At 38.9% G+C, this 58,749-nt stretch overlaps 1 protein-coding gene across 3 annotated transcripts; it reads left to right on the top strand.

Moving 5' to 3' along the window:
• Positions 1-12,995: 12,995 nt before the first annotated feature.
• On the top strand, positions 12,996-52,871 carry BEAN1 (brain expressed associated with NEDD4 1). 3 transcript variants are annotated; one of them, XM_061348922.1, is made up of 6 exons: positions 12,996-13,104; positions 14,018-14,091; positions 24,401-24,538; positions 37,422-37,514; positions 49,759-49,965; positions 52,449-52,871. In XM_061348922.1, exons 3-6 carry the CDS (start codon positions 24,514-24,516, stop codon positions 52,595-52,597), a joined length of 474 nt encoding a protein of 157 aa, XP_061204906.1. In that variant the 5' UTR covers positions 12,996-13,104; positions 14,018-14,091; positions 24,401-24,513; the 3' UTR covers positions 52,598-52,871. The 3 variants fall into 3 exon arrangements, with proteins under 3 accessions (XP_061204906.1, XP_061204904.1, XP_061204905.1); XM_061348920.1 differs by lacking the exon at positions 14,018-14,091 and having other exon boundaries at positions 13,013-13,104; XM_061348921.1 differs by lacking the exons at positions 14,018-14,091; positions 37,422-37,514 and having other exon boundaries at positions 13,013-13,104.
• The last annotated feature ends 5,878 nt before the right edge of the window (positions 52,872-58,749 follow it).

Here is a 58,749-nt window from a genome sequence, read left to right as displayed (position 1 = left end):
AATAAAACTTGAAACACTAAATGGCCAACATAAAGGTACACTTCTACTTTTGTAAGCTTTTAAAGTCACACGCAAGCCAACAAACTAATGGCAGTGATGTCCCCAGTTTCCCTGGGTTTCCCGATCTTTCATGACCATTTCATCCATGCAGATTACAAAACCTTCTAGGAAAGCACTATGCAGTTCCCAAATCCAAGTTCATGCACAGCCTGCCTAAAGAGCTACGTCAGGGTAGATGGACTCTGTAAATAAATCACTTCACAGCAATACTAATCATAGAATCATAGAATCATAGTATGGTTAGGGTTGGAAAGGACCTTAAGATCAACAAGTTCCAACCCCCCTGCCATGGGCAGGGACACCTCGCGCTAAACCATATCACCCCAGGCCTCATCCAACCTGGACTTGAACACTGCCAGGGATGGAGCATTCACAACCTCCTTGGGCAACCCATTCCAGTGCCTCACCATCCTAACAGGTAAGAATTTCCTCCTTATATCCAATCTAAACTTCCCCTGTTTAAGTTTTAACCCATTACCCCTTGTCCTATCACTACAGTCCCTAACGAAGGGTCCCTCCCCCGCATCCTTGTAAGCCCCTTCAGACACTGGAAGGCTGCTATGAGGTCTCCACGCAGCCTTCTCTTCTCCAGGCTGAACAGCCCCAACTTTCTCAGCCGATCTTCATATGGGAGGATCCTTTTCCAGCAATAAAAGGTGTGCTCTTCTTTACTCTCCTTTACCTTGGAGCTCCTGCCCCAAACGCTTACATCTGCAGTAATCTAAATGCAGCTGGATATTGGTTTCTATTAAGCATAAGATCTACATCAAATCCCTCACATGGGGTAACTAAAGGTAAAAAAAAAAAGAAAGAGCAGGTACCAAAAACCCTAAGTAGGTGGGACATATTTTCATTTTGTTGTTGGTTCACATTGTCAGAATCATAATGATTTTGAAAGTAATAGAAAATCTGTGTAATAACACTGTCCTCAGCACGGCTTTCATGGGAGTCCCACTGGTAAAACACATATATAATTACAACTGAAGCTGTATTTAGCTCCAGACTAAACGCCATCATGAGGCAGCATGTTAAATAATGCATTTCCCTGGTGCTGTTATCATTTCATACATTAAATTTATTGTTTTGATAATACAGTCTAGTAGCTTCACACTGATGTGCAAACACTTTTTGAAGATTTCAGTGACACAGGAAGTATCTGCACTCTGAGAAGTGATCACTGATAGACACAAATTTCACTGTGTGTCAGAGGCACTCTCCTGCTTCACCTGGAACAAACTAAAACCCAAAGAACCAGCAGTATTCAGGGAAACATGGGCCTTAATGCTCCAGCACAGTCTCGCTGTCTTGGGTTCAGCAGTAGCAGTCATTTTTTTCTCCTTCTTAGTAGTTGGTGCAGGACTGTGGATTTGACTTTCGGCCTGGGAACAGCACTGATAACACCAATGTTTTTAGTTGCTGCTCAGTAAAGTTTACTCTGACCAGGGACTTTCTGAGTCTCATGCTCTGCTAGAGAGAAGGGGAAGCTGGGAGGAAGCAGAGACAGGACACCTGACCCAACCTGACCAGAGAGGTATTCCATACCACAGCACTTCTTGCCCACTACATAAACTAGGGCAGTTACCCAGAAGGGCTAGATCACTGCTTGGGTCAGGCTGGGTATCGGTCAGTGGGTGGTGAGCAGTTGTATTCTCTTCCCTTGTTATTTCCCTTACCATTATTATTATTGGTGGCAGCAGCAGTGGTTTGTGTTACATCTTAGTTACTGGACTGTTCTTATCTCAAAATGTAGGAGTTACATTCTCTCCATTCTTCTCCCCATCTCTCTGGGAGCAGGGGGAGTAAGGAGGGGAAGTGAGAGAACAACTACGTGGTTTTTCTGGGTTGCCGACTGGGCTTCAACCACGACACACACTAACTCCACAATTTCAAGTTTCCCCAACGTCCTGTGGGCAACAACTGTATTGTAGTCCATGTGCTTAATTCTCTGGTGGGTACACAAGAAGAGTGAGCAAGCAACAACTCTGGAGATTCTGCTATAATTGTCACTGCAAGGAATGTTATCTTAACATATATATAACATAAATTTTACATTAGAGATATATATTAGACATTGGGAAAAAATTAGGGTGCTGAGGCACTGGCACAGGTTGCCCAGAGAAACTGTGGCTTCCCCATCCCTGGCAGTGTTCAAGGCCAGCTTGGACAGGGCTTGGAGCAACCTGCTCTAGTGGAAGGTGTCCCTGTCATTGACAGGGTTTGGATCTGGATGAGCCTTAGGGTCCCCTCCAATACAAACCAGTCTGTGATTCTGACCCTATAAACAAGGGCATCCTATCTTCTTATAATATGCACCAACTCTCTTCGCACCTTTCGTCCTTCTCACCAACAGTCTATACACTCATAGGTCTATTTTTTTTCATTTTGACTTGAATCAAGCCCCATTGCTACATTTTTTATTGCTACTTTCCATGCCAGACGTACACATGTGTAAGCTGGTGTTAGCTGTCATCTTGCCAAAATAAGAGTAAAAGAACAAAAGGCAGCAGGTAAGAGTGTTGATCCCAGCTATTTTCTGGACAGCTTTCATGGGAATATCTTTGTCAATTTACATGACATTTCATGACATTTCAGAGCACACTAGGGACATGTTCTTCCATTTTAAAATGTCACAAGTAGAAACTGGCTATATAAAGTCACATTGCATTCTCTGTATTTATTCTTACTCTGTTATTTATGTTTGTTGTATTTACAAGAGAAGAAATGTATGCTCCTTGTCAGGACAGCAAATGCATCTGGAGCTTCAAAACCCACATGTTCTCTCTCCTTCTTAAATCTTGAGAGTTCACAACCAGTCTTTCTGGTGGTACAATCTGCTACAATTCCTCCACAGCTATTATTCAAAATATGCTAGTAGGTATCATACAGAACCATTATTTTATACGTAGATAATATATAATATATACATAATTTTTTTCAATGAATAGATTTAGGCTATTTCATTTTGGTCTTTAGTACTAAAATAAATGTGTTATCTTCATTTTGGCCATGGATATTCTTAAGAAGGTTGACTTGCAATTAATCTTTTACATAGAAAATACCAAAATCTACCATTGTGTAAATAACTTCTTCCAAATACAAGAGGATTTACATTTCATTGTGCACCAGCTGAACTTAATTTTTTTCACCCGACAGTGGCAGTTGCAGCCAAAATACAGCAGATGGCACCGAAATCAGTTTAAATGACATCACTGTTGCCCATTTCCCTAACTACTGGCACAGAGTATTACAAGCACATTTTCCAACAGGAGTTGAACCTGGAGTTTTACATTATTCACAGTGAGCATGAATTGAAAGAAATAATCAACAGACAATAGATGAACACACAAGCTTAACTTTTGAACCTGATTTAGTAAAAGGCAGTAGTTCATGGTGTATCCTGTAAAAACCCTTACAGTTACTTGGGTGGTATCAAGTGTCCCAGAATAAGCAGGATTCAACCATCTTGATATATTCCAAAGCCTGATTAATTATGTTGGGGTTTAAAATTCATTTACAGTGTCTCACACAGTATGGAGAAGCCAAAGGCAGCACAGGTTGAGTTCTTTTCTTTTGTAATGATGGGCTGAGCAAGGGTAACTTACTCACAGAAATACTAAAATGGGATTTTGAGCATTTTTTGGCACATGTAGGGAACACTGTGAGGCAGTTTTAGATTAGCTTGGAAGTCAGCAGTTCATATTATGATCTTATTTAGTTTCGTTCTCCCTGCATGCTCATATTCTTAAACATGGGTATGCACTAGTGGAAAAGACAATGATGCTGACTGGGGATGCTGACTGAAGGCATCACTCACGAGCCTGTACTCAGCTGTGCAGCTGCAGCCACTACCAGAACACACAGTGGCTGGGGAAACAACTAGGAGAGAAAAAATAAGGGGCACAATTTCAGTCCATGTTCCTCACATCCTCAAGCTCTTGTGCTACAGAGAAAACCATCCTCATGGTCCCAAGACCAAAGGCATTTCAGATATACAACAGCTAAAATATTATTAGTGGCAGCAAAAGAACTGAAATGAAAGAGAAGAAATATGTCTGGACAAATTCACAGAACTCACTCCACTAAGAACTGTTAATTAGAAAGCCCTGAAGCTTGAGCTGGCATAGTGTCACTGCTGGCTACGCTGGCTGATGCAGTTCTTTAGGTGTCGAAAATTGACTGCTGCCAAAAGCTGGATATTAGCCTTCATGTTAGATCTACTGGGTTACAACTCTTCCTAGGTTGTCTTTATAATATTTTCATCTAATTTTCCCTACTACTAAACTTTTAAAACTTAAGGTTTTAGCACAGACTTTTGCAGGTTCTTATGATTCGGAGAAATCTCCAGGAACAAACTCACCAACAAAGTTTCAAGCTGACAAGCAGGTATTCTTTATTGAGGTGCCGGGAGACACGGGGGATAGCTCCTCCTAACGTGTGTCCCCGTATTGCTACACAGACCACCCTTATATAGTCCCTGGGTATACATACATATTCATGAGGCTACATATGGATTACATCACTTTCCAGAGAGTTCCCCGCATGCGTACAGAATTGTGGTGGTGGTCTCTGAGGGTTGTTTACTTCTTCCAACAATCTTCACCACTTCTGGCAGCCTTTGAAGCACGCGCAGTAGATGCTTATACCAGCTTAGCTGGTTCGTTAACACCACAGACGTAACAATCCTCCTGTCCTTCTACTTATCAGTTAGTTTAACTGCAGCCCATCCTAGACACCTGCCATTCCCAGATACTCCTTATCCTTGTGTCCTGTTCTTCTATCCTGTTTTTCTCACATTCATTTTGTACTAAGGTCATAGGGCCTAAAACTATGCCAACTATAATGGTTTATCTTGTACAAGAATTCTCAGTATGTTCTCTAGCTGTACTCTCCTTTTGTGTGTGTGTGTATCAATGCACCTCAGTAATTTCCCATTGCTACTGTTACAAAGCCATCAGACTTAACATTACTTAAAACTGTTTCTAAAGGTTTATATATTCCATTTTGTAATTTTGTGCCATGTCTTGTGTTTCCCCCCGCCAGGACTCACTTAATAGAGCTCTAAATGCGGCACGAAGAATATCCAGGGGCACGGGTAATGCTCATCAGTCTTGGATATGCAAACATTCGTGCACAAAAATCCTTTCCTGTGAAGGTGGTGAGGCACTGGAATAAGTTTCCCCAAGAAGTTATGTCCACCTCATCCCTGACTGTGGGGCTTGGAGCAACCTGGTCTAGTGGAAGGTGTCCCTGCCCATGGCAGGGGCTTGGAACTGAATGATCTTTAAGGTCCCTTCCAACCCAAACAAGTCTCTGATTCTATGATACAGGATTTGTCCTCATCACTTTTCCTCACAGCAAAGCTTTATCTGTTGGGAAGACATCAGGAAAGGCACTGGAATCAAATTGTACTACAGAACAGAAATGCGTGACCTAAATGCTGTATTACTGTGCCTTACATGCCTAGTCCTGTCAACACTGGATCACATTCCTGTTTCTGATATCGGATGATGTGAAAGGAAAACTACAGGCATCTGGGACAACAGCTTTTGGGTTTTTTTTCCCTAGTGTTGCTTACACTGTTGTGTAGCAGATCTGAAAAGCTAACTGCTAGGCCACACAGGAAAGAGATTTACGTAACCAAATATTCCAGAAATTAAACTTTTAACAAATCACAATTCTGCAGCCTACCAAGGTAAATGGAATGCTTTACAGTACTTAACATGCTCATCTAGGCACACTTGGTTGACCTGTTCTACTTTGGTACCTGTTTTTCAGTTAAAACCCGAAGAAACAAAAGATCAGAGCTACTTGACAGTAAGATCAGAATCCGCACACCATGTTCAAGTGTATAATTTAACCTTTAATGACAGCTAGTCATTGATAAGAATTTTCAATAGTCTGAATAATGGAGTCTCTAAAATACCAAGCCATTACGAATAATAAGGTATGATGCATATACTGGATTCTTTCTCTTTTTTTTTTTTTTTTTTTTTTGCAAGAGAAGTCAATTTTCAAGCTAACAAAAAAAAAAAAACCAAGAAAAAAATCCCAACAATAAAGCCTAATCATACTTTGTTTGGCCTCTGCTTCACAGTCAGTCATTTTCAGGTAAGCTTGGAGCAAATTTGGGTTAAAAACACCCATAATCTCACCTGTCCAGTTTGTAATGTAAAATAACAAGACCAAGAGTGGCAAAGACACAGTTCAGGTGTGTTTGTGTCTGCACCATTTCATTTTTTTCTACTGGGCTTTTCATAAAAGTCAATTATCCTTTTCAGGTACTAAGAACACACAAGTGCCCTTTGTAATTACAAGTCACCAACTCAGGCAGCCAATGGCTTCTTTGCCCCTCATTCCTTTCTGCTTTCTCCACTGGTACTTAATCATAAAGCCCTCTTCAGAGAGAAGCCAGTTCCACTGCCTTTTGTCCCCCTATATCCTAGAGTGGTCATTCACAACTGCTCCTTTATAATTTTATCCACAATTCTGGGAATATCTTGTTTTGTCAAAATACACAAAGGCTGACTAGAAACTGATGCGGCTGATCTCTTAAACACCACCTCGCCCACCAACCTTTCAAGTGCTTTCACTTCTGACTTCTTTTTGAGAACTTTTTAGCAGTAACAATCTCTGCCACACTGCTGTTTGCTCTTTCCACTGCATTAAACACCCTGCCCAACCTGTCAGAAACAAAAGTTGTACAATAAACCCCAATACAAAAACACTCCAATACTGTCAACCCTTCAGGGTCCATTCCTTTTGTTTTCCTTTGCTCTGTTCCTGTTGTCCCCAGATCTACCTTATATTTCTCTGCAAAAAATTGCATAAGCCACTTAACTGCCCTGGTTTCCTACCTCTCCAAATCACTTTTCACAGTGCTTCTCTTTCCTAGCAAGTGAACTTCTCTGCTCCTGAGGTTTTAAATTAATTCCCAGTTTGATTATCTTACCACATATTATTTTCCATAGATCAGAACTATTAAACAAGAGAGTATATTACATCCTTACTTTAAACATTAATAGCTTATAAAACAGTATGTCTCACTTCATAGGTAGTGCCAGTCAGTCAGGATGGAGGGAGAAACACAACTTGAAGGTTGCTGATGTATTTTTTTTTAGTCAGTTTCATCCAAAATCCAGCTGCATCAGAATAATCCTCTGCACAAGTTCTTCTCACAGCAACTCCTCTCAGGTAGGAGCTTCACCTTTACCTAAAATTGAGCATTACTTCTAGGGTCTTATTTTACCCTCACTTTTGCATGCACAATGCCAATGAAACCGGGTGTAAGTTGCACAAGGGTTTCATGAGCCCAAGGGCACATACCCAAGCTTTTTGTCCTCCAGTCTGCATCTCCCCCTTATTGTTATAAAAAATGTTCCCAGTTTCAGTGAGGAAATATGTGCCTTTGGGTATTTATAAATTCTTTACCATTTTCCAGAGGTCCTACAGATTCACAAACACTTCATAAATAAAACAGTAATAAAATGGAGAGATACTGGTTTGTGTATTGTTGGTAAAACACAAAGGACAGTGAATTACAGCATCTGTACTTCAACAAGGTGCACCATGTATGTCTTGGTAGTACACAATAGTTTCAGAAAGATAAAGTCAATTTTGGCTCACATATTTAATTTTTTTTTTTACTGCTATACTTGCTTTTTTCTCATTTGTACTTCTTAGATTAACAAATTCATTCTAGAATCATACGCTTGCCTACACTAACAATACTGTAGGCTATGCCTTTTTCACCTGACAGCTGTCTATCAAAAGCTTCATTTTAAAAGATTACTGATAATAAATGTCAAATACTTTAGTGTCCCTCTGTAAAAAATAAATCACAAACCTCCTAACCTCCACCGGTGTTACACTGATGAACAATCTTTTAAATAGTCAAGAAACTAGTCTGCAGCATGAAGTTTCCTTTGATCTCCCTTTTCTCCTTCCCCATGAGATGACACACACAAGCCAGACTCTGCACTTCCACTAAGTTCTGCCTGTACAGGGCATGGCCTTTCCACCAAGGATGCAGCTTTCAGGCATGGCTCCACCTAAAACCATGGATAACCCTCACCTTAGGAGCAGGTATCAGTTTTATGGGACAAAAAGTGGATCCAATGATCCAAACGCAGGACTTTAAGATTCGAGTGCAACACCTATATCAAAGAGTGGACCTACAGCATCTAAAACGTTTTGTAATATTCTGACATGCAGAATTACTATTATGGCTGGTGGTATACTGTGTATGACATAATTCAGTATTTCTTTTTATGTATTTGTGTACATTTGTAACTATGTATCTCCAGAAACACAAATGTTATTATTTCTTAGTAATACACTGGCCATGTTTAATTCCAAAAGTACTATTAGAATTTTTGATAAGTTGATACAAGGACTCCTGGAAATCAACAGGAGACTCTGCATTCACTGTCAGATGCTCTAAGGTCCTTGAAAGGTCAACACAAAATAAATTGCATAATTAACTATAAATTCAATTACAGAGTCACAGAGTGAGAGGGAAAAGAACACTGAGATCAAATTTTCCATTTGACATCCTTAAGCAGTAACTCAGTAGGCACCAGGAAGATTGAAATCACAGACTGACAGGTAGGGAAATATTATTGGCTTTTCAATAACAACCTTGGACCCAACAATTTCCAAGCATGTACATACACATTCACCATCTTCCTCAGAAGTCTGCAAGCAGGTGAATAGATGAGACATTATATCTGATCCCATCCCAAAGCCTAAGAGCATCTTTTGTTCCAAAGAAAAAGCCAGTTGGTAGCTTTAAAAATCAGTAAAATAGACCCTGAGAATTTGGGCATGACATAAAATTCCTACAGAACACTTCCTTGACATAGCAACTATAGAAGCAGAATGAAGAGCCTCTTCATTCTAGATCTCATTTCTTTACATGGCATGTAAAGGAATATGAATTCTTCCTTCGAGCGTTGGTGCTGCTGTAAAATCTTTGTTATTGATATATTTCATCTCTACTAAGAATTTTAAATTATTTTGCCTCTTGAAAGATTTTGTGCCTAAAGAACTGAATCACTTGATTTAAACCTCTGGAAAATATTTTTCACACTAAGTTTACCTGTTATATAAATGCTAGCTGAAAAACATAACACCATAACTTTGTATTTTTGAAATTGCATCCTTTCCATTAAAAAATTCAGCTGGACAAGGCTCTGGCAATCTCCTCTAACTGGATGTGCATCTAGTCAGAGGATGAACAAGGTGAATTCCAGGAAGACCCATCCAACCTATGCTGTTCCACAGCTCCCTGAGATCAGTGGAAAAGGTCTTTATCAAATGATGGAAACAAGGCAAAAATAATCAGTGCACATATTTATGCCTACAAATAGCACATTTTTACTGCTGCTCCATTCTTTAGTGGAAAGGGATGTTAAAAATATCTGAAAAATACTTTCAAAAAATTTGAAGCTTTTCACAAAAATTAAGTTGAAAATAAAAGTTAGGCATGAAAACTCTCCGTACAGAAATTACTTTCTTAAGTACATTTCTTAAAAAGCAGAATGAACATTTCTTTTTTTCCAAAAGGCAATAATTTAAAAAATTTTTCTTCAAAGGATTCTTTTTATTATATTTCAGAACCTAGGGAGCTGTGAAAACATGAGATGCCTCTTATCAAATTTCTACACAGAAAATACTTTCCTGTTCCTATAAACAACAGTTAATCAATTTTACTTATCCTGGGGCATTTTATCTAAAAGTGATTGTTTAATCAAACTGACAGTTATTTCACCATCACCTTTTCCTAAAAAAAAAAAAAAAAAAAAGGATAAACAGTATCCCCCAAATGTCTAGTTGCTAATACAAAAAAAAAAAAAAAAAAAAAGAAAGAAAAAAGAAACCTCAGTCAAAAAGAGATCTCATTATAGCAATAAAAGTTATTTTGCCTTACAAAAAATTGTCACAAGTCCGTGCAGGCAGCACAGCAGCTACCACACCTCAGCATCACCACTGAGTTCCAAGAATCTTAGTCAAACCACAGGAGATGGTGAGCTGAGCTGAGGGCTGCCTCTGGAGTAGCCTGCACTAGTGGTACAGTATTACAATGAAGTCCCTAGATTGAAGAAATTACAAAATCATCCAAGAATAAAACTGTCTCCAGCAAGGGTTTCTCACTGATTTTCCCTTATCAATAAATACAGAAATACCCACCAAGGACAGTGACTTTGTACAGTTCCATCCATAACCACTGGAGATTGACTCTACTTTGGTCCTCCTGGTTTCACGATGGTACAAGAAAGACAAGCTAACCAATGTATATAGCTGTGAGCAGCAGAAATTCTGGGTATTGCTTATCTTTGCTCTGGCTCTCCCAAATACAGTCCACAAACAAACCCCTATGTATCAAATAATTTATCTGGGGAAAATTTCTGTAGAAAAGATCTACTTTTCTAGAAAAGTAGATGCAACAAAAAGAACCAAGTAACAATGTAAACTACCCATAATATCACCTTGATACAATACATAGTTGCTGGGATACAGCGTTAAATGTGCAAATGAGAGTCTGTTTCTGAATTCCACAATGCATCCAGGTTGCATTGAGGTGCACAACTGAACAAGAAACCAGGAACCCCTAAAAGCTGAAAACCACACAGGATAAAGGAGTAAAACCCAGCCCCATCTCCACCCACATGTGATGCACATTTGGAAATGGGGAGGGTGAGCAAAACCTCCAGCATTTCAGTAGATTCAAGATGAGCATGCTGAGCACCAGGAAGTACCAGGGAAGCAACTGTTCACTATAGTGATGTTTCTGTAGGTTTTGGTGGACCACATGTTGTACAGAAATAACTGTCCACCACTTCAGAAGTATTTGCAACTGCTCCTCGAGGCACGGGACAAGACTGTCACAAAAAGAGGTCTAAAGCCAGGCCAAGACAGGGATGTTTTTCACAATTGCCAGACACTGAGCAATCCCCCTGTATTCCAAGGAAGTCATTAAAGTCTCTGAGTTTCCCACACTTGGCCAGATTATTTAATTGTCTAAGCATAGATTTTGCAGTCAAATGTAAGTCTCCTAGTCTGTCAGGGTTAAAGTTGATTTACTGACACTGTGGCTGAATGTAAGGTGCCCTTTGGGAAAGACACCATTACCAAACCTTGATGAAAAGCTAATAATTGGAAATCCTGAAATTTAAAGGGGAAGTAATATTTTCATAACCTTAAGTACAGTGTTACATGTATATATGACTCTTCACCTGCAGAACGAGGCCAAGGGGATACAGATCCAAAAAAAAAACACGCAGAAAATCAGCTTTTCTGATGCATACATAGATTCACACCTTCACACTCTAACTAAACAAGGAAGCCTAAAACGAAGCCATACTCTTTCCATTTACTGTAATTATAGATAAGTCATCTTTCAAGGACTCAAGTATTTTAAGGGGTTGAAGTAATTAATCACAAGATAACTTTTGCAGCAGCATTTTGAGGGAGCTTAGTCATGTGTTAATGAAGAACCAAGGTGCTATAGTTTTGGCAAAAGGTACAGGTAGCCTTGAGCCACAATGAAACACGCTTGTGAACTTCCAGTAAACGTTCATTTCAACTCGCTTGCTGCTTGCCTGGAATTAAAAAGAAAAAAGGGAAAGGGATGGGGGAGGGTGACGGGGGGCAGCAGGGCGAGGGGAGGAGCTGGAGCTCATCAGTGACAGAACAGAAAGAGCAGAGTTCACAAGCCTTCCATCCACCCCAAACTTCATCACAACTTTGAACCTATCACTGCTGAACCAAGGAGAGATTGAACAGCCTACATATGACAGCAAAGTTGCCTCAGTATGAGAGAACTTGCTGTCAGGGCTACAGAGCCACCAAGGGGCAGGGAAGAAGGCAGCCTACATACTCGTGAGAACCCATTTCCATTTCTCTCACTCGCAGCATCAGTAGGACCACTCTGCAAGTGCCTTCAGGGGTGTCCTGGGTTCAGCAGTAGCAGTCATTTTTCTCTTTCTTGGTAGCTGGTGCAGTGCTGTGCTTTGACTTTCAGGCTGGGAACAAAGCTGATAAAAATGATGTTTTGGTTTGGCCAAGGACTTTGTGAGCCTCATGCTCTGCCAGGGAGGAGGGAGGCCGGAGGCCGAGCACAGGACACCTGACCCAAACTGACCAAAGAAGTATTCCATACCACAACACGTCATGCCCTGGATGTAACTGGGAGTTACCCGGAAGGGCAGAGGGATTCTTCCACTATCTACCTAAACAGCTAACGATATGATTTTCTTGGAGGTAAACAACCAATTATGAAAGGTCATATACTTTAGCACCCACCGCAACCCGACTTTCACTGTCTCTAGCACTAGGGCATTTGTCATTCACAGTGAGATACGTTGCCAGCACCCCTGGTAACAAGTAGATCTTGCTATTGTAAAATGATTTTAGCTCTCACTTGGACTACATTCTTGTCCTGGCCCCCATCTAGACACCGCGAATTATTCCCTCTAATCGGGTCCATCCCCTCGGGTTTATTCCCAGGCAGTACCCGCCCCTTCAGCCAAACTGCTGGTCCGGACTCGGCTTTCCAGCGCCGTTATCCGCCTACGGCTCCTCATCTAAGCAGCAAATCCGCAGCCTCCCTAACACTTCCCTTTCCCCAGGAACTGCAGAAGGGAAGGGAAGGCGCGGAGCCGGGGTTCCCCCAGACCCTCTGAGCTCAGCGGTCCTCCCGGCCCGGGCCAGGCACACACATGCGCGCACCTCCGAACACTCCGCGAGGCACTTCTCGGCCTATTCCCGCCCCACCGCCTCCTGGCTCCGCCGCCCCCGGCTCGGTCCCTGCCAGCCGCGGGGGGAGGCAGGGCAGGACAGGGGGCGCGTCGGCCGGCCCCCATGGGGCGGGGGTCAGCCGTTTGCCCCCGCCCTCCGCTAATGGGCTTCAACTCCGTCCAGCCGCTTCTGCCACTCCGGCCTTGCGAGCAGGAGACGGAGGGGCGCATCTCCGGGCTGCGCCCGCACCCGCCAGCCAGCCGCGGCGGAGCTGCATGGAGGCACCGGTCACCGCTGTGTACTGGGGTAAGGCGCGCTGAGCGACGAGCGGCAGCAGCGGGGGGGGCAGGCTCGGCCGCAGCCGGGCAGTGCTCTGCGGAAACTTTTCGGTACTCGGGAAACCCCCTTCCGAGAGAAAGGGGAAGCAGCCCCGAGCCGTGCCGGGAGTGCCGTGCGGGGCGGGAGGCGCCGTCAGCGGCGGGATGCGGGTTAGAGCGGGCAAGAGCTGCGACTGTCGCCGTGGCATGGAGCATGGGGACAGCGTGCTGCCCTGGGTGTAAACACAGTACAGAGGCTATACTACAGCTGACTGACTGCCAGGAGCTTTTGTGTTATAGATGCAACTGTAGAAGCAAACGAGCCCCTCTTATAAGAAATCTAACAGGTTTGTTGTTGAGGACACCTTTTTACTCGCGTTGTGTTTTGTTGCCTGCAACAAAGAAGTATAAATCTTTGAAGCACAAGTTATAAATATTAAAGCTCAAATGTATAGGGGGAGTATGTGTATCGAATTTTAGAACAAATTTATTCCAAGCGAGTTTGACACATACAGCCTCCTAATGTATTCAAGATGCACTTAAATTAGGAAAGAGTTATTTTGTTTTACAATGGTAGATGCCTGTTTCAGAGGCTGGGGAATAACTTAACAATAATTAGCATTTTTATGTAACACATTGGTGTGTATGGAAGGAAGTTTGAATCTGAGGGGCATTAAAGTCAGATATTGTTTCCTGAATGGGAGTGATTTGTGGAAATAAGGAGCAACAACTTGTTTGGGTTTTTCACCCCCATTCAAGGCACATCTGTGCCAAGAGTGGGTGCACGTTACCACCACAGTGTTTCTTTGACTGACAGCTGGTTGCAAAACAAAACCAAACTGCTAAACTGCTATTAAGAAACTTCTTTTTTTTTTTTTTCCCTTTGATTTTTCCCTCCTCAGTTATTTTCCTCCATCTACCCTCATCCCTGGAAGCTCCATCCGTATTGGAATAACCAGCAATTATTCCAATCTCTGTAAGTAGTCTTTTTTCTTTTTTTTTTTTTTTCTTTAAATGCATTAACAGCATGCCTTGCAGCCATGTACAGCTGTAGGAATATTATATTTAAAGTCCCCCAGCAGATAAACATCAATCCATTAAAAAGCAAACAGCTTCCTGGCTAAGAAAACAACTGGGTTAACAGAAATTGACTTAACCTTGTGATCTATATACAGACAAAACTGACAGAAATGAGTGAGAGGATTGTCTGAAAGAGGACCATAAAATTTAGCGCCAGGTACAAGTACTTCAGTAGTTCCTTTTTAAAATAAAAATAAAATTAAAAAATCCTCCTTTTCAGCATTTTCTCCTACAAAAAGTTAGCACATTACTGCTAAACCCATTTACAAATTGAGTGCACTGACATCAGTCAAAATTTGTATCATTTTGGCACTCACTAGTGAAACAAGTATAGTTAAAAATTATTTCCAGTCATTGAAATAAAACGGTTCCTGACACTTGACTTCCTCCTACTCTCCTTTTTATGACTGACTTTTGTAGTAATTACATGAGTTATTTGAAAGGAAATATAACATTACAAGAGCCAATTCTGCCCATGTCAGTGTTTTGGCGGAAAACCACATGTGTGCAGGGAAGCAGAGCAGCATAACCAGTCTCTTAGAAGAAAGAACGCACATTGGTTAAAACTATATGCACAACAATTAAAACAACCAAGATATCTCTCAGAGGAAGTACTTTAGCTCAAGAAAAGCCATGCTGAAATGTAACTAAATTGTCATAGAATCCCAGACCAGTTTGGGTTGGAAGGGACCTTAAAACTCACCCAGCTCCAAACCCCTGCCACAAGCAGGGACACCTTCCACTAGACCAGGTTGCTTAAAACCCCCTCCAGCCCAGCCGTGAACACTGCCAGGGACGGGGCAGGCAGCTTCTCTGGGCACGCTGTGCCAGTGCCTCAGCACCCTCACAGGAAAGAATTTCTTCCTAATATCATCTAATTATTACTTCAGTAACAGCTTTCAAGCTAAAATGCCCACCATGGGCAAGAGAACTTGTGTTATTAAACCTGAAGTTTAAAGAAAGAAGAGGCAAAGGTTATGTTATTACTTCAGAACATACATAAAGGAACAATAAAGTCAGGTGGCTGCTATCAGTCATGACTAGAAATATTGTCAAGCTGAACATTTGACGCCACAACCCACCAACTTGGAGAAATTACTCACTCTATCAATACTAGTATACGTAAGCTTTAACCCGAAGGTAACTCGGGTAACTAGGCGCAGAGCTGGGCTGGTAAAGCTGAAGACAGTGAAAAACCAAAGAAATGCAAAGTGGTGTCTTTCAGATGGCCTGGTAATCTCTTAAACTCCTAGAAAAAAACACATTAAAGTTGGGCTCAGGAGCAAATGCAAAATCAGGAACTGCTGATTAAAATTGTTCCAGCTCCCTAACAGATGATGAACTGGCATCACCTAAGTCATAGAAAATACATAGTAACAATACAAAATTTCCAAGAAATTGTAAATGCTTGCATTGATATAGCTGCATGTGGTAGTTGCTCATGTATTAGTGAATTGCCTGTAGACCTGGCAAGAATACTTGTAACACACATTGTTACAGGTTAATTGTGCAAAAATCCTGTTCAGGTTACTTTTCCACACAACTGCTGTGTTTACGCTATGCACAAAATGACGTTTCATAGCACTTCATTACAGATGTAGCCAGTATATGTTTAATTTGGGGATTCATATCAGAACAACGCAATTTCTTATCTATTCCTCACTTTGGTGCTCCTTGACCCTTAAGCTCACACTTTCCCTCCCACTGCCCCTCCCTGAGAGACCACTTCATGGCAAGACAACTCTGTATTGTATTAACTTTACATTAGTGGAGTTTTGTAATGGAACTGTTGCAGTAAACCAGTTCAGAGTAAGTGACTATTAGTTCTGTATCTAAGTAAATCTTTATGATAACTGTATTCAACTACGTCTCTGCTGTTACATCTAAGAGCACAAGGGATGTCCAGAGATATATAAAACATCCATTTGGATGCATTAATCAGGAAAAACAAATTATAAAATATTCAGATATCCTTTTAAAATCCAGAATTAAGATTACTATGTTATGGCCTATAGACTACAAGTCTCTGTAAACAGCACTCTCTCACCAAAAATCAAGAGATAGAACAGTGAGCTGCTGCTTCTTCCTGGTGAAAGCACACTGTAACAATAAGAAAGGACATGCTTATCCAAAGGAGAAGTGCAGAAAATCCTGACCTAAGTCCATAAGGCTCTTCAGTAGACACTTTGGATGCTATCCCTCAGCATTTGGCTCACACAGTAACAGCACAGCTAGCTGCCAGCTGTGTTGTCACTGACTACAGCACTGCTAGCTGTGCTCTGAGACCCCAGAATGATAGGGCGAAGGTGGAATAGACTTCTACTCATAAGCAAGGAAATCTTTCTGTACACAGCTAGAATAAAACACTTTCTCCACTGCTGCAGACTAGGGAGTCAGTAGCTCATGTTCTTGATAGCAAATCCTGTGTTTTCCTGAGAATTATCTCCTAACTCCATTGGTTTAACACAGTGTCTGGAGGCAAGTGCTCGGTGAACTGACCTTGCATTCATATTGGAGCCCAGTGCCTCAGTTCAAACACATGAAGAAACTGGAGGCTCTGGGGTTTGTGCAAATATCTCACAATGGTTCTGTTGGCTGCACCAGATTTGAGAAATACAGAAAGATGATATTGCATCAAGCCTGTGCGTGACATCTCTGCTGTGAGCTGGAGTCCTGGAGTGAGTACATTATGCCAGTAAGTTTAAGAGACAGACTGATAGATCTGCACGAAGATTTCTGCACACCACAGCAGTATATTCCTTTGCACTTGTGGGATGCCTTGAGAAGTGTCAGTGATCAAAGAACCAGCATCTACCATCCATCACTAGTCTCTTCTCTAACAGAGAATGCCAGAAACTATGTAGGCCTGTGATGCCAGGCAGCAAGGGAAGCACACACTCTAGTTGCCCCCTTTTCTCCAAGTGCACAGCAAAATTCAATGCCCAGAATAATCTGATCCTTTTTCCTTCACTGATTTCCTCATCTCCCTCCTCAAAATGCAGACTTTCTGAAGGCACCAAAGAGGCTCCCATCTCCCTTTCCTTAAAACCATACCCTGTATCTCCCAACAGTTTTCACTTCAGGCTTTAGTGACTCCAGCTGCAGAAGAAGGATGTTCAAATGCCTCCAGAACCCCACGTCAGAATTCTTTGTTGTTCTACCCTATAAAGTCATATCCTGCTCAGTATCTTTCTGCATCAATTTATTTTATGATGGCTTGAAATCATCTATTACATCAAAAATTATTTTTTCACCTTTTCATTTATTAGACTGGAATCTGCACCAGGAAGGTATCAGTTTCTCTCCAAGCCTGAAAATCTGTTGTTCATGAGGATGTAGGATGACAACTCCAAACAGCTCATTTCCACTGTAACTACTGACCAAATGTTTTGGTTTCAGCAGCTTCTCCTAACTCCTGCTTCCCCTTCCTGGGTTTTGGGGGGTTTGGTTTATTTGTTTTTTTTGGTGGAATTAATTCCTTTGAAGCTATATACATAAATACAGATTACAGTTCAAGCATGCTCCCTATCAAATATACGTAGAAAAGATCCTTTAGTTTTTGAAGGGGATCTCAAACTGGTAGAAGCAGCCATACTGAGAAACCTCTCAGAGGAGTGGGGTTAGAAGCAATAGGTTTTAGAGGTGCTGAGCAGTATTAACTCTTGCAGTCTGACATTTAAGTATTATATAATTATTTGACCTATATGTTCAAGCACCTAAAAATGCAGTAGATGACCAGATGTGTATATGCAGTCCATCTTTCAAAGAGATACAGACATCTAATTGATGGTGAGCTTCTGTAAAGCCTACTTAAAAGTTTGTGTCCTCAGATGCTTTCAGAATTTGGCCACAGATTCAGAGCTGGCAGAAGCAAGCAATTCAGTTGGCCTTGACAGCATTTATGCAAATAGTGATTCTAGCTTCCAGACTTAGTACATATCTTATACCAGCTAGAACTTCCTGAAATCCCTCAAACTGTTTTTTAGACATTTTGACATTGTGACTCCTACAGTCTTCAAGGACTGTGTCTGAAGGTAATTCACTGGAGGACACTCCAGCCAAAGCTGCATGATCACTGTCTGTTCTTAAGGCAAATAGTACTTCTATGACACTTTGTTTCTTTGGCCTCTTTAATACCAAGTTTCTTATCTTTTAATTGCTGGTTTTAGTGGCAGGTATGTTAATACTTTTTATCATGAAAATGAGGAGTTTCCTTTCAGCAACTCTTTTCTTTCTTTGTATAAGCATTATAAAAAGAAATAGTGAAATACATGCAGTTTTTAATTTCTTTTTCTACTTTTGAATTTCTCCTATTGGCAATAAATCTTTTCCAGTTTCATGGTTTAAGAGAAGCAATTCTGAAAGCATCTGATCTTTACAGGTTTTCAGAATACTAGCTTCAGTTTAAATTAGCTGCAAAACACTTGCAGCATTACTTCTACATTAAAGACCCAGCTAAGACAGAAGCTTTATTGCGCTAGGTCCCGCAGAAGGTAATTGGCCTTATCCATCCAGATTGCAGGTGTGCAGGTGTCCAGATAACACAATAGGTGGGTGGAGAAAAAAAGGCAGAAAATTAATTGCTTTATATTGCATAGCTATTTAAGGAGAAAGTAAGGCTGTCCTGGCTCCTGGACTGGTATCTGTCCACTACTTGGCTCTGACTTTTACTAACACGCTAGCTGCACTAGCTATTTTCTTTTGTAGCATCTTTTTTTCCATCTTTGTCCAATCCCATAACTGTCTTTGTTCTTGGGGTTGTCATCCATCAGATTAAAACCTGACAGATTATTCTGAAGTTACACTTAACCTCAACTTTCAGTTCCCACTTCCTTAGACAGAAAAGTAGCTACAGCTGGCCTGTATCGTTTTTCTAGTTAGATCATAAACACAGGTTGGTCTCCCTTCCACTGAAAAACCCAAGGGATATAGAAAAAATAGATATTTTGCATCAGAAAGTTAAACACTTGAGACAGTAGAAGAGCTTTCTGAGTCACTATGAATCATTCAATAAGCTGCTTCTACTTAAACATTAAAAACAGGCCCCTACTTACAGAATGGGCTAAAGCAGAATCTAGAACGAAGGACTCAGGATCTTAGAGAGATGAGCTTTACGAAAGAGATCCCAGATCCTCTCAAGGGAACACTAATACAGTACCCAGCAGAGCATCCAGCAGATTGTGAGCTATTTAAGTCCTAGTTGGAAGACTAGGTCTTACTGGGACAAGCTCATATTGAACTTTGCTTCTAATCTACACTTAACCATCTCCTCTTATTAACAGAATTTAGTCTTTTGGGTTATTTACAAGTCAGACTTCTGAGGTACACAATGGCCATTCACTCTCCAGACATACATAGTACATAAGTCATTGGCCCAAACTGGCAAGTACGAGATTTATTTAAGAAGTAGGTCATAGAAATCCCAATGCAGAAGAGACTAGAGGTTTTAGAAATTTGTAAAACATGTTTCCTTGTTCTCATCTTAATGTATTGCCCGAAACTTGCCTCTAAAGGTGCAGTGAGTAGGCAGCCTATTATGCAATCTTCATTCCCTGCTCAGCAAACAAATGTAAAAACCCTGCAGACTTGAACAGACAATAAAAGCTTTGAATGACAACACTTCTGATTTATTGCAGGTGCTATGCTGACAAGTAGCCCGACAATGTCTAGTAATTTAGTACTGTAATTATAACTCTGCCTGAGAGACACATCAGGTGAGGAATGTGAATCCAAAGTGACTTCTGGTTTGGCCTGGAACTTGGTGCTAAAGAAAAAACACACACACTGCAAAGAGGAGCACAAAGAGTATGTTAAGCTACACTAAGAATCACGCTCCTCTCATTAAACACGTTTGTGGAATCAGATGTTCCTTTTGAAAGAATATGGGACATTAAATAATAGGTTGAAGAAGCAGTTACAAAATATTCATGCTCATGTGTGCTAGAGTATGTGCTGTATAGTAAATTTCTTAGCATCAATCCCAGTCAGAAATCCCAGTCAGTCCCAGTATTTAGGGGAGCACAAATCAGAATACAACCAACAAAGATTTTGTATGTACATAGAACAGCACAGTCCTCAATAGAAACATGATTGGAAACTGTACTTCTGCAACTTGATCCTGCTAGCCAACCTGAAAGATGTCAAAAAACTGACAGAAGTCTAAAGTAATAAAAGGAAAAAAACCCAACAGACAAACAAAAAAACCCAACAGACCTATGTTCAGAGCTGCACTTCTGTCCTGATTATAAATAAAAAGTTCCTACTGAATGAAGCCAGTCGTAAATTGGAACTTTCCCAAAGCTGGAGATGCAAAATCATGCTTCAGTAGTGCTGGAGCATCTATAGAGGAAGAAATAAGAACTTTCCCCAGAATTTCAAACATGCAAAACTGTGATTCCCAAATTCAAATAAGGAGAGCATGGTAAAATGTAGGGCTAAAGGTAGTATCTAGGTACCATAATAGTGTAGAAATAATGTCTGGGTCTGTCCTCTGATTTATGGTTATTGTAAATTTCTTTAGTTCTCATCAATGCAAAAATACTAAGGAATTGAGGGGCACGTGAAGCCACCAGAGAGATAAGAATATCTTTCCTTATAGTGTGTTTTGCACAGGTTTGTGTGCCATGTTCATCTAAATCATATAAGCACAGCAGAGCATTAAGCATCCAACTAAAATGTGCCATGTGTTGTTTATTTTCTTATCCTCTCATCATGCTCTAGAGTTGTTAAATCATCTGTGTGTCACGGCAGGATCCTTCTGCACCACAGCTGTCTTACCACAGCTGGCTAAAACGGATTGAAAGGCAGACTGCAGGCAACAAAGAAGACTGATTTTTACAAAGTGCAGAGGGTTCTGCTGCAGGCAACAGTTCCTGCTGGTGGCTGATGAGGGCATTACAAGACTCTGTGGTTGATACAAGAACTGAATACCCACTTTAACAGACACAACTCAATGGTCATATGAATAATAAAAAAAAGTAGTAACTTAGGAAAAATACAAATTTGGATACTGTACAATAGCTGTAAACTGTATAATTTAATGGTGCAGATTAATTTTCAACTTGTGGATTAATTTTATGCATCACATGTCTAGAATATTGTACCTTAACCTAAATTTGATATGATCATTTTGATGTTCTTAAATTACTGATTTTCACTTCAGAAATTAATTCAAACTTGTGCTGACCTAGAATACAAACCCTGAAAACTATCAGCACACCACTGTGTGGCACGCTTCACTCAGGAACAGATGGGCTTAGTACTGGGAAATGCTTCTCCAAAAAGATCTTTGTTAGCTGTCTGTCACCTGTAGTAGAAATTGTTTTCAAATCGACTTTACCTAAGGGTAAAACATACTTTGAAGACAAAATACTTTGTGCTAGCCTCTAGTGATATAGAAACAACATCTCAGAAAGTCATGCCATTTTCTCACAAATGAAACTATCAGTTTCAAAAGAATTTTCATGGCACAGAGCTTAAAACTGTTATTTGTTCAGTCAGTACCACACTAAACATGATGCCTATCTCTGTCCCTACCTGCTGCACAACTATAGGCTTGTGCCTCAGTTTCTTTGTCAAAAAAGCCTTGACACATTTTAAGTCTTCATGGAGTTTTTTGTCATTTGGCAGCTCCCCTTCAGAATAGATGGAAGACTTGTATCAGCTGGATTCAGAAAAGACATAATTTGCTCTTGCTACATCTGAGAAATACAAAATTGGATCTGCCCATATAATTTCTTATAGTTTACAATCCTAATGGATCTCCCTGAAGATAATAAAGCATTGCACTGGTTTTCTGTATCCCAAAGTGACTTACACAGTTCAACAGCAACTAGCAGAAACAGAAAGCAAGTATGACTTTCTGGATGAGACAGAAGCAGTGTTTGTCTACAGGTGACCAGAGCAGTGAAAAGTAAACCAGGAATTTTATGTGGCAGGAATTGTAGAAAACTCTCTTACATCTCGGAAGTGATGAAATCATAGCAGTGATAGAGGAGAATGGTGTTGAACTAGTGAAAATAGGAACCGTGAACAAAAAACATACAAAAAGGTGCAAACTGGAGGAAGTTCAAAGAGGTTTAAAATAATTAGGGCAACTGCAAAGTAGATTACAAACTAAACAGACTTTATGGGAGAGATAAATATTTGAGATGCATACCAGCACAAATTGCTGTAATTAATTTGCTAATATATTATTTTTATCTTTGCATCATTTTCTTGCAGGTGAATTCCTTTTTGGTATTTGCCATCACTGTGTAACTGCTCTAAACTTAACAAAAGTTGATCCTATTTACACAATGGCTGTATTGGTACCACAGCCTAGCTGTTGCTTCCATAGTATTTTATCAAAAAAACCCAAACAACCACCATACCACCTCCCTCAGTTTTGGTCATATTTATAAATGCATTTGAGGGTACTGACATCTTCCACTGGAGCAGCTGTGTGGAGAACTGGAAATCTCAAACAGTTAGTCCAAACTCCACGATTCTGCAGCTACAAAGGATGACAAAAAGGCTCCAAATTAAAAACACTGGAGAGCAAACAAAAAGGTGATGTAGCAGAACTGTTGTTCATCTTCTGTTGGGTACCAATACGCACAGTAGCCCTCTCTGCCTTTACTTGCATGAGTGAATGTTTTTCAAGTGGGCTTGACCTTTTATTTGCCTGTATTTGGAATGTTTTAGACTGCTCACATAAAGTAACCTGGATACAGTTCTAATACTCTCATGAAATTTAAAATGGATTTCCAAAGAGTATGCCTGCACAAATGTCCTCCTTGACAAACTTAAAAACTTTTCATTCTGTCATTAATGAACTATTTTCTGTCTATTTTAATTCTTTTTCTTGTTTTGGAAGGCCCTACAAAACTATGCAACTACATGATATCAGTGTATATACATTTACACACCCAGATGTGCTTGTCAGAAAACAGTTTACTGTTTTATATATATGTATATACATTTACACACCCAGATGTGCTTGTCATCAAGACAAGACCGCTCAATAGCACTCCTGGTGAAATGTAATAAAAGATAAATTACAAAGTAACTAGGAAGGGGTGATCCTGTTACAATAATGACAAGTGATGACACTCCCACCAACACTCATACTTCTTGTGCAAATGTTTTGCATGTGAATATCGGCATAGGCTGAAACTCTGCTTTTCTTAAGCCAGAATTATGGAATCATAAAATCGTTAGGGTTGGAAAGGACCTTAAGATCATCCAGTTCCAACCCCCCTGCCATGGGCAGGGATATCTCCCACTAGACCATGTCATCCAAGGCTCTGTCCAAACTGGCCTTGAACACTGCCAGCGATGGAGTGTTCAACACCGCTTCTTTGGGCAACCTGTTCCAGTGCCCCACAAGTTACAGGGCTTAGGCTGGTATCATCTCTCCCTTTGAGAGTAGGAAACTTCTGTTTATATGTATGCATAAATAGAAAAGAAACCATTGGGCACCACCAAAGAACAAGATAAAACTACTCTTTTTTTTATCCCATCTCCAGGCAGAGAGAAGTGATTCAGTTTTCTACTAAGCGTTCTAGAATCAACAGCAGTCCTGGGAAGTGGCCACGACTGTGGAGACAGTCAAAGATTTGGCTTGCTGCAGACCCCACTATATAGAATTTAATGTCTCTTCAAGCCAAACCTGAGTTTGTCTCCAGAAAATTGCCCAAGGTTTTATTAAGATTATTCAAAAAATCCTTCCCTACTGTATCAGCCTGAGCTCCCACCCTTAGATGACAAACTGGAAAGTGGTTGTGAGACAGTTATACTTACAGCTAAGTCCTTCAGGTTTATGCAAGATACCAGATCTGCCTTTTTTTCCTCTAATTTATCCATTTTGTTTGTTAAGCTGAGGAAAAGATGAATTGTTTTGGTTTGGATTCTAAAGCATGTAAGTCAGTCAGAAGGCTAGGTGCCTCAGAAATGTGGTACCCTTGTGAGTTCTTTGATGTGCTTCACCTAGGCCTCACCTGTCTTGAACACTATTTAAATTATCAGCAGCAACAGTATAGGAAATACTTGTTTGAGTCTGAGACCCTTTTAAATCTGACAGAGATGTCTTGATCCAGACAGGGGTTTCAGAAGCAGGAAGATTAACTTTAAGCTGACTTGTGGTTTTGTTGCTCTGGAAGGAGTTCTCTACACAAAGTCATCTTCATGATTTACATCAAAGTCATTGTTTCTCCTCCTTTCAGATGAACAGAGCATTCTGCCTTGTGGCAGAAAAGAAGAACTACAGTGTGGTGACAGGCTCTGCCTCTTAAACTGGTTGCTCTGTTGCTGTAAGAAGGACTGTGAAAGAGACTACATGTCTGTCAAACTGACATGCTCAAGTAAGTTACCCTTCACTTCCCTAAACTGTGACACAACAGCCTACAAATGTGAATCCATTTGCTTACCAAATCAGTGTCTGTAGCAATGTACTGTTCTAAACATTACATTTTATCTGGTTTTGCTATTGCAAGGATATGGATATTTAAATGTTTATTTATTCATATGTCTAAATCATTTACACTGCATGCTGATTCCAAGTAGATTAGTAGACAAATAGCAGCAGTAGTGGGAACAGAAGATTTGGTTGAGCTCAACATGCATTAAGCTAATGCATTGTGAAGGCTGCTGCTCTGAAACGCCAGTTGAGGGGGACAAAAAAAATAAATAAATAAAGGGCCTAAAAAAGGCAGTCACCATTGCCAGAAACAATTAGACACTGGCAGCTCTGCAGAGCAGTAACTGCTGGCTGAGCACTCTGCATTTGGAAATATTAATGTGAATCAACAAATTGCTAGCTGATTAAAATAATATTTGGGCAGTGGAGTAAGAATTACTCCAGTAAGAATTACTGTCAAGTCAGAGAGTGTATTTAAAGGAGTCACAGGGTAACTTTAATAAACAGTGCAGATAGTTTGGCCATTTGTTTTAGAACCAGATTTGTTGCAAATACACAAAAAATGGATTGTAATCTCAACAACTGCTGTTTTCTAGAGCACTTGGTGATATAACCATCTCAGCTTTTTCTGTTCTTTCTTTCTGCTTGTTATGTTTAATTGTTAATGTCAAGCTACAGTTTTATCTGAAACCTTCCTTGTAACATACCCATTTGGTAACTAGCAACATCTAAGAGGACAAATGATTTAATGACTTTTAGACCTCTATGCTGCACTACAAACAGCACTGATGACCTACTGCTGTCACTAATTACTTGCCAGAAATATTTCCAGACCTGGGGTTTTTAGTTAACACAACAATGTACATTGAAGAACATAGCTGAAACCTTGCAAGAAGACCACAAGTTACAGCAGGGAGAGCAGACTGACAGCTAATAGTAAATGAAAGTAAACCAGAAGATGAGTTTCAGGAGTGTGCCTAGTACACTCCATCCTCTAATGAGCATTCAGACGCATGGAGGCAAGATAGCGCTAATTCAAACTAAAACTCTCTGGAACACGCATGGTGTAGACAGCAAGCTGCCTTACCTGCTTAGTCTCACTGATCCCAGTTTGTGACAACACACTACCTGCCTTTTGAGTGGAGTTCAAGCACTTAAACAACATAAGAACTCTGTAGAACTGATCACAGTCCATTAAGTAGAGCAGGATTCGGGTCAGATCCATGGAGCACAAAAGATTCTGAGTTTATAACTGAGAATTCAGATGGGCTGTGGCTAACATGCATGGGAGGACACACATGACCTGAATTCAGCCAAGACTTCAGGTTTTTATGCTCTTAATACCTAATCTATTCAGCAGAGATTAGGGGTGGGCATGGGGTTTATTTTTTTTCTTTGAGAAAACATATTTATTGTGGTTGTGCTAGATTTAATGGGAGTATGTAAGTTTTGATGATATTGTGTCTTGCCCAGACCACATGAAATCCTTTCAGCAACTTACACATACTGTGTATTATTTTCTGACCTTCTATAAAGATGCATAAAGTAAGTAGTGAGTGGCAACAAACTCTTTTTAATATATGTAAACATTTTTTTTCCAAATGTAAAGCTCTCAATTCAATTTCTAATACAAAAAAAACTAGAATGACAGCTGACTATAATAGAGTCAAGTTGTCACATGTTTGCTTTGAAAATGTTAGAGTAGTTACGAGCTGAAATATACAAAACGAACAGATCATTTGCAATGGTTACAGAGCACACAAAGCAGAAATTGCCTAGAGGAAAAAATCATTATTTTTCAATGGAAAGTCTGATTTGCTCTTCACAGATGAACCTGAGAGCAGAATGTCATCCAGCGAGGTACTACCATCTGTCACTTCATATATACTTCACAGACACATAAATGGTTCAGACAAGATGAGTGCCAAAGCACCTCTATCGTGTTGGTTTTGCTGAATAACAGCAAGACCTTCTAGAAAATCAGCACCAACAGAAAATCTCTACAGAATGACGAGGCAATTAGATCTGGTGTACTGTCTCATTCTGTGTCATACTGTTCAGACTAGCACTGCTATGCAGTAATAATGGACAAGGCAGGGACAGGTAGAATTTAAAAGCTGACAGTTGTATTTCCATATGTAGTTTGCATTCGCATCATGTCTGAACATGACTAAATGAGCACATTAAAAAGTACTTGTGTAGAATAAAAGAAAATCACTTTGTAACTCATCTATAGGTAATATTCTGTAATAAGTATATAAGGGTCTGTGTGAATATATATAAATATGTATGTATCTTTACTCTTTTTCTTTCTGTATGTGTACAAGATAGAGGCACTCCACTTGAGTTATTGTTGTTATTTCTAAATTTCTGCTTTTGTAATACTAAACATTTAACCCATAAGTTTGAAAATACTTTTAGTCATTCTGTCTATTTCAATCTGATATATTTTAGAATTTCCTGGTAGAAATACTAAGAACTTGTGATGCCCATTGAAGGCAAGAGTCATTTAAAGTACTGCACTCTTGAACCATAAATATGAAGGAAAATACCAGTCTTTTACATATCAGTTACCATTATCCTTTCTTATCTTAAATTTGATATATTTGCTTTACACTTAGTGGCATCACCATTCAGAAATCTAATTTTCTTTTTAGTTTGGCCAAGAAAAACTTCCTCTACTTCATATGAAATCCGTAAGTAATAAAAAAAAAAAACAGGTACTGAGAAGGAAGTGTAGTTCCTTATTGCATGTTTTGCTGTTAAAGCAGTAGTAATAGACATCTTTAAAGCCTTTCTCAATCATATCTATTACTTCGTGTGATCTTGGACAATTTGTCATGCTGTTATAAGGAAATTGATTAAAAACACAAATAGATCTTTTTTTGATGTTTTCAGAGACATGGGAATAGCCCTTTTTTTTTCAATTGAAAAGGATTTTTTACGTAGATACGAAAATAGAAATTTACTTTCATTGATTTCAAAAACCTAAGAAATTTTTGATAAGTGTCATTAAGTCACTGAAAGTCACTTAACACTTGTTTTTTAACAACAGGTGACTGTAGCATACTATAAAGCTACAACTATCAAAACTATCCCTAGTAGAAAATGTATAGTAGTCATCTTCCTGCATATGTGTAGAGACAATATCTGGATTTCCCCACACTCACACAAATTCCCAGTGAAAATTTTTACTTTCTGCTAAATTTCTGTTTCTTCAAGGAAAAAAGCTGAAGTAATATTTTCTGAGTCAAAATTTTGGTAGTCAGCAGTGTCATCACTAGTATGTGTATTTATGGGTGCACATTACTAACATGCAGTTGAGTTTATTACTATCTGTAGTTATGATGAATTAACTGGAAAGGAGGAGAAAAAGACAGCTATTGGCTGGGCCTGTTTTAAACTCAAAACAACAGCTATAGTCCAAATTGATAGCATGCAATATGGTCTACCTTGCCTAAAAAAGCCTCAGTGGATGCTAAGCTGATGTTTTGAAATGAGTTTCCATGGGGGTGGAAGTTTATCATTCTGATCATAAATCATAATGTAGAACTAGTATATAGACCACCTCTTTCTTCCAGGGCAAGCTCTGTTAAAAATGGTGCCATCACTGCTGCTGACCTCCATCCACTAACTATAAAGAATCATCCTCAGAAACCAGTTGATGGATTGCTTAAAATGAGTACTCCCTAATCTGTGCAAAAGACAACACTAGCTGGAGAGGTTAGCTTTATATTTATTTAGGGGGGTTGAATCAGCTCCTCAGATTTTGCCAGAAGTTTATTAGGAAGTTTTATGTGAGTCTTAAGAATTACTTGGGAGAGTAATCCCTAGCAAAAGGAGAAAAACAATAAAAGAAGATGGTGGTATCTTCATAGGCATCTGTTCTGGTTGAAGTGTAGCTTATTGAAAGGTTGACCCCAAAAAAGCAGGCTCGAGATGACTTCTTGAGCCTAGAAATTCCTGAGTGCAGGAATTCCTATTGTCTGTATAGAGATCCTCTCTATATATTGTACTATATAGAGAACTGTCCATGAATGCCATTCAGATCACAATCCCTGCTTCTAGTGGAAGGATTAAGCACACCAGCATATTGCACAGAACTCAACAGGACAGCAAATGAACTCTCTGAGTCTACTCACAAGACTTCTCCATGCAATTAGCCAAGCACTTTTATGACAGGATCAATTCATTACATTACCAAGCAGCTGGTGGTACTGTCACATAGTATGCAGAGGTCTATTTCTTAAATTCATTACATGGAATGTTTACCAAAGTCCAAAAATACTTCTAATGCTGATAACATGCTTTACTGTGTTACTTTGTTTAGCTCCTTCCATTTTAATTTTGTCCCACTTCTTTCCCTCACCTCTGGCTTTCTAGAAATCCAAGATACCTTTTAGTAAAGCTGAAAGAGTGGTAACAGTACTATTTCTACACAGCACCTAGCGCTTATGCAGCACATAGACCATAAAGAACACATATATTTTATAGCCACATCAAAAAAGATGTACAATAATTTTACTTTCAAACGTACCCCAACATGCATCAAACTGGAAAGTTAGAACCTTTTCAGATACTTCTGAAAAGCAGTCCAAAAAACAGTTCACTCCCAAGTAAGTACCCACAGTGAGGACTTAAGTACTTAATCGTTTCTACTCACAGGCAAGTCTGTTATCAGCGCCTGAGACTGCAGAAAGTTTGGTGAACTGCAGCTATACAGGGATTCTTAGGGAAGCTGATCACATACAACTTCATCTGGCAAAGCTGGAATAAAACAGCAATTCAGTCTCAGCTATCAACTAATACAACAGGACAGTCACCCAGAGCCACCAGGATAAAATATAGCCACCAAAGTAAAAGGAAGGGTCTTTGGTATCACCCAAAGAAAATTATCGCATCAATCTGAAAACTGGTCAATCATTCCTGTCAGCACTAGGGTTCTTAAAAATGCATCATAGAAGCATGTGGTTTTTTGCTTTGAACTGAACTAGTTCCTCTCTGATGCAACATAGGTTTAAACTAGCAGTTCTGGTGTGACTGACTATTCAGGCCTTCAAACAAACACACCACTTCAGATTATAGAATCCAAAAGCATGAAGGAAGGTTGTGCTTCTTGCACAAAAACAAAAGGCTTTTCTATGGTGTACACATTAGAAGTTTGTCCAACAGTTTTCTTTTTTTTCTTTTGGTCTGAGAAAGCCTTTTATTATTTAAACAGAAATAAACGGCCGAATTCCTCATTCTGTTACACGTGCTCATTATGCCCATGCATTCACTATTGTCAGCAGCTAAGTGGAATACACGAGATCTGCTTCTTAAAACGCTGACCGTACATCAACCACGGAAGCAGACTAATGATAGAGTAAAAGGCAAATTACTTTAAAAATCACCTCCTGCCCCTGTGTCATTAATATATGACATTATGTGACATTAATATATGACAATATGTGTCATTAATATGTAACCTAATATTTAAGATTCACGTACTTAGGCGTTGGGAGGGAATAAAATGAGACCTTTTATTCCAGCATTCATAAAATCAGACACAATTGTGTCTATAATGGGAGCTGCCTGTACCAGTAACCACTGCCATGTGGTATCAGTACTCATTTAGAATAAAGACATTTCTTGGTATCAGCTATGCAGGTTAACAGGATCTCAGAAGTGGAAGGGGCAAAGAAAAAGAGTTTCTAAGAAAACGATTTAGAAATAAATACCTAGTAAGGGGGAAACCAAAAGTAAGAGCTCTTTCTCAACAGTATTACACCAGTTTTACAATCATGTAGCTCACTGAAATCTCTGGTGGCCAACTGTTGTAAGACAAGAATGAGGCCGTGATATTTTTAGGATATCCACCACTATTGTGGGAACTCCACTCACACTGGAACTCTTGACATTATTACTCGTCCAGTTACGAGCAAATAGCAGAGACATTAAATGTTTCCTGTTTAAGACAGTGAGAAGGATTCCAGAGGACTTACACACAGAATGGTGATTCTAAAGGGAAGACAGGCTACAGTAATTTATATGCAGGTATGGGAAAACCTTTGCAGCCTGCCACAATAAAGTCAATTTTCAGGGAAGTGAAGGGAATCAGGAAAATCTTGGATCCCCTAAATCAACATCCACAGTATCTACTGATGGAGTGTTTTACCCTCCATTGTTACTTTGGCTTTCAGAGACAAAATAGTTACTTCCTTAGCTTACTGTGAGAGCTTAATTTTTTGCATTTAAGAAGCAAAACACTGACATAAAAGTATTTTATTTAATTTGCAGCTACCATGAAATTCAGCCTAATGGGAAAGAACATTAACTATTTGAAGTGTTTTTCAGTATGCATATATTTGCCTGTTCCTTCTTGTATTGGTCAACCCGAATCACCATGTGAAAAAAAATGCATTTTTGTCTTTCTCACTCTTCCTCCCCCTTTCTTGTGCTCTCTTTTCTTAACTTGAATGAAGGTGATTGTTTTGCTGTTAAATCCTTTTGAATCAGAAGTAGAACCAGTGCTAAGTCCTAATAAAAGTATTGTATTGCATGTACTCAAGGGAATCTGTCCTGAGAAGCAATGCATGGATTAGTTCCAGTTGAGAAAACAAGCTAATATTTCCCTTGCTGCAAGAAAAAATCAAATGTATAATCTTTGCTCAAGAGTTAACCACACATCCTTTCTCAGAACATACACTCAGCGAAATAGTGTTGGCCTGTGGGATTTCAGATCTACTTGCCTTCACTTTCTCTTTTTCCAGTCTTCTAGCACAGAAGCTTACAAGTATACGAAGATTTTAGTTATCTTTTAGTGTCTCAACTTACCTGTGAGCTTTTTTTCTTTTTTTTTTTTTTGTGGCTGTATTATCTATCTAGACACTTTCCTGAAATCATGAGAAATTAGTATTAAAGACTAAAATTCTGCTTCATATTTAAACCTACATTTTAATTGGAACCAAAGAATTTGCCCCACTGAAGCTAGAGGGTCAGAACCTGTGCAATCCTTGCTCCGAGGGTTACATGACTGGAGTCTTCTGCACCAAAGAAATTAGATGTCTTTTATGTCACTTGATACTTCTGTTTGTTATTAAAGTAATTAAACACTGCACAAAACCTTAAAATAACTCTGTCGCGAAGACTTTACTCAAGGCTCATATTAGCGAGAGCCAGGTTTATGTTTGGTCTAAAAGCTGCATCTACATAGATTGCCTTTCTATTAAGTACCACAGGCCATTTGAATTAATAATATCCATCACTCTCTATGCAGTTTCTTTATATAAAATCACATTAAAAAATATAAAATATCAAATCCTGCCTAATGGAAGTTCTCTCTAGCGAATCCTGCCTAGAGTCATGTCTTGTCATGAGACTGCTGAGGAAAGTATGTTAGAATACTATCCAGACTCTGATATTGGACACTTCCTGTCAGAAAAGCAATTTCAAGGGAGGCATAGTACTGTTATTTTAAACAGCTATTACATGAACGTAACAGTGCTTGAGATTATAGAGTGACAACAGTCACTGAAAATACTAAATTTGACCTAATGAATGCATTCTTTTTTTTTTTCCATTCATTCAAAATTAAGTTCATTAGATGTTGTTTTAAAGTTATTCCAACTGAAGAAAGGCGATTTGTCATTTCATAATCTCACTGCAAATTTGTATCAAGGCTTCTCCTAGTCCCTGCGGTTTCAGGGAAGGTATATAGACTCTCTGAGTAGAGAGAGTCTTTGCTTGCTCAGTCACAAGAAGATGTTTTGGCCCCCAGTTAGATTTCAGTTCTTTGAGGTATTTATGAAATTTATTTGTGTTTTATTAGGAGAACTTCAGTTGTTGTGAAAATTACTACCTACTCTTTTCCTTTTACAATATGCAGCCTATTACAAACAAGAATGCTGTTGCTGGACTTGTTTATGAACATGTCCAGACCTTAGTCTGGATTATCAAAAGTAATGACAACAATTTCCTCTTCCTTTACTACCTTTATTTGTTCTTTCTAAAGATTAATTTGGAAGACTACTTCTTCCAGTGCTGTTATGTTTATTCAGGGTATTTTTCTCTTGTGTTTGCTGACATTAAGTTTTATTTGATGCATAACGTACTGCCAGCTGATGGCCAGTGTCTGTTGATCCTAATAGAAAAATCCTACTTGCATGCTACCAGCTTTTGTAAGGAGAAACAAATAACAGACATAACTGAAGTAGCCCTCAAGTAGCTGTTAAGTAGAGCAGAACTTTTATCTGTATAACGCGTCTTTAATTTGACAACTTGTCTTTTCATAAGCACATAGTTTAAAATAATAGTAGGTTTAGAAAATAACTAAGCATGGAATTCTGGCGTACTGTAAATACAAAAGGCAAGCCTGTATGGCCCTGGCACCCTTTGTCTGCCAGATAGAGACATTAGTAATGGCTAATGGGAATCAGTCACCTTAAGAAAGGAATATGATCAGGTACTATCAAGGAAAGATGCCAGTGCCAGCTCCTCCTGAAACATGGCAGTCATTCTGACGATAAGACACGCACACCGCACACCCCCCTCCCCCATGGACTTAGAAAACGTTCAGTTCTCCTAAATACAGCTATTCTCAAGGTAGAGGTAATAACGCTAACCTATTTGACAGGATATAAAGAATGAGTTCAGTTTCACAGGGTGAAATGGTCAGTATTGTTATATTTTGAAATACAGTTAAAGAGTTGTATTGATAACCCTTTTCCTTCATTTATGATATGAAGTGCATGAATTTCAGTAATCTTTATTATAACACGTCTACAATACAAACTTTCAGAACAGCAAGAGAAGAAAAAGATCCCATCAGTTGGGCAAATAGTGTTCCCACAATGTAAATCAGTAAAATAAACACAGGTTTTGAACATGCATCTCAGTGCTTGCTGAATTGGAAAATTTTGTATGAGTAAAATCAAGAATGCATTTACACTGCATAAACTGTGCACATAAGCACTTTTCTGACTCAAGACCTAACATCTCTGTCCACAGCCTCTTTATGAATAAATAGCAGAATCCAGCTTTTTGGCACATTAACTTTAAGAACATGAGTTAGTGGAAAACACTTTATTCAGTAGAATTGAGAATAACTTGAAAAACATGGAGTAAATAGAGAACAGTTATCAGGAAGAGGGGGCATAAAGCCTCCTTGAAATCCTAAATTCAAATGTGCCTTAAGTCATGACTGAAATATAAACTTGTTGATTTCAACTGAGTGGCTAAGAGAAGAGGCTTGTTCAGATCATTACATTGCAAGAGAAGTGTTTATAGCTGCCAGGCTTTGTTCCAGAGAGAAAAGTGTCAAATAAATGCATATTATATATAAATATATGAGCAGAGTAAGGAAAAAAATATTAAAAATATCTAATGGTAGACAACAAAGTATTGTCCTGATCTGTCTTACTAAGCATCATCGGAGACTCTCATAAACAACAGTAATTCACAGAAATAGTAAATGATGTTTATAAATGAATGAAACCCTGATGACACCCTCTCTGAGGAGAGAAGTAGAAATAATCCCCTCAATCCTTCTGCGTGGGAAAGCCAGAGAAATGTGCAAACCAGTGATATGTGAAATGAAGACTGAAGAGTTCAGGATCTAACTTAGATGATGCTTCTGACCTAAAGGACTAGTAAATCCTTTTTATTGCTGCAATTGCCATAACACTTACATGGGGAGAAAAAGATTTTTTGCTGGGAATTAAGCATCCTTTTATAACAACCTTCAATGTAATTAGGGAAATAGCATTTGTTTTCCATGGATTCAGTTATCTGGCCTCAGGAAAGCAGGATAAAGTTGAATTAACATGCTTGGGAGCTGATCTGCCTGGTGTGTGTAGGTGAGCCACACTGCAGTAGTGTGGCCCTCCTGAGTTGTGTCAATGTGGTTGGTTGTGCATCTGCTTTAGAAACAAGGCCTGGGGATCAGTTCTGTGTCTGCTCTAGGGGCAAGGTTAGGGTGCCAGTCCTGCTTCCATAATAAAACTGCTGTGGGGAAGGGCTGTAAGGTGTATTCACACTGCTTCACATCATGGCCATGAAAAGTTGTGGTGGCTTAACCCAGGGAATGGTGCTCAACCAGATGAGGGACAGTAATGGTTAGGATTGACACTGCTCTCTGTGTGCCTCTGCTAGTGAAGCTGTGAGTCTGCTACTAAGAACAGAAACAGCCATTCTAGGGATTCTCCCAGGAAACAGCAATGTCAGAACTGACACAATGTTTGCAGTAATAAACTGTGCTGGCAAAATTCTTGCAGATGTCACCAAAATGTAAATGAACTCCACTGACTCAGGGAAGTAATCTCCAGAAGAGAGAGACACAGAACTTATTTGCATTTCACAGGGAATTGCAAATATCATTGTATTTTCTCCTCCTCTCGGACTGAGACTGTTGGCTCAATGTCAACAGTGTAGAGATACATTTCTCTTTCTTGAAACTAGTTTAATACCAAGATAATAAAGTGTGTATCCCTGTGCTTGTCAGCCAGCTGTTTTTCACACATACTTTGCTGCAGGAATCCTGATTCTCAATAACTAAGAATACGGTATATTATATAGTACAACAGAAACACGTAGAAGTATATAGCTGGTACAGAAACAAAAAGGTCACTCAACAAAAAATACAAGAGATTCATCACTTCGGTAAGATGCAGTGAGGACAGTCCACAGGCTTTTGTTGGGGCTCCAAACGCTTGCCCTGATTACTACACTGGAGATAGTAGACAGCATTTGCCTGTAAAATACTATAGAAACCCCATTCTGGAAATATTCTCTGGAACATGAGTTAACAAGAAGGACGAGAAATTCACCTGATGATAAAAATGCATGAACAATTTAGGTACAATGCAACATATTCATTTTTGTTGTCTGGAGAAAGGAAAGATCCTCAGGATAAAACCAAAATACACAGAGATAGTATGGGAATGTTACTTACATTTCCCACTTTTTAAAAACATAGACCAAATACGAAATAAAACCAACAGGCCTAAGTGTTATATGATCACTGTAAAGAATAAATAGTACAGTAATGCCCACTGCAGAAGAGATGAAAGCATATTAAAATAAAAACTAAAAAAAAAACCACCCCCCCCCAAAAAACCCAAACACATTTCCATAGCAAGACTCTTTTTCCCTATTTTCTATCTTCACATAACCTATGTATTATTCATTAGAAGTAATTGCTCTGCATAAGGTAAGTATGCTCATAAATCGTCTTCTACAGGACACAGAAAGAGCAGGAAAATTAGAATGTGACTTAACATAGAATGTAAGACATACGTGATGTGCTGCAGACATTGTTGGTTGGGTTTAATTTAAATCACAAGTCAATTCACGGAAGAGCAGAGTTGAGGTATTAATTACCCTTTGGTTATTGACATACTCAACTCATTCAGTTAAAGCCCCGTTCTACTCAAATGCATTGGTATGTCAGTTCACAGCCTCAGTGCTACCATCTGTCCTGAGAGACCTACAATGCAATTTGAACACTGCCGGCCCTTTCAGTAGGCACACAGGCACACAGTAGAGTTGTTCTGACAAAATTGGGTCATCCTTGTATGAAGGATGACTTAATAAGCCAAAAGAAAAGGGGGGGGTGGGGCGGAGAGGTTTATAGTCTTGACGTCTTAAATTGTGCAGAATTTGTTTATTGTTTGGTGCTTGAGAAATGGACTTGTGTCCTGAGAGATGCTAGCATCCTAATGATGTGGTGCTGGATAACACACTACTCTTTGGCACTAAAACCATGCCTTTCCTTTGAAAAGGGGAACTAGCATTTAGACTTTGGATACCAAGTTCCTGATACATCATCTCTTCTAGCAAGACAGAAGAAAGTATGTTGATTATAATGGTGGTAGATTTCTGGTCATTAGCTGCCCATTGCACTGCCAAGTCTAGCAAGCACCACGTCTCCCTGTTGTGTAGGACACTATCCTAAGAGGGAGCTAACACAATGAAAAATAAGTGCACAGATTTTCCTTCCATAACCTAAGAAAAGCCACGTGACCCATTATATTGAACCAGAAGAGCCTGCCACACTTTACTTAGAAGAATGGGGCACCTACAGCATCAGAGTTCTATGGTGATAGTTCTGCTCTCAGCCCTTTAGCACTTGTTACATCCAAGTCAGAAGAGAAAAGATAGGTAAGACACCTGCCTCTGCAGTTATGAAGGACAGGCAAACTGGCATTCACCAAATGGAAGTATAACATGCCTTAAAGTCAGTATCCTTCCTACCGCTTCATGGAAAAATGAAAACCTTGCTTCAGTCTGCTGAGCTGCAGAAAAAGCCTAATTTTGTCAGCAAACAATGCCAACAGGGGTGAGAAAAGCTTTTTATTAAAGGATGATAAGTGAAAGGTAAGATGAAGCCTGACATTAGGCAAACTAACTTCATATTAATCTTGATTTGGGATCATAGCATAGCAACTATTTGTGATAATATATGTATATACACATTTGTAGGAGGCAGACACGGGGTTTACGGGTTTTATGTATTCATATTAAATTATCTTGAGTAAGAATCCAAAGGATGGTGTCTATAGAGTAAATAAGACTAATGAAATATTCCATTAATTCAAAGACATCTATCACAAATGTCACCACATCCCTACCATAGAAAGAGGTTCCATGCAAACATTATGTGCATGTTGGTGGGACCCATGTCTACAACCCACTCCTCTCTCCCCAAGCCTCTGAGCCCCAAATTGCCCACTGCAGCTAGGACTGCTTTTTGTGATAACACAACTAATCCTTTTAACCCAGTCTTCGACCTAACTGAACAGCCTGGTGACTGACCTTCTTGCATCTTTCTCCTGTCCACCCTAACTAAGCTGTTCTGTGCGAGGAGCAGAGAAGAGGTACTGTAGCAGATGGAAGAGGTATTAGTGTTTTCACTGGCTCTTCAATGTTAACTACTGGGACAAGTAAGTGTATTTTTATTTGGACAAAGCTTAATGAAACAACTGGTACAAATAGTCTTTGAAAATAAAGATCCCATTCCTGCAGGTGAGGATTTCCTTAATAACTCCTCAGTGATTTCCTCCTTCCACTCAGGAAGCTATTGTCACACTAAGGAAGCCACACCTAAAGCAAATGTGACAGATCAACTACATGTTATTCCAAGTTTCAAGAACCTTTCTCCCACACTTACTCTTGTAATTCAATACTAATAATGAAAACTAAGTATATTAATATATATCCTAATATATATTAATATATATTTACTTAATATATATATAATTATATATTAAGTAAAGAAATATGTTTCTTTACAGGAACATATTAATTAGAATTAAAAGTTGCTACTTCAGGATGAGGCAAAACCTTTAAGTCGTATTTCTCTGCTTAAAATTGCTTTTAGAGTTTACAGAAAAAATATATATATTACTAAGATCAAAACAATTTGCCAAAATTTCAGTGGAGAAAAATAAAAATTTTATTGAAAGATACTACCATAACAAAAAAAGTAATTTCAAATCTAATTTGATAAGCTTACAAATAATGATTTTAAGTCATGCTCCTGACTTAGAGATGCTTGCATGGATGAATAATTCATCTGATCTTCTCTCATGGTCGCTCTGCATGTACATGAACACTGCACATGTAAAAGTGGTATGAATGCAGCTCTGAAAAGACAGCATTCCCCCAGCATATCTTACTGGCATCCTGCTCCTTTGGAATTCTACCTTGGTGAAGTGTCTGCTTCTTTGTAATTTTATGTTTGGGAACAATTGAGAAATAAGCAGACAACTGAGCCAGTGCACAAGATAATTTGACTGTACACTGTATTGATTCCTCTTATAATGATTCATGAACTGAAGACTTGTTTGGATAGAGGAGAAGCAGTGCAAAAGAAATTACAGGGTACCCTGTACTTCATCAGTGATACTACCTCGTAGTCAGTGAGAGAGCAAAAAAAATCTTGTGCTAAATTAATCAGAGGAAATAGGCACATAATTCATACAGTCCATAATCATTTTGACAAATATTGCAAATTAATGAATTAAAAACTGTTCATCACTTTTTATCTCAGTCACAGTAATTTTCTATGGTTGATACATATATGTTTCTCTTAGCAGTTTTGGGGTAACTAGACATTGATAAAGGGCAATGTGAGGAACAAACATACACATTATTAGGCTATCTCTAATCTTTTGTCACAGAGGGTTTATCTCCAAGTAACACAGGAGATGAACAGGAGCAGTGACTGTAGAACCAAAAATCTCACTGAACAGCCTAGGCACTTCCTGCATCAGTGATGTTGCCCATACCTTCCCAAGCATTTAGTGCTTGCAGGCTGAGGTATATTGCTAGCAATGAGGCCATCTGTTTTTATCATCAATCCTGTCTTCCCTGGCCCAACCCTAAAATCTGGTATTTCAGGAAACTATGCAGCAGCTGCTTGTTAGAAAATTCTGATCTCATCCCCAGAAGGATTTGACAAGATAGTATTAACAAGCAACACATCAATTTAATAATCCCAACAGCATGATAATTCTTGTATCATATGCTGTTAGCACAAGGGAGACCAGAGGATCTAAAGTGAAAGTCCTTGCACTATGTGATACTCAGTACAGTCTTTAGAACTAATTGTAATACTACAACATGCAAAGCCCAAATATGATAAAAATGCAGGTGTAGCTCCATAAAACACAGTGGTTACCATACTTAAAATTTCTAGCACATTTCTCCAATGCAGGAGCTATCTAGAAGGTGGGATCTTATTTTTTGGACAGTGTTCATACCTTCTTGGTGGGGGTGAGGAGACACGATAAATACCCAAACAGAAAACACTCACAAAAATCACACACAAACCAACCAGAGAAAGACTCTCACAAACCACCAAACAAAAAAAAAACCACTTAACTTCAAACCACATTCGCTCACCTTCCTGTACCAATTTACCTCTTCCTGCTTCAAGTCATGAATGACCTGTCGTAGTACAGTATCAAAACAACCCCACCACTGTTGATTAGGACCCCTTAAAAAGATACCTCTTGAGGTTCTTTTCATTCACAGGAAAAAGGACCAGGTTTTTAAAGCTGTTCAAAGCCCTGCGACTCTGCTGCTGTTGGCAGGGATTTCTCCCAAGTCTTTAATTGCAAAGTCATTATGAAGATAGTGTCCAGTACAGATGACACACATCCTATTGTGCCTTGCTAGGATTTGGTATTTTTTAGTAACTCTGGAGCACCATTTTCCCCCTTTTATTACTTTCAGTGCTACATCACTTTCATGAATAAGACCTTTTCAGAATAGCATTCACTTTTCTCCAGCTCACACATTGTAATTTTACTGTGTTGTATAAAATACGAGCTGTTTTCATGCTGTCAGTTTCTTTACGAAGAAAATCATTGTCTACTAATGTAAACAATATAATATTTAAATTTGCTCATAATCTTTGACTGCTTTTTAATCTGGTTGTTCATGCACAAGAAATTGAAGATGCCAGAATTGAAGTTGCATTGTATCCAGCTGTTACACAAATATTCCTCCACGTAAGAGCAGGTGCATACAGTTCACATATCTGGCACATGTTTAGCAGTCTGTTTTGGGATGGTGATAAATTCTTCTAATGTGAACTCTTTACACTGCAGTCACTCTGAAGGACATTGTGAGTTCTCCTATATATTGCATATATAATGTAATATATACCTTTTTGGTAGAGAAGAAGTGCATTTAGCTAGGTTGAGTTGAGTCACCTAAACTGGTCACACCATGTGAGTGCTCTTGGCCTAACCATGAGAAGGAGCCTAGCAACACAACACATCTGTCAGCACATAGTTAAAATGAATAATTAAAGCAGGTAAGAGAAAACTGAATAAGGGGTTCCTTTTTGGAGGTTTGGGTGGGGGGAGGTGTTGTCTTTTGTGGGGGGAGTGAGTGAGGGGTGTGATTCTTTTTTGTTAACTGACACTTGTAAAAGACTGTTAGCAGGTATGTAAATGAAAATCCCTTTGCAGTCATGTGTGATCAGGAACAGAAATAGCTTCCTTTCCTGTTATAAAGTTGTTTGAATCTTTCTGCATGTGTTTACCCGTGCACTGGAAAGGGGATGGAAGAGGATTTTACACCAGCCAAGATAATAGTTTCTCCACCAAGAATCCCATAGATTTTTCAAAGATTCCCTCTCTTTTTTTTCTTTTTTTTTTTTTCCCTGCACTGGATAAACAGGAGTAATTTAACAGACACTTTTCCAATAGGAATATTAATGGAAGTAAGGGAGGTTTGTATACAGGCATGTTAGGAGTTAACAGCAGGGCTCAGGAAACAATCAAAAGTCAATTTGTGCTGCAGTGGTGGGTTAATAGTCAAAGGAAGATCATTCTGCCTCATCCAAAATAACAGATTGTCCCAGAGATGAAATCACAGTTCTCTGATAAACTGCAAGAACAACAGTTAGTGACCTTTAACATTAGATTAAAGATACAAAAAAAAACAAAATTTGAACACACAGGTGAAAGAAAGCTGGATGGAATTTCCCTCTCCATGTTATTCCAGGCAGTATCCCTAAAAGGGCTTTCATTTACATAGCTTTATTAGGACCACCCCCGCAGGGCACACTTATTTTCTGGGGCCAAACCATTTTCTGGTCCCTTTCATGCAAAAGACCACATTTTAACAAATAACTTAGTTTTAAGAACAGGAGGACTACCCACAGCCTAGACTTCTGATGCAGCACACACAGACGTTTCTCAGGACATCTGCAAATGAGAGTCTTTCTTAGCATGTCTTCTGTTTGGGGAGCAACCCAGGACCTCTCCCAACTTACCAGCAGGCAGGAAGGTGTAGCACCTCATCTCTAGCAGCTACTGATGTTTGCCCTCTGCCAATTAGCCTTGAATTGGAAATTACATTTTTATATTTAAAATACATATATATACACACTGCAGTTGATATAGAAAGGTGAATAAATGTACTTTCCTACAGACTACTAGTTGGCTTGGGTGGGCAGGTGGTTGGTTTATTTTTGAAGTCCTTCTTCTGCCATCTCAAACCAACATAAAATTATTTATAAGGAACTACATGGAACCTATAAAATAAGCTGTATATGGAAGGCAGCTGAATGTCTTAAATACTTTTTTTTAAACTCAGTTCAGCTCTGCTGCCCAAAGATAAATGTGGGAGAGTGCAGAATACATGGCATGTACCAAGCAGCCCAGCAGATATATGGAATAGTGTTTGGCTGTATGGCAAGTCCTGTACTCCAGTATACCAATCCTCTTACCAAACGGGTCTTTTATAACAAGCAATAGGGATTTTTAAAGAAAGGGATTTTTTCCCCATGTTTTTTCTACAGATCCTTCAGTGTCCTTGAATTCTGGTGGTTCTTTTAGCAACAAAAAGACTAGGCAACTGAAATCATCCCAGGAATCAATAGCTGGTTTGCTATTATTGACATTCCTGCAACTGTCTAAGCAGAAGTCCTAGTCTTATTCAGACAAAATCTGAGGGAATGAAATTGCTTCTTAGTGGTATAAGAAAACTCCTTGATTTATACAGGCAGGTACTGCTGTAGCTTTTACAGATACAAATGATAACCTAAGTCATACTATAGGTTTTGTATAGCCTGTAACACCAACACCATATGGAAGTGCATAATAACACTGCAAAACTGTTTTAATTATGTTTTTAAAATCACATTACCTGGAAAGACAGACTGTGAAATATCATATATGCTATCATCCCTTAAAGAAAGGTCTTAGAATTCCAGCATTTGTTAACAGGTTTCTGTCTTAGCACCCAGTTCCTTACATAACTAGCTAGATCAGTATTTTAGTTGTCATTATTTTCTAAGCAATAAGTGTCAATCATTACTCTACATATTCATTTTTTAGTAGATTCCTACTACTGAAGAGTGGAGATGAGGTTGGAAAAAGAAATAGGATTATTCCGATAAAAAACTGAGGAGCACCACATAGCCACAAGCACTCTAGAAGGAGTGTTTGAGGTACCTGTAAGGTGGATATGATTCCTGAATTTCAGTTGTGAAGTCAGTCTCAGAATTTGATTGCAGATATCTTTCTTAGCTCTTTTCCAGATTTTCAAATAACATGAGCAGGTTAACAATTGCTGAAATATGCTGGTTAATAGAGCCAATCGAGTAGTTCAGTGTAACACAAGGAAAATACAAAACTTTTTAATTTAAAAATGATCAGAAATTTGAGCCAATTTAATAGTAATCAGAATTGGATAGCTGATATACAGATTCTTAAATACATATAGTAAGCAAGAGAACACAAGTCAGCTGCTCACCAGTTGTTTCTGTTAGCGCTAGCAAGAATTTCATCGCTGCCTTCACGTTTTCTGTGGAGATGTAACATTTGTAAAGAATGGAACTTTTCTGTGGAAAACATCAGCTTTTTTTTTTTATCCCTTGTGACTCCCATCCCTGAACTCCCTCCCTCAGTAGAGATTAGGTTTTCCTGCCAGAGCTGTATCTTCCATGAGCTGTCATCTGCCCTATAGCTACCTCTTTAGGTCACATTATATACAGTGCAACAGAGCTCAACCTCCTATGGAGAAGACATTCTAAAATACAGAATTATTTGCCAATTACATTTTATTCAAACTTTCCCCTCTCAGAATAAAAAGATAAAATATTATATTGCTAAGTTTTGCCCCCCAAATTCTATTTGAGAAGCTTATGTGCGAAAATACCAGAGGTTTTCACACACACACACACACACACACAAAAAAAAAAACAAATCCTGGTTTTGCCCCAATCAGGCACTACCAACCTAAGGTGGATCTCAGCTTATGAAGGCAACTTCACTTTAATGGGTAAAATAGGATTCTCATGATACTTATTTCCAAGTCTTAATACAGAGTTTCTGAAAGAAGTAATAGGTTCAGGTCCCGCTTATAAAATTGTATTAGTTCAATGTTGTTTGTATATGAGAAAATAGGGGAGGAAATATATTGTCCTTCACAAAGTGGGCTGTTACACTTCCAGAGTGATTTGTTTCACTGCAGTGGTATTTATCATGTTGATAAAATAGACCAAGGGTCTGAAAATGGGAAGATTTTTCCTGTTAATTTGAAACAGCACCTATACATGCTGCTGTGACATCAACATAATACCCTAAAGCCACAGCATCTGAAAAGATTTATTTTCTGAGCTCCTATGCAGGCGCATTCTCTTTGCTTCTGACGTTCTCAATTCACAGGCTGCTGGTGATCCAATCTTATTCATTCTGGCTCTATAATAAGGATGTCAATGCAAGAAGAGAAAAGTCATTATCTGATAGCCAGCAGACATGATAAAAAGGTAGAGTTAGATATCTCAGAGGAAAGGCCACCCTTTCTGCCTTGGATGAGCTTCTCAAGGTCATGGGCAGCCTTTGTACCTGTAAGTATACTCCAGATTCACTTTAAGCTGAGTGCATCAGATAAAACTGAAATGTCTGTATCACAGAGTCTCATGTCTGAATAAGGTTTTGATTTTTTACTGTTAATCAGTGAAAAGTTTTAATTATGATTAGAACATGCAGCAAAAAAATATCAAAGAGGCAGTGTGAGATGCAGAGAAACTTTAAGTACCATGGAAAATGTGCTGATTTCAATACCATGGCTGACAGAGCTGAGCTGTGCCTTTTATGTTCCTCATCAGCTCTTCCTTTTCTGGAATTACTGATTTTTTTTAATACTTTCACTACACCTAGGGATTGGAGAGGTTAAAAATAAAATCAAAACCTGTTAAATTGCAGTTCCATTTAAAACTGGCAGGTTTCTTGCATAAAATAAGAGTTGAATAAAGTGTAAATCAAATACAGGACAGATTTCAGTCTAAAGCCACTCCTGGGGTATACTTGGGATAACCAAGGTAAGCCCCATAAGCAGATGATATCCTGGCATTTATCTAGTGTGAGGGGTTACAACCTTCCTCAGGATCCAGATGAAATAGCTGTGAATACAGCAGAGGGTTTGGTTTTTCTGTTGTTTGTTTTTGTGGGGTTTTTTTAAAGATTCAGCTCGTATGGGGCCTTTACATTCAATGACTTGAATAATATCACCTTCTCCCTTGCTACAGTGATGCTCTGTACAAAACCAGGGCATATGATCCAAAAAGCTTTTTCAGCTTGTTTCTGTAATGCACCTAGCTTATGCATTTTGTGAACTCGTGCCTGGGAGCTACAGAAATGAGCAATGCGATAGCAGCTTGATAGCAGCTGCAGCCAGAGGCTTATTTCACAGTACAGCAGCAAGTGCAGAATCCAATTGGTCACTCTTGGGCAGACTAAATCATCTTTGAACAGGAACTGTTCATAAAGGCAGGATCAACAAAATCTTAATCAATTCTACTAATATAGCGTATCTATCCTAGTGTGCCTCACTGGGACCTCTCAGCTCCTTGCCATCTGTCAATTTCTTCCCCTTGATAAAGAGACCACATATTCCAACATATATTCCCCACCAGTGATCAAGAAAAATAAGGCTATCAGAAACATACTTTAAATTGCCTTAGTATTTGAGACACTTTGCTGTGATTATTTAAAAATCAAGGCCATTCAATGCACTATCCTATACAGACCATCCTCCTATTCATTTTGGTTAACATACCATATTTTAAAGCAGTAAGAGGTGCTAGATCGTCAAACCAAACAACTTGTACTGACCCAGGGTGTGCATGTACTACAACATTGTTCTGTCAGTGTGTCAGCTCTAGTTCAGCAAGAAATCACTAACCTCATTCTGTCCTCAGCCAAGGCTTAACCGAGGCTGGCAGGGATGTACTGGTGTACAATTCTGCACGCAAAATCCTTCCACTACAAGACATCAGCACTTCTTCATAAGCTGTTCAGGTACATTTCAGTCCAGGAAACAAAGCCACTCCATATCTCATCCTCTCCAGTGATAATATGAATTACCATCTTTATTAAAATAAAGAAACCAGGGGAGGAGATTTGGTTATCTTGCTAAGATCCAGCCTTAAAATTATCTCTGATTTTTAAAGGGAACAAAAAAAAGCAATTAGAGAGACTGTTCAGGCTTAACTAATTCTGATGTACCTTCAGAGGACAAGAAAAAAAAAAACCCCAAAAGCCAAAAACAAACAGCAAGAACAAAACAAACAAAAAAAAAAAACCCAAACCAGGACTATATCAATATGGAGAGAAGTGATACTCGTTTATATGCAGTGCTTCACTTCTGTCTCATCTGATATACAAGGAGGTAAAAGACTGCTTTTCAGTAAGAGAGAAGCTGCTCCTAATGAAGGGCTGTAACTTAGATGTACCAAGCTTCCGTAATACAGCTGCGCACCAAGACATTTCCCTCTGACAGGATCTGACCCAACTGAAACCTCAACATTACTTACTGCCAAGTTCGAAAGGGTAAAAAGGGTCCCCTTCAAAGACAGGTTAATGAGAAGGAGAGAGCACAATATATGCCAAGGAAATTGAGTTGTACTACACCTCCTTCAGTTACATGGAGCTACTTCACAAGTTGGTCTTTTGAGATGCAGGAGCGCTGGGCAAAATAATATAATGTGATATTTAAGGGATTTTTCAGATTGATATCTTATTGTCTAATATTGAATAGACAGTGTAGGCAATTTCCCACTAGTACTCTCATCATAAATTAAGTGTTCGCTCAGCCATATGTGGCCCTTGCACTGTATTCACCACTGTAACAGCCAGCACATTCTGTTTGTGCCATGTCTGGTTAGTTACGCAACTCCCATAACTGGAGAGAAACAATGGTTTCTGTATCCTGTGTAATTCATATTTAGAGGATTAGGTATAAAGTATTCATATTTATGCGTGTTATTGTTTACCATTCCCTGTTTCACGGAAAAAAATACAGCTAACCTAAAAAAAAAATAAAATATTAGCACTCAGCTATTGCTGTTATATTTATGGGCTTCACATACATTTCTAGATTCTTCTATTCTGAATGAAACACATCACATTTTTATGCACAGAAGTGTACAGCTTATCAAAAGAAGGTGCATTTGGATAAGAAGAGAAAAATTTATAAAACATTTGTTTGCCAAAAGTAATGTAAACATCTCCCCCCCGCCCCAAAAAGTGAAACCCACAGAATTTATATCAACATAGTATTTCATTCTGTAGTAGTTAGTCACCTGAGCAATTCCCACAGTAGGAAGTCAGTATAAAGTCCGTAGGACTAGACTCAGTGTCAAATTGAAGATAACACCATAAAAGAAGTTTATCAACTGCATATTGTTTTAGGGTCTAGGCTAACAGGAGTTATTCATTCTTTCTAATGAGAGCAATATTGCAATAGATCTTGTCTTTCTTTACTAGAGACTGGGTTCAATTAGATTAAGACCATAAAAAAAGAGAAAGAGTCACAACGGTGAGAAACAAGAGATAAACAACATTTGGAACAGTTAAGGAAGCACTGAGAACATGCTAGATAAATAGCTGTCTTGAAACTTAAAAAATATCACCTCAAGTATGAGAGAGCACATGCTATCTGAAGTCACTGCTAATCCGTTAAATTCCTATGAAGCAAAACAAAACCAAGTATTAGTGCTCACACTGGGTGACACCACAGGAATCTCCAAACTAGTCAATGTGTTAAGATACCAGTTGGATCCCATACACAACTAAAAAAAAAATAAAAACAAAAATACAAACGCACACACAAAAAAGAAACCGAACAGGCTCATATTCTCACCACGATGCAACAAAGTTAATTCTTCCCTTTTATCTTTGCCAGTCAGCCAGAATGACCAGTAAAGCATCCACAAGTGCCTTCAGTTCAGGTGTCTGTTCCTTGCGACTGTGATTTAAACAAACTGGCACTGCTCTGATATTCGCATCTTTCAAAAAACACAGTTTACAAAAGCCTGAATAAACAAGGCTGTGGAAAGCCACTGGGAGTGGTAAAGCAGTACTGGGCACTGTTGCTGATCTGCAAAATCAGCAGAATCTACCCCTCAAACATATCCCATGCCCATAAACTGTTTGTAGTAAGAGTATGAAGTAGGACAGGTTTTCATATCCTTTTGATTTAATGCCTCAGAACCAGCTGAATTTTCAGAAAGTCCAGTTTTTTCTGTTGGCATAACATGCTTTGTAAAAGCTTAGCACATTTCCTGGCTATCTTAATTGCTCATAAAGATTCTCAACAGTCAAGTGATTCTAAAAAATTAACAAAAGCTCTACTACATGCTAATTCCCCAGTTATTTTCTATTTCTGGTCAGTGCTTTTAATGCCAAGCATGAGCCAATAATAATATACATTGGCCAGAAGCCATCATTTTTTTAAAGCTTATTGTGACTGCAAGACAGTAAGTGGTATATCCCAAAGGAAAAGAGTGGGGAAAACATTGCTGAAAACTATCTGCTAACATCTATCCATACAAAAAGCACTTGCACTTCCAAAAGCATATAATCACTTTACAAAACACTCAAAGGAGCAATATATTGTTAGCCTTAGCTTCTGTAGGAAACAAATTCTTTACCTGTTCAACTGCCATATAGCCAGATATAAAAATAAACCCATGCCACATTTAAAGCTAATCTTGATACATCAGCATCTCATTTCTTGCGTCAATAAAATTCCAGATTTACTCAGTACGTAGTCTGACCTTGAGCAGTTAGTGGGAGATTTCTTTTAATCTGGGGGAAGTGTCTGATTGTGGTTTGTTGGGTTGTTTGGGTTGTTTTAATAAACTATGGATTAAGGCTAGGAAAATGGGTGCGGTTTGCAAGTTGTTTTCCAGACCTAGACCCAAATGTAGTTACCTTTACTGCATTACAAACTTTTATCCACAAGTAAACACACAGAGCCTTCTGCTTAAACAGGGATTCTATCTGCTGTAATACCAAATGCTTTTTCCCGTAATTTCTAACATTTACCCCCCCCCCCCCCATCAGCAGCACAATCCCTCGTAAACACATCTGTGGGCAATTAATTCACGTGTATAATCATATATCACAACTTGGTTCTCTAGAGGAACCTTACTGTTTAACTTTTGATGCTCTCTTTAGCTTGTCTCAAAAGCTTATTTGACCTGGGAATAAATTACTGGAGGTATTCTGACGTTTCATAGTTTGGGATACTCTTGGGGTTTCCTTTTTTCTCCCTGAAGTGATTTATTACTGAACTTAAATAATACCTCTTGAGGGTTTGTTGGTTTTTGTTAACAGAGGAAAGCAGTTACAGTTTTTGCCACATACACCATGAGTGCCTTTCAACTGAAAAATCAAAATGGGGTGGGAGTAGTAATGTTACCGTGTAGAACTGTTTGGCAGAACAAAGGCACAGAGGCAGGTAGAGCTCAGCTCAGTTTGCAGTCACCTGGTGAAGGACAGGACGTACCTACTCCCCCACAACACTGAAGGTGAGATCTGCCTGTCCGCACAGCTCCTTCCTTACACAATATTAGGCCAAACTAGAGGTAGGGTGAACCACTGAACCAAACCTAACCTCTCTGTAAGGCAGGTAGTCAGTTTGAATACTAGCACAGATGAAGCACAGATGTGGCACCATCCTTGGGTTGCTATTTAAACATGAGGAGCCCAATGGGCAATAAATTAAGCTTATTTACTTTCAGGTTTTTAACGAATAAATTTTAAGTCTCATTAAGATGGTTTTCTATTTTGACTATTTATTAGCTGTTAAGGTCATACTGCCCAAGCTTCTGCTTAATAAAAAGCCATGTCTTATGAAAATCCAGTGCCTCACTTAAGAATGAGTTTCTTCACCCTTCTGCTTCAGACCAGTTTCACAGGATGCTAACTCATTCCACAAATGAAAGTATGCCCCTCTGATTCACTCTTGCCTGCAAAACCTTGGAGGCTTTTCACACTTTGTAACAGCACACAATTTCTCTGTTCCAGGTTTAGCCCGTTTTTTGAGTTTTCACATTGCTCCTGTGCACTTCAGTTCTTTCAGCATAATTATACAAAGAATCTTTCCAGGAATCAAAATTATGTAACATTCATCAGCTCCAGCAGGATATTCCCCAGTAACAGGGAAACATTTGCTGAGTGACTCTCCCAGAGTCAGTTAACAGCTCCAGAAAGCAGTCTAGTAAATAGGTTGTCCATAAAAGCATGAATTCATATAACTGATATGTCTCAGGCTGTCTCTTAGGGCTTTGAAAGCCCTTATTTTTGGCGTCTGTATAACCACACTTTGTAAATGTCTTTCTTCACAGCTGACATGTTCTTTCTCTCTGCTGTACAGAAGTCGTGAACGAGAGCGACTCAGATAGTGAATTCCCCAACTACGATGATCACGGAAATGAAACCCATTTCTTTTTTTCACCTATTCTGGTGGCTGGAGTTGTGATTGGAATTGTGCTGTTTCTGTCCTGTATTACAATCATTGTTGGCGGTCTGCGAAAGGAAAGGCGGTTGAGACGCCAGCGTCCGAGAACAGATGTTTTTTATGGTAAGATCGTTAGTTACAGCAAGGTAATGTTAACTTTATTAATAATCTAGTGCTATAGGCAACAAAAGGCATCTGGCTGCTGTGCAAGGGATAAAAATATAATTTAAAAAATAGGATAAGTAGGTCACGGGCAGCTTTGTAGTTTAATAACATCCTTGTGCTGGCACTGAATTCACATAGTACAAGTTACATGCAAGGCCAATAAAATAGCATTTCTTAAACAGCTTATTTTCCCTTGATACAGTATAATATTTCTTCTCCATTGCTAGACTCCTGATAAGTTTATTTTCATATCCGATTATAGCCTTGGTACAGCATATAATGTAATCTGTATTTGTTGGAAAGCCAAGAATGTTTTAATTTCATACAACCTACAACAGTGACTGGGCCATTACTACTTCCCTGACCACAAGTTAATAACTAGATATAAACAGAACAACAGGGCATCAGAATGTCATTATAACTGTCATCATCATTAAAAAAGACTGGTTTGCTATAAGAAAGTGCCAATTGCTATCCCCCTAATTCCTCCCTCCACAACAAAACCCCTGGTACCTCAAAAGGATTTGGGAATAGGAAGGAGTTAATTACAGAATTCTATTTTTGGCCAATTTTGGGTTTGCTGACCAGAAGTTAAATCCGCTTTGTCAAGGAAATGACATGATCTGATTGTTTCTGTATTTAAGGAAAAAACAGTTACAAAAAGATCCTCTAAGTCTTCAGCTAGTAAAAATTCAAAAGATAAATGGGTTAATGAATTGAGTGGAGCAACAACAGTTATGTCATCTGTGGTTAGGCTCCTATATCTGCAGGTTTTGTGCTTTGCATATTGTTGAGGTTTTTTCTTTATGTAGATAACATAATAGTAGTGAGCTACATAAAAAAGCATTGGCTTCACTAAGGCAAATCAAGTATCCATTGAAGTCAGTCATTTAATTATTTGGACCAGTATTTTTGTGTCTAAAAGAAACACATTTCCTAGGATCAGTTTGTCCACCTGGAGCCAGGGATAGTTATTTTTGGCTTTTCCCGAAGCATTCATCTAGATAAATGATGTTTGTTTTAGGAACAACTTTTAGACTCAAAAAGAAGTGAAATGCAAACTCCTGTGGTAAAAAACGGGGAAAAAATGTCCAGAAAACTAATGCCTACTATTATTGTAACATCTATTTTTCCTATTTTCATAGCTAAATTTGAGATTAAATAGTTAAATGCAAATTGGCATTACTGGGTTTTACCCATGAACAGAAATATTTTGGCATGATAAAATAGCATTAAAATTCAATCATTACTAATTTCAGCCCCTTTAAAAACCCTGAAGCCAGGTGAAAACAATAGAGGACAATTTTCAAGCTACTCATTAGAACTGTCAATGCTAGAGAAACGGAAAAAGAAAACCGTGGTGATATTTTTAGGAAAATTCAAAAGAATTGTCTGAAAATAAATTGAGTCAGTCTACCTAAGTGAAAATTTTACATTAGCACAAGCTATCCTAATATCTTAGCACACATCCACTGGCCAGCATAGGAGCAGTGGGGGTCACTACGAAGTTGGCTTCCTTCACTCATCAAGCCAAAGGAAAGCACAGTGCATGACAGACTGGGTTAGTCCTGGTAAATTCTTCAAGAACACATGGGCAGAGGTGAAGGAGGAACAGGCAGTTTAAGTGAATCCTGTCCTCTACCCTCTGTTGAGAGAGACACTGCTATCTTTGATGTCATTTAAGAAGCTGGCCCTTCTCTCTGGGTAGTATTTTAATTCATCAAGTAAAAAGGAGGGATCACTTTATTTGGAAGACGATTGCAGAGTGCAGGAGAGCAGAGATTGCTGCATTTCCACACTTTGGGACATTCTTAGGGAAATTAACCCTGGAATGTTGAGCATTAGCTAACTATGCTCTAAAACAGAAAACAGCACTCACTTTTGTTTTTTGTGGAGCTATGAAGCTCTTGCATGGAAGCATTAAGAAAGGCCTGAAGTAGACAGGAGGATGATTTTCTCTACTATTTTCCATGGTTTCCACTTTTTGTGCTTTTATGAGAAAAGCTTTTTCTCAAGACACAGACCTATAATCAAACACACAGGCTTTCTGTTAAAAACCTGCAAGAACTGGCAAGGTTTCAATGTATCCAGCTCCTGGGAGCTTCAGCAATGCTGCTACTGTTAGAAGCTGCATGCAGCAGAACCAATGCTCCTTTTCAGCCTTTGAGGCACAAGAAAAGCTTTAGACACTTGCATCTTGTAGGGCAGCACTGAATATTTAGTGCCATAGCTGAAACACCATAGTTTGTCTACAGATTATGCTAATTTGCTCTTGAAAGGGTAGAGATGTCCTATGAAACCTGATTGTTCCAGAACACCACTAATTCCTCTGCCTCTGGTAGATTTTATTTTCCAATTTATGGCAGTGTTATGAACAGTGATATTGCCTCAGAGAAACCACAGAGGAAAAAAGCAGCAAGTATTTATTGCTTGTTTTCCAGCTCCAGATGGCTTCTCTTATGGTGGCTCTTTTGGAGAGCTGAGAGCCTCCTGCATAGAGGAGTATCCCCCAAATCTTGAGCTTGGTGCCAGTGTGGATACACGTCAGCGTGTGGTCAACGTCATATATTCCGATTCACCTCCACGGTAAGCACTTTTCTAAGAATGAGTATTACAGTCCTGCATGTACAAAGCTGGTTAAAGAAGAAACTGCTAGGCCTACACCCACTACAAAAACAAGCTCACACAAACTCTAAGTACAGACCTACCTTGTTTAGTTTGAGTACAAGTTTTCCCTAGCAGACTGTATCTTTACTAAAGATGTGTGTACAGCCAATTCTTATGTAGTAACATTCATATTAAAATTTACCATATTGATGACATACTAATGAAACGCACAAGTAAAATCACTTATTAACATATTTCCTTGAAAGAAGTTATTTTACAAGTCAAAGTTTCCCTTCCAGGAAAAAAAAAATACCTGTTTTTTTCCAGGATCTTCCAGGTTACATTTACTACTGACCTTGAGACTGTTCAGAGCAGGGAAAAACAACAAAAAAACAAACAAACAAACCCCACCCCCCCCCAAAAAAAAACCCAAAAAACCACAAACAACAAAAAGGGGGGGGGGGGGCGCAAAAGAGGGAGAAGTACAATAAACCTTCCTATATTTTTTAGCAAGTCAGACTTCTCAGCTTTCTTAGCTTTACTATTCTATCACAAAGCATGACTGAAGAAAACACACCTTTCTATCATACCTAGTAACTGTACTTAATATCCTAATTTAGGATAGGAAGGAAATTGCTTGGGATTGGTCATCTTGTATCAGTAATCTGCAAAGGATGACAAATACCATTTTAGCTGTTTAACCCAAACCTGCTCTGGAGAGCCATAGTTGCCAGGATTATAGTAGCATCTTCAGAGAAGAGCATCCTTCAAGTATCAGACAGTTCTGATTGCCTGGGAGGAAACATCACTATAAGAGGCTCTTTCCAAAGACACTTACTCCAGAAATTATATAGCAGCTCCTTCCACATTTGGGTGCCTGCATTCACACAATACAAGAATGGCTATTGTGAGAGGCAGGAGTTGTACTTCAGGCCATCTCTATCCCTTATGTATGCTGCTGCACCTTCAGCTTAATAAATGAAGGAGTTCAGTTACTCCCTCCACAGAATCAACAGAAATTGTTTTAAACAGAATATCACTTCAGGCTTTCTATACTGCTGTATCTTACAAACACCAAATAACGATTAAACAGCCATAACACACACACACACCCTCCTTTCTTTTTTTTTTTTGTTTCTTTCTCTTTTATTTCTTTTAAGCAGACTCTGATTTGAGTTAAACCAATGTATTCATAAGACCACCCCTTTCCCGACTGCTTGTATACACATGCAATATAGAGCAAGTCAGTAATATTAACATACAACATGTAGATCTTTGCTTTTTCAATTCCATGCATGGTCTAGAAGCAACCCCTTATTACAAAGTGAAACTATATAATAAATGGGCATTTAGAGGTGGTGTAAATATTTTAGCTTAAAGCTCACATGTGAAAAATTATTCTGAGCGTGGCATCTAAATTTGTAGAACTTCATATAAATCCACTTAGAAATTTATACTGTTTTTTGGACCCACATCCACAAGTCTTTACTAATACAAGCCTGCCAGCTGCCATCCAAGCAACAGCTTGAGGGGTAGTCAGACACATTTCTGAGAACAAGCTCTGAGAATTTCTTGAGCAGACAGGTCTCCTAAGATTAAACTATAGGTTGCTTCCATTTCCAGTTTGAAACAGAAACAAAGAAGGATTTTCTACCTCTGTGGAGTTCTCTGTTTGAAAGGAGATACTTGAATATTATAGGATAGCACTAGATAATCTGTGCTTCCCTATAAATTCTCCAGCTTCTTCTGCAATAAGCCTGGCACAAGTTAACAATCTTGTGTCCTGTCTTGTTCTAAGAAACTGTTCTGAGAACTCAGTACTAGGATCAGAGAGACATGAAGGTGTCCAACCACTGCTTCCTCAAGAGTCCTTGAGGGGCCCAACATCCAATTCGGCATGCACAAGGAAATACTTATCCCATTAATTGTAGTTCTGCATCACAGGTCAAATGTGCTATTTACTCACGGCTACCCAAGTTAAATATTTTCGAAAAAGTAATTTGGAAAAGTCATCAAAATCTTACTGTTTTATATCTTAGGAATACAACTTGGAGAAAACTTAAGGAAAAGCAGAGCTTAGCAGATGTCCGAAAGCAAAGCTACATAGAGACACAATTACACTTACAGATGATACATTATAAAGTCCATTGTAGCTTTCCGTTCAGAAAATCGTTCGTTAAAAAGCATTGTATGAATACACTGCATTATGTAAGAGCCTGAAAAATTTTGGCATAGCTACCTTTACAGTCCCCACAATGGCATAACCTAAGGTGTATTTTTTCTAACTAGTAGAGCATGGAGATTATTTGGACTGATGGGTGCTAACAGCAGGAAAACTGACTGCCAGACAGGGCCTTGAAGCAAAAACAAGACATGGTTAACCTTCTCTATTTAAAATATTAACTCACTGGGGTCAATCTTGTTACATGTGTTTTGAAGAGTATGTTTACTTAAATGTAGCACTGGCTATTCCTCCTTCAAATTCATGCAGTGCAGGATGTCATCTAAAGTTAAACTAGTATTCCCAAAAGCTAATAATGCAACTGTAGCATGAACAGAACAGGAATGATGAGCAGCAAGGAAAGCAGCTGCCTTGGCAAAATAACACTGAACATACTTAAAGTGAAGGAATTCAGGAGTGAAAACTAGTGTCCTGCTGCCCCAAACAGACACCAAGGCATTAACTTCATTTAACCACCCTGCTCTAATGCAAAAGGCCACAGTATTACAACACTGTGTACCAGGTGCTGCAGAGCCAAGTGTTCTTGAGCGTACTATTTTTGCTAAAATGCTACTTTCTGAAATGATTTAAGGAGAAAGCACACCATCTCTATTTGGCCAAGGTCATGATTATAATCAGTGTTGAATATTTTCATTAGATTTTATAGCTGGGCTTTAAACCATGAAATTAGTGGAAAAGGAAGTTTAGCAGAAGCCTGATGAAATACAGTCAAAGTTAACAGTACCCGTTTCTATGGCCAAGAGAGCACCAACTGTTCAGGTGTGCCCAGTTGAGAGAGTCTTGACTCTTCAGTTGAAAGTCCAGTACAAAATACTACTTGCATAAAAACTTTAATTGGAAAAATAATTTATGAAAAATGGCTTGGTATGTTAATAGTTTAACTGTGTTGATATCTAAATCACAAATTTCATTTGAGGCTCAATTTGGTTATCACCATAGACAATTCCACTAGCCACTTTCTTAGTGGATTTAAAGGAATACCATGCACTAAGGTTTGACATCAGCCTGCCACAGTTGGAATGTTGTTGCAGAGAAGCCATTTGGTCAATTTGTCTTGACAGCCCAAAATATCTATGCATAAACATCCCTTTAGGATAACTAATGATTTCCTAATGAATCTCAGATCTGTGTTAGCATTTGTCAGGTTGATTGTATATGAGGTGTAAAAGGGAAATATAAAAACAAAATACAGTGGGCATGAAAACTAAGCATTTTCAAGATCAAGTTTGATCAAGATGGCTGTGGTTGTCATTTTACATATCCCAAACACATGCTGTTGGCACTGTTTGGATAATACCTTTACAGATAGAAATCACAAGCTTCGTGCTTATGTTTACTGTGCCTAGAGCTCACTGTAACACAGACACTTATAGTTGGCTTTCCTAATTATCTTTTTATACATACATAATAAGAAAGCCGTTTAAAAATAATTTGATCTTACATATTTTAAATGTCTTGAAGTACAGTACCAATCAAGGACCAAGTAAATTAAAAACTATTGCATTTTCTTGATGTGAGTCTCTAAAATCCTAACACTAACGAGATTTGAGGTTCCCGGCACAAAAGGAATTTTATCAGCTTTTCACCTTTTGGGCAGAGGAAATGCATTTCACCCTACTCAACTGAGTGCTTTTTTACTCTTTAGTGATTGGATATTAATGGTATGTACAGAGCTGTAGGCAACCAAGGTTATCACGTTTTTCATCTGTGACTCATGACTGTCTAATACTGAACATCACTAAGGAATGACTCCTGAGCGAGATGGAGGGATTTAGCTTCAGGAATAGTTTTAATGGAAGCCACAAAAGCCCTCTCTATTTCACATTGAAATGTGTCCTGCAGGGCACAGTATGATAAAAACCTGTTAGTCACCCATTATCCTAGTACTCACATTAAAAACTTTTTGGGAAAGAGACTGCACAATTAAGTATGCTCACTCTACCTCATCTGGTCATTTTGCCCAATCTATATAGGACCAATTCCATAGAAAATTGTGTGGTTTAGGTTTCAGAAATTCCACTACTCTTAATACCCATGTTCAGTCTGTATTGTTTAAATGGGCAAATCCATTTAAAAATTAAAGTGACAAAAGGAAATGCTCGCGTCTTAAAGACAGGCCATAATTCCTCTCAAAATAGGAAAGCAAAAAAAAATAAACACACTACTTAAGGTACTTTCTAAGACATTTTTTCCCTCCCCCACTCCTGAGAACGCAAGCTAGCCATATCAGAGGGGAGAAGGCTTGAACCAGCTTCCCAGATTTTCCTGAATGACAGAACTAGGCTTTCTGGAAAGTAACTTAAAACTCACTATGTTGTGCTGTATTCCTTTGCCAAGGCCACTTTTCCTACAAGCATGCAGGGTTAGTAGTTTTTGGCACATTCCAATGACAGTTGGCAAAGCATAAGATGGATGTTTGTGGTTAAGTTCAGATTTCACTTCAACATCCTGAGACTTTTGGCCAGTAAAGTAAAAAATACTATTGGAAATATGACAGTTAAATCCACTGAAAATCATGACATGAGATAAAACTCTCAATTCTTTCAACTCCAAATTCTGAGCAGCTAGATCCCCAAAAGCTTCTCCCTTCACATCCTGTACCTACTCCTAATTAATACTATGTATAGAAACAAGTTGATTTCTTCTTGATTAGTTAGTTCCTTTCTGCTGTGAAGGCATTTTTATCCAAAATCTGCATTTCACAGCCCATCTAGTGAGCACAGGTAGGTTGTCTTAATGCCCGAGATTAAGCCAGCCCTTGGAGAGGTCAGATTCCAACAAGCGTATCCAGACTGGTACTTCAGATGTCTCTGGTATATCTCCAAACAGAGCCCTGCCCTAGTGAAGTTCTCAGCCGATGACACATCAGTGGCAGCACCATCAAGTTCTGTCCACTCTATGGACAGGTATTCCCTCAGATTGCCTTCACCTTGCTATTTTCTACTAACAGATCATCCTTCAGAGAGCCATTTCAGTCAGAGGAACATAGGCTTGAGAGGATCTTATGCAGGTACCAAATCCCACCTCTGCTGCTGCAAGTACTCATTTTTAATAGAAATTTACCTATTCCATTGCAGAGTTTGTAAAGATCTTTTGTCCCCATTATGCTCATTCCAGAATACCTAGGGACAGATCTAATTCCTAATTATTATGCAACCTTATTTCCAGCTTAAATTTTGTTTACAGCTATTTTCTGACAGTTTCTTTTTGTGGCATTTCCATTCATCTTAAATACCCACATCTTTCGTTTTAGAAGCTTCTTGTAGTTTAGTCAAAAATCTTCGCACACCTCAGCCTGCACATTGTGAGGCTAAGGCACAACGTTCCCTTCCCTTTCTGTCATCAGAAATATCTGCTGGGAGGCTGTCTCGTCTGACCAGCCTTTCTCTACACCTGTCCCAGTTTCACCCTAGAAGTGCAAACTATTGCTATGTACTATTGCTGTACATACAAAAAAACCAAAAAAACAAACACAAGCCTGTTGCATGTTGCAGCTAGTAATTCCTTCATCTGCTCAGAATTCATTTCTTGAATAATTAAAGCAAAGCTCTTTCTAGGAATATGATTCTAAAACATATCACATGGCAAACTCCCTCAAATACCAGCAGGTGCCAAGCATTCCTGATGACATGTAAAGAATGCTATTGTTGTTTAGAACCCTGTTTGTGAATTAACTCCATGGCTTGGGAGGCTACAAGAGATTTTTTTGTCTTAACTAATTACTACTACTGAACAAGGTCCATAGCTTCACTGTCATTTACTGAATAATGGTTCCCAAATCCAGAAACCTAACACTGCTTTTGATCTTACTTTTTGGTTCTTACTGTATAAAATTATTTCAAGGCTAAAATGTACCACAGAAAATCATAAAATCATAGAAAAGTTAAGGTTGA

The sequence above is a fragment of the Neopsephotus bourkii genome, unplaced genomic scaffold (genome assembly GCF_033783945.1).
Source record: "Neopsephotus bourkii isolate Nb327-2 ecotype Australia unplaced genomic scaffold, CSIRO-AGI_Nbou_v1 NB_374, whole genome shotgun sequence".
In the NCBI taxonomy this organism is placed as follows: Eukaryota; Metazoa; Chordata; class Aves; order Psittaciformes; family Psittacidae; genus Neopsephotus; species Neopsephotus bourkii.
Note: the sequence above shows the minus strand (reverse complement) of the source record. Positions and strands in the feature narration are given on the sequence as shown.

What these genes read in the sequence shown, in the direction of transcription:
- BEAN1 (XM_061348920.1), top strand. Translation starts at nt 13,074, where the DNA reads ATGGAGGCACCGGTCACCGCTGTGTACTGGG. An exon ending in AATGTTAACTACTGGGACAA is followed by an intron (nt 37,515 to 49,758) that starts GTAAGTGTATTT and finishes TCTGCTGTACAG; the next exon opens with AAGTCGTGAACGAGAGCGAC. An exon ending in GAGAACAGATGTTTTTTATG is followed by an intron (nt 49,966 to 52,448) that starts GTAAGATCGTTA and finishes CTTGTTTTCCAG; the next exon opens with CTCCAGATGGCTTCTCTTAT.